Here is a 72,089-nt window from a genome sequence, read left to right on the forward strand (position 1 = left end):
TTGTCTTCAACTATTAAACATGTTCCCTCTATCAGTTAAAGATGTTGCATTGTTAAAGTTATCTACAGTAATAATACACATTAAACTCCATGGAGTTGTAATGAAAGTTAGTGATAAGTACATTAGTTTTGCTAGATTGATCATTTCAAATGATAGTTTTTTATATAGTATTAACAGCTGGTCTGGTTTTCCCTATTTCATTCACCACTGTAAAGTTAATAAAAATTCTGTATTAACTTGATTACAGACATTGAGTAGAGGGGGGTTAATAATGTAGCAAATGTACTTAGCATTGTTTGCAATGTTTGGGATCCTTCATCACACTAAATTCTATGGGGCATATTCAATTAGCTTTTGGATTCGCTGTAACGCGCGTTACCGCGAAAAGTGCGCGTTCTTGCGGGTATTACGGTACCGCATTAACGCGGATTTTCATTCGCAACCCTATGGGCTGCGAACGAAAATCCACATTATTGCGGTACCGTGTATTACGTTTCGCGGCTGTTCCGGCGCGTTACCGCAAATCAAAAAGCTAATTGAATATGCCCCTATGTGTCCTAGCAGATTGGAACAGCATAAGTGAAGTGCAGCAGATCTTTTGGCAAGGTTAGTGGCTGACAAATATGTACATGAAGATAAAGCTCAGGGGGGTAACTATAAATATTTTATTAAATATAACATTTTAGCTTTTTTCAGTTGTTTTTAATATTTAATGTATATGCTTAATATACTTGTTTTATTTTGGGATGCAGAATAAGCTTAAATAAAACCCATCTATTTTAAGCCCCACCTCTACATTTGCTAGTTTATAAACAATTGCCTTAAAATTATATTATAAGAAAACTGACTTTCCTTTATAAATAACTGAAGAAATGCTTTGTAGCGTTTCTTCCGCAACAAGGAATTCTAATCACAAAGTGGATAAGAATCCTTCTAATAATCCCATTATAATAAACCTTCTAATTAATAGAAACAAAATAGACAAGAACTTACTACATGCATGATAAAAGTAACGTCACAAAACAAACTGCCAGTATTAAAATATGCTATAAACTCCTTTGTGAATTGAATGAAAAAATGCAGTATGATTCTGAAGCGATCTGTTCATGGGCTTATAAAAAATCTAAGAAGTGCCAAAGTATTGCACCATTTGCAAGAACACACAGTTTTAAAAGCCGGCTTTGAAATAGTGAGCTTTCATCAATACTTTTATGTTTCAAGTTTATTTCGGTGGGCAATTGGATTTTTCCAACTATGAACTCAAACTTACCAACTCTTAAACACTATGCCTAACATCTAATAAACAATTTGTTTTCATCAGAAAATGTTTCTATACATTTTTTTATTTGAACAAATAAATTATATGGGAACCAATTCTTTGAAAATAAAACAATAAGTCCAATATTGCAAACTATCTTGTGAACTGAACTGGTTGAATTTACACATATTTAGGGGTAAACTATAAAAGTGTCAATATGAGTGGAGCCAAGATAACTTTATTTAAAATAAAATACAATGAAGAATCCACATTGAAAATTATTTAAAAAATGTTATATAAATTTGTAAGAAATGGCATTATATGGCACATGATCACATGGAGAATATACACAGTGTTGTGTCATGTCAGACATACCCACCCATGCACAATTTGTATTTCAGTGTGTTGCACTTGAGTGATCTTTGTATGCCATGAGACTAATATTGTATAGTATTTTTGTCTCTTATAAGCTTGTTCCATCTGTAGGACTACAGGAGCCAATGAAATAGGATGAACAAGACATTTATGATTAACAAGTCATCAGTACAGCCTTTGCTCTTGTCAAACATAATTCTGAATAAAAAATATTTTGTGGTACTAAAAATTAATCATGTACGGGTCTGGAAGTATATACAACATGGTGGGAACAAACAAAAGAGATAGTGTTTAGAACAAAAAGGATCAAGACTTGGGGAGATTCACAAAGTTTTTGAAATAATGTGTTTGGTTTGGAGTGCAGGTAAAAGGGAGCAAAATACTATTTTATGTTTATTTATTTTTTAGCATTTTCAACTTTATGTTTACAAGTGAGTTATTTTCATGCACATCTGCTACAAGATGAGTAGGTGATAACATTGTCTCCGGTGTCACTAATATAGGAGTAGTAGAGTCAAAGCTCTCACCTCATCTCCTGGCTCCCAACATTTCTTTCCCCACCTTCCCCAGCCCTCTGGTCAACATATATACATTGCAAGAGAAAGCACTTTGACTGATATCTTGAGAGGAGATGGGTCTGTCCCTACTCTCCTCACTGTGTCAGTCACTGCACTTACTCCTACACGTGTGGCTGAGGTGGGTGGCAGTGAGGAGCTCCAACATTTGTATCCCACCAGCATCTCTGTAAAAGACAATTTTGAAGAATGCAGAAGAATATCAAATTAGCTAAGATCCAGTAACTCATCTTAAGGGTGCTAATTGGACAACTCCATAGCATCCACTAAAGACGTGCAAGAAAGCACTAAGGAGTCAATAAATCAGAATTGTCTTGCATTATTTTCTAGATGTCCTACTAGAGTAACTATTTGAGAAAAAACAGGCATCCTAGACACCAGACCACCTGTGTTTTGTTAGTTAGTGGAGGGAGTTTATTAAGTCACTTCTGGTTAGGGTTGAGTTCTTTTCTATGAAGCACAATATGTTAGATAACAACTGTGAAAAAATACAATGCAATTTTATATTTAGTGTGTTCTGACAAGATCACAATATTGTTGTCTTTTTACAGTGGTGTCATAGATCTTAAAGCATGGTTGTATCTTTCGTCTTTCTTATGCACTTTTGCTCATTGCCAAACTCTAAACAACTTGATTTTAAACTTGCTACTGTTACTTACATAACGGCAGCGCAAAGCATTTATTTGAGTTACAAAATCCAAGAGTGGAGGCTCTAGCTATATAACGTAAATGTACATACTTAATATAACTAGTGTGAAAAGATATCCCTTTTATTGTATATTGGCATTATATTTTGATCCTCTCACAATGATCTGGGAAGTACTCTTGTATGTTGTCTCCAAGGAAAAAATAACATTCTAACCTGTAGTTGATAGAACATTTTCCCATATGTACATAAAGCATAACATGACTTATACCAATCACTGACATATTTTGCGATCCATTATTCGTAGTTATATTATTTGATGCAAGGCTTTTAATGTTTATGGCATAAATGAGACTACAACCGCTCTATTGACCATGAATTTTACCAATGCAAAGAAATGCTTCACACTTAATTAAACATATCATAAGCTACCTTACATATGCATCCAAAGGCTTACATTTGGCAAATATATAATGGTTTCATAAATTACTGTTGTATTTGTAGGATATAAGTTATACAGAACCGTAAATGTATGTATTGAATTATGAAAATGTAAACTACAAGTGCAATTCAGCAAAGGGTTTCTGGATTACAACATTCAGAGCCTGATTCATTAAGGCTTGCAAAATGAACGTAAAACAGCTATTTACGTGTCTGTATTCAACAAAGAGCAGATGTGAAGATACTTTTGGAGATGAGCGCGGGTGTAGATCTGCTCTGTTCTACTAGACAGTACACAGCAGGATACGCCCAATACATATGTGAAATTTAAACTCACAAAGATTGCACAGAGAAGAAAAAAATATTCAAGTAATGTCACCTGTTAATAATATAATCATAAATGACAAAACATTAAAAATAAAAAACAAATCTGGAACCACCTAACTTATGTTGGAGGGGCTTTGGGGAGCAGGGGTGCTTCCATCATATCTGGTGGTCCTGTCCAATAATCACTCTGTTTTGGGATGGTGTGGCTTCTCTAATCAGTGACATTACCCAATTTAAATTTCTAAATGTCTTTGGTCCTTTCACCTACGTTCTCCACTAGATGTTCTTGACAGGCATTCTGAGAAATGATCAGTGCAGATCCTTATTGTGACCAGGTGCTAGGTGGCTAAGAACTGGAAAAACCCAGATTCCTCTTCTAGACAGCAACTTTTAATAAGATTTGTTTTCTGGTATCCTTGAAAAAAATATCTGCGTATTTGAATACTAATACTAAACTTTTCCCAACTATGGTACGATTGGCTTATTCATAACAGCCCCTCTGATTCCAACTATTCCAATGCTTATTCCCAGGATGTCTCAGCCCTCTTCCTCTCAGTAGATTGATTTGATTATTGACTAATAGTAATTTCAGTCCCACTATATTAGTCCACTGGTCGCCGGGGGTCCCATGCCAGGTCTCAGTTATCTCTCCCAACACCTCCCATCCTTCCCGTTTTTTCACTCCATTTCATTTTAAAACATAAAACCATCACACTTCTGCATATATTACAGAGGTATTGGTGTCTCTATGCCTTACTTTAATCAGTTACATGAATGTTAAAACCCCTATTTAGCAGTGGTACTCGTTATAGCGACCTGGATTTGTCGAAGGTCTCATCCCCGACAGAGCGCAAACTCCGACTGTTTAAAAAGCAGGAGTGTAAAAATTGCAATGAATGAACATGCCGAGACACCTAAATGGCATCAATTTCAAGGGTGACAGTAGTATTTGTTGGCTAAAGGGGTAATGCAAGGAGGCGCCACCTGTCCACTGTGTTTTACTAACCCTTCTACATTGTACAGGCAGCTCCTTCTTGCATTGCCCCTTTAACACCACAAATACTACTGTTGTTCTTAAAAATGACGAAAATGTTCATTTGTCACAATTGTTAAAATACTGCTAAACAGTCGGATTTAGTGCTCTGTTGGGAATGAGAGATTCGGCAAATCCATGTCGGGGTAAGTCCTGTCGGGTTTGTGGTAGCTTCACTACAGTACCCAACCCCTATTTAGAACTTGCTGAGTTAAAGTCTGTCAACTGTGGAGAGTCATCATTTTATGGCTAGTCATATTCCACAGAGGTGTAACTTGAAGTGGAAATTGTGATAGATAACTACACTCTTCTCAACCCTCACTTAGGTAGCAGCTCCCCTAAAGTTTTCAGCTCTGAGATATCTTACTTGGTGTTAAACAATAGAGTCCCAAGTGTCCACCCTGATATTGGGCAATATGTAGACATCTCTTTGCTTGACCGCTTAAAGTTTTGGGCAAAATCATGCTCATAACTGACTGGTACTTCCAACACTAAGCGTCTGTGTGAAACCGGTCGGTATGGACCCCAATGTGCCCAGATGACAGTAGATTTTCAAAGGGACTTGTTACAGAATTCAGCAGTGCCCAGTAAACCCACATGAGTACATTTAAGGACAGTGCAAACATTAAAGGCATAATACCAAGCAGGCTTAACCTTTAGTTCCAATAACCTGGCACCCTGCTCCCAAAACATATCCTCTTTATCTGTTGTTAAAAAGCCTATTCCTAATGCCAATAGCATGCTGTCATTGAAGCACTTATGGTGTTATGCAGACTGCCTCTGTCACTATAACAAAGAAATATATTGCAAGGTTCTCTTTCTTTTTAATACAGTGTCTAATAGTAATAAATAATTAAATGTGACTTTTCAATTTTGCTTTTTTTTCACACAAAGTCACCAACTGCTTTGTTGAGGTTAAATAGATTGGCTATACTTATGCACGTACATTATTATCACTGCTGAAATAGGTTGTGTAATTTTTGGTGAAAAAATGGAAATGTATATTGAAATAGTGTAATGTTCTTTCAAAACTGTACTGTACAAATTAGATTTAAAAAGAAAAAACTAAAATAACACATGGCTATTTTCTGATTTAAATAGCAACACAGCAAATATAATCCACTTCAAATTGTAAACCGAGTAATTTAAGGTCTGTGTGTTGGATGCCTTTTGAAATATATCACACAATCCTGGCAACATGTGGGATAGGCTGTACACTGACAATAGGTACAAGTATTGTGTATTTCATAACTGTGAACAGAAAAATGCAAACAGACACTATTATCTGATATATATATATATATATATATATATATATATATATATATATATATATATATATATACACACACACACACACACACACAGCAGTGCTGTGGTGGCGCTGTGGCTAATGCTCCTTCGAGTCAATGGCTTTGACAAGAGAGGTGCTAAGGGAATCAGAAAAGTCTGAATTGGGATCAAATTGTATCCATTTCACATGGGAAAATCCCAATTCCACGATGCTGGCTGAGATCCTGGAGGATTAAGATTGGATAAAACTGTTGAGCCATTGAACTATTATTATATGATCACACTGCAGTCCACAATCGCAATATCAAAGCTAAGACGTAAAAGTACAGGCAAGAAATAACAATAGTTGAGCCTCTATTACTTTTCTGTTACTGTCAGCTTGCCATACAACATCATCCATTATAGTAGTAATAGCTATCTTATCACCGTCAACATAAATCTAACTTCAATCATCAAGTGATTGGAAAAGCTATCTAATAGAAAAGAAATATCTCAAGGTGCAAGCTCTCTCACCAAGTTTCACTCTTTCTTGGAGAAGGATGTGATATTATAGGAATAGATATAAGGTAGGAAATCTTGAATCAGTCTATTAACAAAATGTCACAGTCATAACAGATAATCAGACATGAGAACACTCTGTTCTAAAAAATGTCTATTAAATGTTTATCAAAAGATGGACGTGTCTCTGTTCCCTGTATTAACTTGACAGATACATTGATCAGCCACAAGATTAAAACCATGACAAGTGAAGTGAATAACATTGATTATCTCGTTACAATGGCACCTTTCAAGGGGTGGGATATATTAGGCAGAAAGTGAGCAGTGAGTTCTTGAAGCTGATGTGTGGAAATCAAGAAAAATGGGTAAATGTAAGGATCTGAGCGACTTTGACAAGGGACAGATTGTGGTGGCTAGACGACTGGATCAGTCCAAGGAAGGAAAACTGGCGAACCGACGAAGAGGCATTGGCGGTCAAGGCTCATTGATGCATGTGAGGAGCAAAGGCTAGTCCGTCTGTTCCAATTCTACAGAGAAGCTACTGTTTCAAAAATTGCTGATAGAGTTAATGCTGGCTGTGATAGAAAGGTGTCAGTACACACAGTTCATAGCAGCTTGCTGAGAATGGGGCTGCGTAGCTACAGCCCGTTTAGAGTGTCCAGGGGATGATTGTCCACTACCTAAAGCACCTATAATGGGCACGTGAGTGCCAGTACAGGGCCATAGAGCAATGGAAGAAAGTGGCCTAGTTTGATGAATCATGCTTTCTTTTACATCATATGGACGGCTGGGTGCATGTTCGTCATTTATCTGGGGAAGAGATGACACTGTGGGAAGAAGGCAAGTTGTCTGAGGCAATGTGATGCTCTGGGCAATGTTCTGCTGGGAATCCTTATGTTCTGGCATTATAGTGGATGTAACTAAGCATTGTTGCAGACCAAGCCCACCCCTTCATGGCCCTGCTATTCCATTGCAACTTACAGGACTTAAAGCATCTGCTGCTAGCGTGTCGGTTCCAAACACCACAGAACGCCTTCAGATTTCTTGTGGAGTCCATTCCGCGAGGAGTCAGAGCTGTTTTTGTAGCACGGGGAGGACCTGCACAATATTAAGCAGGTGGTTTTAATGTTGTGGCTGATCGGTGTAAAGTCTTAATTGAAAAGCTTACAACTAAATGTCTTCCATTGACTATGACATTTTTTTTATGCAAATCACTCCACACAAGGTAATCCTTTTGTGCCCCCAACAACATGGCAATGTTTAATTTGTACTCCAGTAGCAAAAAAAACCCAATTGATTAATGTACGGATGGTATGGCATTATAATAATCAATAATAATTTGCATTATCATAATCCAATGTTTGCTGCCCTTACTAGGTGTTCTAATGTTACTAAGTAGTGTATGAAAAACAAAACTAAAAGCATCTGTTGAGTGTTACTGTCTGTGACGATTATGTAGTATATCTATGACTGATTGTTATTTTCTGTTGAATTCATGTATGACAATGTATATTGTATGTAACCTTGTAATGTAATGTAACGTGTGCTTTGCTAGATGACATGAGTTTGCACCTATGCAAGTCTTTTGAAGCTAGCCAGGCCCGGGATAGATAAGGATCTTGAAGGAGGCTGAAGCCCCAAAGTTATAAACTATCTAGCTACTCAAGCAAAGCAGAGGTGAGAGATTCTCTGAGGTGCCCAAACATATATCTCAGTGATAAATAATTTACTTTGAAAAGCTCTGTGTCATTTCAGGAATCAATCTGACTTAGTTAAAAATGTAATTCCTAAGGTGGGGGTGAAGAGCCTGTAAGAAAGGTTTACAATCTTCTGCCTTAGACAAGAATGTGTTAATTTTCATGAGGGCGTTTATCAACACTGAAATGTCTCAATTGTGTTCCCTAACACACCAATGGGTATATTTACTAAACTGACAGTTTGAGAAAGTGGAGATGTTGCCTGCAGCAACCAATCAGATTCTAGTTGTCATTTTGTAGAATGTACTAAATAAATAATAACTAGAATCTGATTGGTTGTTATAGGCAACATCTCCACTTTTTCAAACCCGCAGATTAGTAAATATACCCCCAGGTCTTAATTAGTAAGTAGTGACTCTGATTTGTTCCCTATTTTATTTTCTGAAACTTATTTGTGCAACACATTGTTTGTCTTAATTATTTAATTAATTTTGTAACTAAGCCTTGGAAACATTTTTCAGATTAAATAAATTTAATCTAGTCTGTTATTTGTGATTCTTTGTGAATTTATGAAGCCCAGGAATCACATGCTACATGTGTATATGACTTAGGTGTGAAACATTAAAAAGTGGTTCTGGTGAACGTAAGGACACCATAATAAATCCTTCGTAGTGGCAGAAAAGGTGTATTCATTGCTAAGTGACTAAGGTGACAGCAGTCACGGACAGCTGTTCAGATTGCTGTATCTGGGACAGGCTGGGCGTTCGTAACACTGTCTATAAAAGTATCTGTCTAAGCAATCATCTATCTTACACTATACTTACAGACATGAATGTGTTCTAAATGAGTTTGTGGATGTTTATATGTAATGTGTATGCTATTATCTAACCTAACAGTTGGCATTGGATGTGTATATGAAAGCTGTCAGCATGTGATAGTCAATAGTTCCAAAACCATAAAAGGTTTTTAATTCCTGATACCATTTCTGCATTTATTAGAAAAATTAAATGTTATGATTCGACTGGCACGCACTTGAAAACTGCACAAAACACAATACAGTGCTGATCAGACCAACAATTTGGTGACATAATCACAAATTGCACAGCCCCATGGCAGAATTTTGATAGGGCCCTTTTCTGGGGATTTTTTCGAACCTAATCTCAGGAGCTTGTGGTTTCAGTGCCTCAATGCTCTTTAAACATTTATCCCATGTTATATGGTGCCAGCTGAATGGCAATAAGCCTGCACTTGCAGGCTTATTTTTTCTTTGTTTTTTTTTGGTTTTTTTTACCTCTCATCATCATCATCATCATCATTTATTTATATAGCACCACTAATTCCGCAGCGCTGTACAGAGAACTCACTCACATCAGTCCCTGCCCCATAGGGGCTTATAGTCTAAATTCCCTAACATACACACACACAGACACACACACACACACACACACACACAAACAGTCAGATAGACTAGGGTCACTTTGATAGCAGCCAATTAACCTATCAGTATGTTTTTGGAGATTTGGAGATTTGTTTCAAAATATTGCCTTATTGTCATAGCAGCTATCCATCAAGCCTATTTAAGGCACATTTGGGTGTGGCTCACAAGTCAGCCTTTGCTAGATGTAAACCCCTATACCTGGGAGGTGAGTGCATCTGAATGTAGCTGCATTATATAGGTCAGTGTAGGACCTGCATATAATGAGGTGCCCTTGATGCTGGGATGCAGGCTTAAGTGTTGACAACTGTCTTTTTGTTTTATATACATATTATGGGCATTTGTATTGCCACACAGCTGGTACTATAAACAATATGGTATATACTAAGCGCTGGCTTATTTCCATGCAGCTGGTACCATATATGATATGAGATATATCGAGAGCGGGCTTATTTTTTCTCTAGTTTTGTTTCAAAATATTGCCTTATTGTCATAGCAGTTGTCCAGCAAGCCTATTTAAGGCACATTTGAGTGTGGCTCACAAGCCAGCCCTTGCTAGATTTAAACCCCTATACCTGAGAAGTGGGTGCATTAGATTTTAACTGCATTTTAATGGTGTTTAAAGCATAGATAATGAAGTGCCATTGACGCTTCGATGCAGGCTTAAATATTTTTATCAAAATATGAAATAGAGATGCTCACTGACCCCCGTGTTTTGGTTTTGGTTTTGGATCTGGACTACCGTCGTTGTCACGGGCACTAGGAGTCTTTACCCAGGGATCACCAGATGGTAGGCTTACCAGAGCAATGTAGATGGTAATAGAGTACTCTGGTAGCTGGGTGATCACGGAACATGAAATGATGGCCGATGAGATGCTCAGGAAAGTCTATGACTAGCAACACTGGTAATAAGGAGGTAATAATACACAAGGAACTGTATGGACAAGGACACGTGAAGGTAGTCAGTGGTCTGCGATAGCAAGTTGTACCACTGCTATAGTGAGGAGGAATGTCCAACAGAAACAAGGAGGTGATGAGAGTCAGCGGTCTGCGGGTAGCAAGTTGCACCGCTGTCTGAGTGAAGGAATGGAATCCAAGTGGAGGTATCCAGGTAGTCAGTGGTCTGCGGTAGCAAGTTGTACCACTGCTATGTGAGAGGATGATGGAACAGGTGATACCGGAAACAGGGATCAGTGGTCTGATATCAGCAAGTTGTACCACTGAATATATATGTGAGGAGGTGCACAGGGGAAGACTGCAACACAGGATATACACAGGCACCTTATACACGATCCACAGTAATATGCACAATATAGATATATATATGGATATAAATGACTGAGCAGGTCTGCAATCTAGAAAGTCTCTTGAAGTAGTCCAGCACAATGATAACCCAGTCAATGATGGCAATAGACTCAGCGGATAGCAGACTCCAGAGAGAACCAAACACAGTCCAGCAAGATATGCAATACACAGCACAGTCAATGAGAAGTATGCATACCGTGGTTCAGCAGTAGCAGTCAGATGGGATTGCAGCGGTACCTGAGCGGCTGGAGGCCGACTGGATAGGGAGTCCCTGGATAGGTGAGGCAGCGGTCTAGCAGGTGCAGCGCACAGGTGAGTAGACCGACAGGGACACGAATCCACAGGAGTCAGCAACACGTGGAACTGGACTCATAGGGGACCCAGGAGAATGGAGATGATCCAGCAGAGGGTAGTAGATGAGATACAAATCCAATGCTGACAGGAGGGTAGAGACCAGTGGAACACGTGAAGGCGTGGAGAGTGGATCTGCAGGAGATGGACGATAGCGCTGACCACAGCAGCAGGGCTCAGCGGCACACGGAGGTAACCAGTAGCAACCACAGGAACCAACAGCGATGGGAAACAGGAGTGCAGCGCAGGGCAGGAGCTGTAGATCATGAAGTGTAGCAGATGGTAATGAAAGCGGCAGTCTCGAGGAAGTCACAGCAAAGATGAGATGAGCCTGTAGTGCACGGAGGCAGCGGATAGTAATCAGCTGGCAGTCACGATGATGAACACAGGCGAGTTGCAAGCAGGAGACTGTAGTGCACGGAGGCAGCGGATAGGAATCAGCAAACAGACTTGATGAGAAGCAGGTGAGTGAAGTAAAAGCTGGAGTGCACGGAGGCAGCGGATAGCAATGAGCAAACAGTCACATTGATATAAAATAACGTTGAAGTGGTTTAGAAGGCTGTAGTGCACGGAGGCAGCGGATAGGAATCAGCAACAGTCATGATGATACAGTTGATGGTAGAAGTGGTATGGGAACCACAGTAGTAGAAGTGGTATAGAAGACTGTAGTGCACGGAGGCAGCGGATAGGAATCAGCAAACAGTCCTGATGATACAGTTGATGGTAGAAGTGGTATGGGAACCACAGTAGTAGAAGTGGTTTGGAAACCACAGGAATCAGCAGCGCTGAATACACGAGGAATACAGGAACACCTTCAGAGACTCATGAGGAATGAGACTCCAAGATCAGGCAACGTGGTGTTGACCACAGGTGCTTAATATAGGGAGGTTGCCTGATCTGCCAATTGAGTTAAAGGGGTATACACTGAAGTATAGAAAAGGGCTGCGCATGCGCAGACCCTCAGGATGGTGGACGACCACGGTTCCTAAATGTCCGGGAAGAGGCACTCACGGTCCGGTGAGTGACAGTACCCCCCCTTTTAAAGGTGGGCACAGAACGCCTGGAACCGGGCTTGTCCGGATTTTTGGAGTAAAACTTCTTCAAAAGGGCAGGAGCATTAAGATCTTCAGCTTTGATCCAAGAGCGCTCCTCAGGACCAAAGCCCTTCCAATGAACGAGGAAGTGGAGGACTCCTCGCGAAATTTTTGCATCTAGTACCTCGGTAATCTCAAAATCCTCCTCCTGATGAACTTGAACTGGCTGCGGAGCTGAGGGAGGAGTTGAAAAACGGTTGATAATAAGAGGTTTGAGCAAAGATACATGGAAGGCATTAGAAATCCGAAGACTCTTAGGAAGAAGGAGTTTCACACATACTGGATTGATAACTTGAATGATCCTATATGGACCAATAAAACGAGGGGCGAATTTCATGGATGGAACCTTCAAACGAATATTTTTTGTGGATAACCAGACACGATCTCCAATTTTTAGTGGTGGAATAGCCCGCCTCTTCTTATCAGCGAAAGATTTATATTTGACAGATGTCTTCTTTAAACAGGTTCTGACCTGAGACCAGATATTTTTAAAGGTCTGACAAACAGTTTCCACCGCAGGAACTTGGGTGGGCGGGAGGGCAGGAAATTCCGGAAAAGACGGATGGTGACCGTAGACCACAAAAAATGGAGTTTTGGATGATGACTCATGGTACATGTTGTTATGGGCGAACTCAGCCCAAGGGAGTAACTCTACCCAGTTGTCTTGATTGGCTGATGAAAATATCCTTATAAAAGTCTCAAGATCTTGATTGACACGTTCGGTTTGTCCATTGGATTGTGGATGGTAAGAAGATGAGAGTGCTAATCGTATGCCCAAGGTTTTACATAGGGCTCGCCAGAATCTGGACACGAATTGTACTCCTCTATCAGACACAATCTCAGATGGACATCCATGGATACGGAAGATCTCTTTAATGAAATGTTCAGCCAGGATAGACGAGGAAGGCAAACCAGACAGAGGGATGAAATGAGCCATCTTCGAAAATCTGTCCACTACCACCCAAATAGTGTTATGGTTCTTACTAGGTGGTAAGTCAGTAACGAAATCCATACTAATATGGGTCCATGGTTTGGACGGAATGGGTAGTGGTCGCAGCAACCCTGCTGGGGTTCTGCGGGAGGATTTGAATTGCGAACATAATTCACAGGAAGCAATGAACTCTTTGACGTCTCTCCTCATTGAAGGCCACCAGTAACTTCGAGAGAGGATCTCAAAAGTCTTGTGTTCACCGGCGTGTCCAGAAAAACGAGAGGCATGGAACCACGAAAGGATTTTCCTCCTTAGAGTAGGAGGCACGAGGGTCTTCCCAAATGGTAGCGTTTTGGTGGATGAAGCAGCCAGTGAGATACATTTGGGGTCAAGAATGGTATGGTTGGAAACCTCTTCTATATCAGAGGACGTAACAAAGGCTCTAGATAAGGCATCAGCTTTTTTGTTCTTAGCAGCTGGTTTGAAGGTAATTATTAATTCAAAACGGGAAAAGAAAAGAGACCATCTTGCTTGACGAGGGTTCAAGCATTGGGCAGACTGGAGATATGACAAGTTCTTATGATCCGTGAAGATCGTCACCGGATGGCGAGCTCCCTCCAACAAGTATCTCCATTCCTCTAATGCGGCTTTGATAGCCAGTAATTCCTTGTCTCCGATGGTATAATTCTTCTCTGCGGGTAGGAGACCCCGAGAATAGAAGGCACAAGGGTGGAATTTTTGCTGTTCCGAGCGTTGGGAGAGAATAGCTCCTAAGCCCACATTAGAGGCATCTACTTCTAGGAAGAAGGGGAGTGTCACATCAGGCTGACGAAGGATTGGAGCCGAAGAGAAGGACTCTTTTAATGTTTGAAAGGCTTGAATAGCCTCAGTTGACCATTGCTTAGGATTAGCCCCTTTTCGAGTCAGGGCCACAATAGGAGATGCAATGGAAGAAAAGTCTTGAATGAAGCGTCTATAGTAATTGGCAAAACCTAAAAAACGCTGGATCGCACGAAGAGTAGTTGGCTGGGGCCAATGTAGTACAGCATTTACTTTGTCAGGATCCATCTTCAGACCAACTCCGGAAACAATATACCCCAAGAATGGAATCTGGGGTAATTCGAATGAACATTTTTCTAATTTACAGAACAATGAATTTTTCCGTAGCCTGGAGAGGACTTCTGCCACATGTTGGTGGTGAGAAGGCAGGTCCTGTGAAAAAATCAATATGTCGTCCAGGTAGATGACGACACATACATATAATAAGTCCCGAAAAATCTCATTGATGAAGCCCTGAAAAACAGCGGGGGCATTACATAGCCCGAAAGGCATTACCAGATATTCGTAATGCCCGTCTCTGGTGTTAAACGCTGTCTTCCATTCGTCACCGGAACGGATTCTGATTAAATTGTAGGCACCACGAAGATCCAACTTAGTAAAAATACGGGCTCCCTTGATGCGGTCAAATAGCTCAGTGATCAACGGAATGGGATACCGATTCTTGATAGTAATGGCATTGAGTCCACGAAAATCTATACAAGGGCGTAATGATCCATCCTTCTTTTTGACAAAGAAGAACCCAGCTCCAGCGGGCGAGGTGGAAGGTCGAATGAACCCACGCTGGAGGTTCTCCCGTATATATTCAGATGTAGCTTGAGTCTCAGGTAACGAGAGTGGATAGACCCGGCCCCTGGGAGGAGTCTTGCCAGGAAGAAGATCAATCGGACAATCCCAAGAACGATGAGGAGGAAGACGTTCAGACTGAGCTTTATCAAAAACATCGGTAAATGAAGCATATTGAGGAGGGAGTCCCGGTGAAATAGCTGAGATGGAAGCTTGCTGTACCTTGAGAGGAATGACTTGGGAAAGGCAATGATGGTGACATTCAGACCCCCAAGACGTGACTTGAGGGGTGCGCCAGTCAATCTGGGGAGAGTGACACTGAAGCCATGGAAGGCCTAGGACAATCGGACTTGTCGTCACAGGAAGAATTAAAAACGATATCTCTTCATGATGCAGAGCACCAATCTGAAGGGTTACTGGAGACGTACTCTGGGTGATGAGACCGTTGATGAGACGTGATCCATCGATAGCCGTCACAGTAATGGGAGTTTTTAAGGTAATCACTGGTAGAGACCATTGATTTACTAACGATTTGGAAATAAAATTTCCTGCTGCTCCGGAATCAATCAATGCCTGTGACTCAAAGGTTTTGGTAGCAAAGGAAATAGTCACATCAAAAGCGCAGACTTTAGATTTCATAGACAATGGAGAGGACTCCAGGGACCCTAACTTCACCTCTCCAGAACTAGTTAGGGCCTGGCATTTCCCGATCTCTTAGGGCAGGAGCTGAGGACATGAGTGGAATCAGCACAATAGATACAGAGTCTATTCTTGACTCTTCGTTTCCTCTCCTCAGAAGATAACTTGGAACGTCCTATCTCCATGGGAATCACAGCGGGTGACACTGGACGAAATTGAGGGTTAGAGCGAAGAGGTGCTTTAGCAGAAGTCGTTCTCTCAGCCTCTCTTTCACGAAATCTCATATCAACACGATGGCATAGAGAGATCAAATCTTCAAGTGACGAAGGAAGCTCTTGAGTAGTCAGTGCATCTTTAATTTTATCGGAAAGCCCCTGCCAGAAGGCGGCAACTAGGGCTTCAGTGTTCCACTGAAGTTCAGAGGCTAAGATCCTAAATTGAATGACGTACTGGCCTACAGTATGAGATCCTTGTCGCAGACGGAGGATGCTGGAAGCAGCGGAGGTCACACGACCTGGTTCATCGAACACACTTCGAAATGTAGAAATGAATTTGGCACTATCTTGTAATATTGGATCGTTCCTCTCCCACAGAGGGGAGGCCCAAGCCAGGGCTTGTCCTGAAAACAAAGAGATAAGATAGGCCACTCTGGAACGATGGGTAGAAAAATTTTGAGGTTGGAGCTCAAAATGGACTGAACATTGGTTAAGGAAACCCCTACAAGTTTTGGGGTCTCCATCGTACTTTGACGGAGTAGGCAGGTGAAGCGTGGAAGCTGTAGACACCTGGGATGGCAATGGGGAAACGGAGGAAAGCACAGGAGCTTCAGTAGTAGCTGTCACAGTCTGTCCAGATGTTCCTTGGGAGGTTAATGACTGATAACACTGAAGTAACAGCTGTTGGCGGGCATCCTGTTGTTCCACACGGCTAACCAGATGTTGCAGCATCTCTTTGGCGGTAGGTTCCGCATCTGGGTCTGTCATGGCCTGATCTTACTGTCACGGGCACTAGGAGTCTTTACCCAGGGATCACCAGATGGTAGGCTTACCAGAGCAATGTAGATGGTAATAGAGTACTCTGGTAGCTGGGTGATCACGGAACATGAAATGATGGCCGATGAGATGCTCAGGAAAGTCTATGACTAGCAACACTGGTAATAAGGAGGTAATAATACACAAGGAACTGTATGGACAAGGACACGTGAAGGTAGTCAGTGGTCTGCGATAGCAAGTTGTACCACTGCTATAGTGAGGAGGAATGTCCAACAGAAACAAGGAGGTGATGAGAGTCAGCGGTCTGCGGGTAGCAAGTTGCACCGCTGTCTGAGTGAAGGAATGGAATCCAAGTGGAGGTATCCAGGTAGTCAGTGGTCTACGGTAGCAAGTTGTACCACTGCTATGTGAGAGGATGATGGAACAGGTGATACCGGAAACAGGGATCAGTGGTCTGATATCAGCAAGTTGTACCACTAAATATATATATTTGGAGAGGTGCACAGGGGAAGACTGCAACACAGGATATACACAGGCACCTTATACACGATCCACAGTAATATGCACAATATAGATATATATATGGATATAAATGACTGAGCAGGTCTGCAATCTAGAAAGTCTCTTGAAGTAGTCCAGCACAATGATAACCCAGTCAATGATGGCAATAGACTCAGCGGATAGCAGACTCCAGAGAGAACCAAACACAGTCCAGCAAGATATGCAATACACAGCACAGTCAATGAGAAGTATGCATACCGTGGTTCAGCAGTAGCAGTCAGATGGGATTGCAGCGGTACCTGAGCGGCTGGAGGCCGACTGGATAGGGAGTCCCTGGATAGGTGAGGCAGCGGTCTAGCAGGTGCAGCGCACAGGTGAGTAGACCGACAGGGACACGAATCCACAGGAGTCAGCAACACGTGGAACTGGACTCATAGGGGACCCAGGAGAATGGAGATGATCCAGCAGAGGGTAGTAGATGAGATACAAATCCAATGCTGACAGGAGGGTAGAGACCAGTGGAACACGTGAAGGCGTGGAGAGTGGATCTGCAGGAGATGGACGATAGCGCTGACCACAGCAGCAGGGCTCAGCGGCACACGGAGGTAACCAGTAGCAACCACAGGAACCAACAGCGATGGGAAACAGGAGTGCAGCGCAGGGCAGGAGCTGTAGATCATGAAGTGTAGCAGATGGTAATGAAAGCGGCAGTCTCGAGGAAGTCACAGCAAAGATGAGATGAGCCTCTAGTGCACGGAGGCAGCGGATAGTAATCAGCTGGCAGTCACGATGATGAACACAGGCGAGTTGCAAGCAGGAGACTGTAGTGCACGGAGGCAGCGGATAGGAATCAGCAAACAGACTTGATGAGAAGCAGGTGAGTGAAGTAAAAGCTGGAGTGCACGGAGGCAGCGGATAGCAATGAGCAAACAGTCACATTGATATAAAATAACGTTGAAGTGGTTTAGAAGGCTGTAGTGCACGGAGGCAGCGGATAGGAATCAGCAACAGTCATGATGATACAGTTGATGGTAGAAGTGGTATGGGAACCACAGTAGTAGAAGTGGTATAGAAGACTGTAGTGCACGGAGGCAGCGGATAGGAATCAGCAAACAGTCCTGATGATACAGTTGATGGTAGAAGTGGTATGGGAACCACAGTAGTAGAAGTGGTTTGGAAACCACAGGAATCAGCAGCGCTGAATACACGAGGAATACAGGAACACCTTCAGAGACTCATGAGGAATGAGACTCCAAGATCAGGCAACGTGGTGTTGACCACAGGTGCTTAATATAGGGAGGTTGCCTGATCTGCCAATTGAGTTAAAGGGGTATACACTGAAGTATAGAAAAGGGCTGCGCATGCGCAGACCCTCAGGATGGTGGACGACCACGGTTCCTAAATGTCCGGGAAGAGGCACTCACGGTCCGGTGAGTGACAGTCGTGTTTTGGTTTTGCCAAACCGCCATTGCGTGTTATGGTTTTGGTTTTGTTTTTTTTTGGTCTAAAATAACCTAATTTAGTGCTCCACCAGTTTCTTGGATAAGTGAGGTAATTTTAAAGCTAATAAATTATGAAAAAACAGTTTAATCCCTGGTAGGCCGTCCTTAATTCTAACACTTGCCTGCAAATTATACAGACAAACCTGGTTGTCTTCCCCCTGCATCTTTGATTATTGGCAATGTAGCCATCGTCTTTGGGTGTATATTACACCATCCACTTGTAGTTAAATAGAAAAAAAGCAGCCTGCATAGACTGAACAATATAACAAATAAATGGACCAAGGTAGTTTGGTGGCTGTCTATGACCTGCCCCCCCGCCCTCCACTTGTAGTTGAATAGAAAAAAAGCAGCCTGCATAGACTGTAGAATTAGAATATAAAAATAAATGGACCAAGGCAGTCTGGTATCTATCTGCATCAGACCCCCTCTCCACTAGGAGTAAAATAGAAAACTATTCAGCCGTTATAGAGTCTAGAATATAAATAGAAATTGAGAAAGGCAATTTGGTATCTGTCTGCATCATAATCATCAACATCATCATTAGTGCCCTCGTCGCCTACACAAATCCCCCCCTCATCCTCTTCTAATTCCAAAGGGGCATCCTCAATTTGTGTATCACCGGCTACACTGCATGCGGGCGGCAGTTGGAGAAGGCTGCACGTTAGATCAGCTCTGTGTCTTTCCTCCCACACAATTATCTGTCCACAATTATAAAACATCTAAAAACTTGTGAAGACAGTGGGAAATAATTGTGGGGGTACAAAGGAGTGTCAGCATCACTACAAAGACAAGGCCATACCCTCTATCCCTGGCTTATCTGCATCAACTGATCTACTGTGTACCGACCCGGCTTGTCAATTAACCCTTCTCCTGCTGAATCCCTGGCTTATCTGTATCAACTGATCTACTGTGTACCGACCCGGCTTGTCAATTAACCCTTCTCCTGCTGAATCCCTGGCTTATCTGCACCAACTGATCTACTGTGTACCGACCCGGCTTGTCAGTTAACCCTTCTCCTGCTGAATCCCTGGCTTATCTGCATCAACTGATCTACTGTGTACCGACCCGGCTTTTCAGTTAACCCTTCTCCTGCTGAATCCCTGGCTTATCTACACCAACTGATCTACTGTGTACCGACCCGGCTTGTCAATTAACCCTTCTCCTGCTGAGTCCCTGGCTTATCTGTATCAACTGATCTACTGTGTACCGACCCGGCTTGTCAATTAACCCTTCTCCTGCTGAATCCCTGGCTTATCTGCACCAACTGATCTATTGTGTACCGACCCGGCTTGTCAGTTAACCCTTCTTCTGCTGAATCCCTGGCTTATCTACATCAACTGATCTACTGTGTACCGACCCGGCTTGTCAATCCCTGGCTTATCTGCATCAACTGATCTACTGTGTACCGACCCGGCTTTTCAGTTAACCCTTCTCCTGCTGAGTCCCTGGCTTATCTGTATCAACTGATCTACTGTGTACCGACCCGGCTTGTCAATTAACCCTTCTCCTGCTGAATCCCTGGCTTATCTGCACCAACTGACCTACTGTGTACCGACCCGGCTTGTCAATTAACCCTTCTCCTGCTGAGTCCCTGGCTTATCTGTATCAACTGATCTACTGTGTACCGACCCGGCTTGTCAATTAACCCTTCTCCTGCTGAATCCCTGGCTTATCTGCACCAACTGATCTACTGTGTACCAACCCGACTTGTCAGTTAACCCTTCTCCTGCTGAATCCCTGGCTTATCTGCATCAACTGATCTATTGTGTACCGACCCGGCTTGTCACTTAACCCTTCTTCTGCTGAATCCCTGGCTTATCTGCACCAACTGATCTACTGATCTACTGTGTACCGACCCGGCTTGTCAATTAACCCTTCTCCTGCTGAATCCCTGGCTTATCTGCATCAACTGATCTACTGTGTACCGACCCGGCTTGTCAATTAACCCTTCTCCTGCTGAATCCTTGGCTTATCTGCATCAACTGATCTACTGTGTACCGACCCGGCTTGTCAGTTAACCCTTCTCCTGCTGAATCCCTGGCTTATCTGCAGCAACTGATCTACTGTGTACCGACCCGGCTTGTCAGTTAACCCTTCTCCTGCTGAATCCCTGGCTTAAGTGCATCAACTGCATATAAAACATTATTTTATATGCCATTATTTTGTTTTTCCTGATTGTACATTTACAAGTTTCTACTTTTTACCTGTTATTATTCTACTATTTATATGCCTTTATCTTGTTTTTCCTGATTTTATATTTACCAGCAACTAGTTTTACCTGTTATTATTCTTGCCTATTTCCATTGTCCTTATTACCTCTCCTTCTATTATTCTTTGCCTTCCACGCCCTAATTGGTTATTGTCCTCCATCTTGCTATTTTCTCCCTGCTTATTCTTACCTGTTATCCGCTGTCCTTATTATCTTACTGTTCTGCTATCATTCTTACCTGTCTTCATTGTCCTTATTATCTCACTGTACTGTTGTTCCATGCCCTCCACGCCCTAATTCGTTATTATCTTCCACCTTTTCATTGTCTTCCTGCCTTTGTTCTTACCTGTTTTTCACTGTCCCCACTATCTCACTGTTCTGTTACTCTCTCTCCCTACTATGCCTCCCCGCTCTCACTCCATACCCATACTCTCCCCCCGCCCTACCTCTCCCGTTCCTCCCCGCCATCCCCCGCGCGCTGCTCATCTTGCTAACCTCATCCCCATTTCCTCCCTCTCCTCTCCCCCTTTCTTCTGTGCCCTCTGGAATGCCAGATCCGTCCGCAACAAGCTGACTGCTATCCACGACCTCTTTCTATCCAACTCCTTTAACCTTCTTGCCGTTACTGAAACCTGGCTCTCCGATTCTGATACTACTTCCCCCGCTGCCCTCTCCTATGGTGGCCTCTCCTTCACCCACTCTGCCAGGCCTGGTGCCCGCCCTGGCGGTGGAGTTGGCCTTCTCCTCTCCTCCACCTGTACTTTTCGTGTCATTCCCCCTGAACCCTCCCTCTCCTTCTCCTCTTTTGAAGCTCACTCCATCCGCCTCTTCTACCCCATCCATCTCCGCGTCACTGTCATCTACCGCCCCCCTGGCCCCACCTCCCTCTTCCTTGACAACTTTGCTAGCTGGCTTCCTCACTACCTCTCCTCCGATCTCCCCTCGATCATTCTCGGTGACTTTAATATCCCCATCGACAACCCCACCTACCCTGCTTCCAGCAAACTGCTCACACTCTCTTCCTCCCTTGGTCTCACCCAATGGACCTCCTCCTCTACCCACTGCCTTGGTCACTCCCTTGATCTTGTCTTCTCCTACCTATGTAATCTCTCCAACTTCTCCATCTCTCCCTTTCCTCTATCCAACCACCATCTCCTCTCCTTCTCTCTCTCCTCTTCTCCTGCTCCCCTCCCCCTGCCCAAACCTCATCTGTCCATACGCAACCTCGATGCTCTTGACCCTGCCTTTCTGTCCTCCTCTCTCGATACCCTCCTTTCTCCCCTTTCCTCCCAGGCCTGCCCCAACCAGGCGGTCTCCCTCTACAATCACACCCTCACCTCCGCTCTGGACGCGGTTGCCCCTGCCCACTCCGTCCACCCCCGCTGCTCCAAACCCCAACCCTGGCACTCCAAATTTACCCGCTTCCTCCAAAAATGCTCCCGTTCCGCCGAACGTCACTGGAGAAAATCCCGCTCCCTGGCTGACTTCCTCCACTTTAAATTCATCCTTTCATCCTACAGATCTGCCCTCTCACTCGCTAAACAATCTTTCTTTAAATCCCTCATCTCTTCCCAGTCCTCTAACCCCCGCCGCCTCTTTGCCTCCTTCAGCACTCTCCTGGCCCCCTCCCCTCCCCCCACCCCCTCCTCCCTGACTGCCTCTGATTTCACCTCCTTCTTCTCCTCTAAAATCGAGGCCATCCGACTTGAAATCTCCTTCTCTACTCTCTCTTCCACCCCTCCCACTCTTCTGTCCTCCCCCCAACCACCTTCCCCTCCACTCCTTCCGTCCCACCACCGGCGAGGAAGTCCACTCTCTCATTTTATCCTCCCCCCCACTACCTGCCCCCTGGATCCCATCCCCTCCCACCTTCTTCGCTCCCTTTCTTCCACCACCTGCTCCCACCTCGCTCACCTCTTTAATCTCTCCCTCTCCACTGGCATCTTCCCCTCCTCCTTCAAACATGCTCTCGTATCCCCCATTCTTAAGAAACCTAATCTCGACCCCACTTCTCTCTCGAACTATCGCCCCATATCTCTTCTCCCTTTTGCCTCCAAAATTCTCGAGAGGCTCGTCTGCAGCCGTCTCACCTCCTACCTTTCTGAATACTCCCTCCTTGATCCTCTCTAGTCTGGTTTCCGCCCCCTCCACTCCACTGAAACTGCCCTGGCTAAAGTCACCAATGACCTCCTCTCTGCAAAAGCCAGGGGCCACTTCTCCCTTCTCATCCTCCTTGACCTCTCTGCAGCCTTTGACACCGTTGACCACCCCCTCCTCCTTCACACCCTCCAGTCTTTCGGCCTCTCCGGCCCAGTCCTGTCCTGGTTCACCTCTTACCTTACCTTACACCTCCTCCCTGGGTGAACTCATCAGCTCCTTCGGCTTCAGCTACCACCTTTACGCTGACGACACTCAACTATACCTCTCCTCTCCTGATCTCTCTCCCTCCCTCCTCTCTAGAGTGTCCGCCTGCCTCTCTGCTATCTCCTCCTGGATGTCCTCTCGATTCCTCAAACTTAACCTTGCCAAAACTGAGCTCATAGTTTTTCCTCCCTCTCATACCCCATCCCCTTCTGACCTCTCCATCACTGTCGACAACACCTCTATCTCCCCTGTCCCCCAACTTCGCTGCCTTGGTGTCATCCTCGACTCCTCTCTCTCCTTTGGCCCCCACATCCTCTCTCTTGCTAAATCCTGCCGCTTCCAGCTGCGCAACATCGCTCGCATCCGGCCCTTCCTCTCCCAAGATGCCACCAAATGCCTTATCCACTCTCTGATCATCTCCCGCCTGGACTACTGCAACCTCCTCCTCACTGGCCTCCCCCACTCTCATCTCAATCCCCTTCGATCCGTCCTTAACGCTGCAGCTAGGCTTATTTTCCTCTCTCGCAGCTCCTCTTTTGTCTCCCCCCTCTACCTAGCCCTTCACTGGCTCCCATTCCCCTTCAGAATCCTCTTTAAGCTCCTCACACTCACCTACAAGGCCCTCGCCAACTCCACTGCGCCCTACATCTCCACCCTCCTCTCTATTCATGCTCCATCCCGCCCTCTCCGTTCTGCCTCTGACCGTCGCCTCTCTTCCCCCCTTATAACCTCCTCCCACGCGCGTATCCAAGACTTCGCCCGCGCTGCCCCCCTCCACTGGAACAAGCTCCCTCCCTCCATCAGAACTTCCCCTAATCTGTCCAGCTTCAAACGGGCCCTAAAAACCCACCTTTTTCTTAAAGCCTTTCTGTCTCCCACTTAACTTCCTACCTTATCTTCTGCCTCCATCCCCCTACTCTCCCTCTCTCCCCTGCGTCTCTCTGTCTGTCCACCCCTCCCCTTAGATTGTACGCTCCTCTGAGCAGGGCCATCTCTCCTCCTGTTTCCACCACTTCTAACTCTGCTCTCCAGCTACTTAGCCCTCCTCCTCGAGGGTCCTCCACCCCACGTCCACTCTCGCTCCCTCCTCCCCCCTGGGGGTCTCCCTGTCTTCCACGCCCTCCTTCTTGGGCCCCGTCGTTTGCGGATCCTCCCTCCCCCTTCCCCGCCCTCTCTAGCTGTGCATTGAGCGTACTGAGTTGCTGTGTTTTCTGTACTGTGCTGTCTCCCATTGTATTGTGATTTTGTTTGTCTCTGTACGACGCTGCGGATGTCTTGTGGCGCCTTATAAATAATTAATAATAATAATAATAATAATAATAATAATACACTCAGGCTGTTCAGGCACACAACAGCAGAACTGCTGAAAGGGCCCTTCTTTATGGGTACACTAACAGAATGCTCACGATTAGACATACCACTGTTGGATGGACTCTCCACAGGGATTGTTGTCATTTCTGTTTCAGAGCATACATTATCCTCTAATGCCTTACTGTTTTCTTGCAGCTCAGCTTTGACGCGTAACAGTAGTTGTGCACCACTTTTAAACTCCAAATTACTTGCTCTTGCTTGGTCACGAGTGACCATACAAGAAGAAGGCTCGGTAACTTTTTGGGATGTGCCACTAATAGAGGAAGGCGAAGGCCCTTATTCTTTCTTTGCCACTGCGTGTTTACAATGGCATGTTGGCAATTTTTTCTTAGCGGCACTTAACTTTTTCTCAGTTACACTTCTTTTTCGCTTCAACATGGTAATTTTTTTTTTGTGTGTGTTTTTTTTACCTGTTTTAAAAAGACTATGTACTTTGACATCACCTTTCCCAGATGGGAACACTAACATCAGGACTGGTGACAGAACCGGGGTGCTGATTCTGCTCATATGTGGACTGCTTTGAATCCATTTTAATGAGGCCAAAGCACTTGTAGTGCCAAAATTGTATTAGATAGATACTGCTGACAAATATGACTTTTGACAGACAGAAAAAATTAGTGTTTCACATTGGGGAATATGGGAGACTCAAAAGCACTTGGAGTGCAAAATATTTTTTTAGCTATTGCTGACAAATATGACTTTTGACAGCCAGAAAAATTACAGTAAAACACTGGGGAATATGGGACACCCCAACTGCACATGGAGTGCAAAATATTTTTTAACCTACTGCTGACAAATATGACTTTTGACAGCCAGACAAATTACTGCAAAAGAATGGGGAATAAGGGACAGCCCAAAAGCACTTGGAGTGCCAGAAATTGAAAAAAACCCCACCTCTATCCTCCTCTTACTGCTGTAACAATTGGTATTAATATTAGATTTGTCTAGAATAGAAACAATAATGTGTCCAATTATTGCTCTGTCCCTGCGCTGATATAGCCTGTGACCTAACCCTGCTCTCTCCCTCTGTCAAATGGCGATGGATTGCTGTGGAGGCGGGTATTTATGCTTTTCAAATCTCGCGAGAACCGAGCTCAGAAATACGAATACGTCACGATGACATTCTGCCTTGATTTTGATTCCGAATGGGCGGGAGAGTACCGAGCCTGTTCGGCTCGGTACTCGGAGAGGCTAAATTCGGATGAATTCAGATCTTAGGGAACCGAGCCCGCCCATCTCTAAAATGAACTAATACCTAATGTTTTTATTTTGCTAGATACACACTGATATGCAGTATTAAGGATAAGCGCTGACAGCTGTCTTTTTGAAAAAAATCTATCTCTTATGTGTGGAATTATTTTTACCCAAATCCTGGCAACAGTTGTCTAGCCATTTGTAGCATTGTAAAGCCACAGTCAGTAGAAATAGGAACCTTAACCATCTAGGAACCTCATCCATGTTATGACATATGAAGCGAGGTCATGGAAAGCTTTTGTGAAAATCAGAAACTTATGCTAAAAAAAAAACAACAAGCAGTCCAGCACCAGCTACCTCCCTTCTCTCGGCAAGATCCTAGCACCTGCAATTTACACCCACAACACCTTTATCATCAATATCCTCACAAGTGATCGGAGTTAGCGTCCAAATTGCTGAGGTGAGATGACTCCTCCCCTATCCAGGACTCCTCAGAACAATCCTTGAGCGTTAGGCCCACTGCTGCTGCTCCTGCTGTTGGGGTTGGATCTTCAACCCAAAAGCAGACAAAGAAGAAGACTACTAGTAGTTTATAACAATTGACTGTTAAACAATCCTTTGCAAGAGGAAGTAAATATAAAAGATGTCACCCAGTCACACAGCAGATCACAGGTGCCATGGCGACTATACTACTTTTTGAAAAGCAGCAAGAGAAATTGAAGAAGGAAATTAAACAAAGCAATTCCGCTAATTATGTTGGACTTGCAGATTATGTACTTTATTCGCTTCGCCAGGATCCAAGAGTTATCAACATCTTGAAATCGGATAATTACATTTTGGCAACTGTGCTTGAATCTAAGTTTAAGAACTATATCTTTTCTTTCTTTCCAACTGAACCACATCTCAAGAGATGCAATGAGCTCCTGGTCAGTAAGCTGACAGCTCATGTGGTACATCACACAATGATGTCTCCTACTTCAGATTATCTAGAAATTGCTGCTAGGAAAAAATGTAGCTTTCGCAAGACACCCAGTGGTGATGCAGATGAGTCTGCACAACATTTTGACATTTTGTCTGGTCTAAAAGAATTGTACAAAAATTGTGGCAGCTCTTCCGTAAAATGAAATACAAATTCCATACAAAAGGCCATTACCGGCAATTACATCAAAGTACTGTTACTCCGGCCCCATTGACGTATCCCGGCCGTCGTCATGACGACCGGGATGTCACTTCCGGTTTTCGCCCAGACCGCTGGGACGCTTCTCTATTACCACTGCGACCTGGTCAGCTGGCCAGCCGGGCGCATGCATGAGAAATTTGCTAAGTCTCTCTGCATTCCCACAGTGAAACTGGAATCTAGCATCACGGTCTGTGGATTAGACGGTAGACCCTTGATCGCAGGCAGGATCCACTCCAGAACCCCGCCATTGCAATTCTTTGTGGGAGCCCTTCTCTCCGAAGTTTTTCATTTTTTCTTATTCCTTGTTCCTCCGTGCCTTTGATCCTAGGGCATCCCTGGCTCCAACATCATAACCCTCATATTGATTGGAGTAAGGGGGAGATCTTACGTTGGGGTACAGCCTGCTCTTCAACCTGCCTGACTCTTCCTCTTCGGTTTGTTCAGCCCTGTTCGGAAAAGCTTCCTTCACCCTAACGGGAGTTCCAGGATGTGTTCTCCAAGAAGGAAGCAGACTCTCTTCCCCCTCATCGGGACTATGATTGCTCTATTGAACTTATTTCTGGTTGTAAGTTCCCCAAGGGGAGATTGTATGCCTTATCCATTCCCAAGGGGAGATTGCATGCCTTATCCATTCCTGAGATCAAAGCTATGGAGGAATATGTAGAAGAAAACCTTCAGAGGGGATTCATCAGGGCTTCTAAATCACCGGTGGGAGCCGGCTTCTTTTTCGTGTCTAAAAAGGACAGAAGTCTTAGGCCATGCATAGATTACCATGGCCTAAATAAAATTACAGTAAAAAACACTTACCCTTTACCTCTCATCTCTGTTCTTTTTGATCAGCTTAAACAAGCTGCCGTTTACTCCAAGATTGATCTGCGAGGAACATATAACCTCGTTTGGATCAAACAGGGGGATGAGTGGAAGACGGCCTTCAACACCCACTCGGGTCATTACGAGTATCTGGTCATGCCCTTCGGCCTATGTAATGCCCCTGCTGTGTTCCAAGATTTTATCAATGACGTGCTGCAAGATTTTCTGGGCAAGTGCATTGTGGTCTACCTCGATGACATTCTAATCTACTCCAATTCTCTGGAACTTCACCGATTACACGTCAGGGAGGTACTTCTCAAATTACATCAGCACTATCTCTTCGCTAAATTGGAGAAATGTGAGTTTGAGGCTACCCAAGTCACATTCCTGGGATATGTCATCTCCCCTGATGGCTTCTCGATGGACCCCAGTAAAGTGCAAGCAATCCTTGATTGGGTACAGCCTACCAATTTGAAAGCAATTCAGAGATTCTTATTGTTTACCAACTACTACAGATGATTCATTCGTTCCTTCTCGGTATTGGTGGCTCCCATTACATCCCTTACTCGTAAAGAGGCCGACGCCACTAAGTGGTCTCCCTCAGCTTTGGATTCCTTCAGGGCACTTTAGAATGCATTCATCTCTGCACCGGTCCTTCGACATTCAAATCCAGAACTGCCATTCATAGTCGAAGTTGACGCCTCTGACATTGGAGCTGGAGCTATTCTGTCTCAAAAGGATCCCTATGACCACAAATTGCACCCTTGTGCATTCCTCTCTCAAAAAATTTCTTATGCCGAAACCCACTACGATGTCGGTAATCGGGAATTATTGGCAGTAAAGTGGGCATTTGAAATATGGCGCCACTGGCTTGAGGGAACAGCTCATGAATCTCCAATCCGCTAAGATAATAAATTCCAGACAAGCTCAGGGGGTCCTGTTTATCTATCATTCCAAGTTCTTCATCACGTTCCGACCAGGATCCAAAAACACCAACGCTGATGCCTTGTATCGCAGCTTTATCTCCACGCATCTTCCTCCAGCTGAACCATCTTCTATCATCCCTGTCTCTGACATTGTTCTAGGTCCGACCCAGGATTTAGGCACAATCCTTCAGGACTCCCAGCATTTGGCACCACCAGCGACTCCCACAGGTAGATTATTTGTACCGGACCATTCGAGGAAGACTGTCCTCACCGAATGTCACGACAACAAGACCTTGGGTCATCCTGGAGAATCTAGGACCATTGAACAGCTATCCCGTTCGGTGTGTGGTGGCCTACTTTATCCACTGATACCAGAGAATTTGTGCTTTTCTGTGAAAGTTGTGCTAGGAATAAGTCCTCTCGCAGTATTCCTACTGGTCCTCTCATGCCGCTGTCCGTTCCAGCTAAACCATGGACACATATATCTATGGACTTTATTGTGGAATTACCTCGCTCATCTGACTTTAACACCATCTGGGTAATCGTTGACCGGTTTAGTAAGATGGCCCACTTCATTCCACTTGCAGGGTTGTCATGTGCCAGAACACTGGCATCCTTGTTCATCCAACACGTCTACCGACTCCATGGACTCCCCGTCAATATTGTCTCGGACCATGGCTCTCAATTTGTCGACACCTTCTGGAAAGCCTTTTGTACTCGACTGGGAATTAAACTCTGTTTTTCTTCAGGATATCACCCACAGTCCAACGGACAAACCGAGAGGGTCAACCAATCCCTCGAGCAATTTCTTAGTTTGTATGAATTCAAATGCCATAACGACTGGTACTCTCTGCTTCCATGGGCGGAGTTCGCTTACAACAACGCATACCACTCTTCTACACAGGTGTTTCCATTCTTCTGTAACCTGGGATTCCATCCACAGTCAAACTGCTTGTCCATTCTAGTGTCCTTCAATATCCCGGATTCTCATCACTCCACTGGCCATCTCTCACGGATATGGAAAAAAGTCCATATAGCCCTCAAACAGGCCTCTTTTAAGTCTAAACTTTAAGCAGACCTGCATCACAGACCATGTTCTTTCAAAGTTGGTGATAAGGTCTGGCTGTCGACATGCAAACTCAGACTCAAGCAGCCCTGCAAAAAGTTAGGTCCCAGATTCATTGGACCCTTTGTTATTACTAAGCAGATGATGCCATGATGACGGTCGGGACGCTTTTCTATTACCACTGCGACCTGGCCAGCTGGCTAGCCGGGTGCATGTGCTTAACCCTTGCATCCCCAGCTGGGGAATATTATTACTCACTTACCTGCTGTTGATTGGTTGTCTGGGGTATATTAGGCAGGGAGGGCCTTATCTCCCTGACGGTTATAGTTCCTGCTCTGTGCATACTTACCTGCTCCCTTCTCTGTTCCTCTTCTCTGCCTTTGGATTGATCTTGCCGTGTATGCCCTTGGACCATGTACTGGACTGGGCTATAATGCCTGTTACCCCGATCTCTGCCTGTTACCTGGATTCGCTGTTTCCCGCCAGCCCTGACCTCTTGCCTGGACCACACCACCGCTACCCGCTGTACCCCTTGACATCGGCCCGTTTGGACTTTGCTATTCTACCACCTGGCCCTCGCCTGCGCTGCGGTAGTGTTATAAACTGGGGGCATCCAAGCACCTGTGAGCACATTCAGCTCTACGGGAAAGGCGGCTGCTCTAGGCGAAGACCTATGTGACATGTTCTGCAAGTTTATGACACTTGCCGTCAGCCCTAACAAGTACACAGATTTATTTGATGGTGGATTCCAGCGGGGATGAATTAGTTTTGTGTGAGGATGATATACACACTGGTGAGGGTGAATATGATGACAGTGTAGATTGCAGTTGCTGAGATCTAGCTGAGAGAAGGGAGCTAGCTGATGCTGGTATGCTTGGTAATATTTTGGGTAGAATGGCATGTTGGCTATTTTATATTTCTCTACATTAAACTTTCATCTTTATTAAAGATAATAATAGTTACAAAGGTACAAGCTTTAAATTTACATTTTTGTTTCCCTGACTTAAAACCACTATGCACTTGAACATAGACTTCAGCACATGAGGTAGAGGGATTAGTATCATCATGACTGAGACTGGAGAGTGACAAGAACAATGCTACCCCTCCTGTTTCTGTATGAGCTATGGCACAGTAGAATGTCACTGGAGACTTTTAAGAACACTGACAGCCCTACTATTACAATTTCTGTTGCAGCACTGAACCCTGCCACCTCTCTTGTTTCTGAGTAAGCTATGGTACAGTAAAATGTAACTGCAGATTTAGAAGACCAAGCCTGCCAGCCCTAATATTTGTATTTCAGCAATGACAATTAGCAATGGAGCAATGGAGCTCTCCTATTTGTGTGTTACCTATATAACACAGTACAATGTGACTGAAGATTTAGATGAACAAGTCTGCCAGCCCTATATTTGTATTTCAGCAATGACAATTAGCAATGGAGCAATGGAGCTCTCCTATTTGTGTGTTACCTATATAACACAGTACAATGTTACTGAAGACTTAGAAGATCTAGCCTGCCAGACCTATTATTTATATTTCAGCAATGACAATTAGCAATGGAGCAATGAAGCCCTCCTCTTTGTGTTTTACCTATATAACACAGTACAATGTGGCTGCAGATTTAGAAGACCAAGCCTGCCAGACCTATTATTTCTATATCAGCAATGACAATTAGCAATGGAGCAATGGAGCTCTCCAGTCACTGGAGACTTTGAACAACACTGCTACCCCTCCTCTTTCTTTTCTACCTATGATGCTGCCCAACTGCACTAGAGACTGCCAAGATCTGTTCTACCCCTTCTGTGTCCCTCTGTGAAATGGCGCTGGATTGCCTTCTTGGCTCGTTACTGGGATCTGCTAAGTTCAGGTGTGTTTGGTTCTCGGGGAACCGAGCCTGAGCATCTCTAGTTCTAACAGAGTTAAAAATGCAATTTCAAGGGAAAACAACACATACACACTTACATTTATACTTAAATTTGTAAATAGTACACATTTAATAAAGTTCCAACTCACATAAGTTTATTAGTAAAACTTAAAGGTTATTTAAGTAAATTTGCATTACAGGAATTTATTGTTCAACTTCTAAGAAATGTATGGTGTTAGGTCTTCATCATTATCATCATCATCATCATTTATTTATATAGCACCATCAAATTCCATGGTGCTTTACATTTGGAAACAAATATTAATAAAACATTACTGGGTAATACCTACAGACAGAGAGGTAAGAGGGCCCTGCTCGCAAACTTACAATCTATGGGACAATGGGAGTTTGTATGTATGTGCAATTTTGTTGACGGCCTGGTATGTTAGTAGAAGAATTTTATATTGGATTTGTTGAAAAACAGACAACCAATGTTGAGACTGACAGAGTGGTTCAGCAGAGGAAGAACGGTTTGCAAGGAAAATCAATCTAGCCGCCGCATGCAAAATAGATTTTAGGGGTTCAAGTCTGATTTTGGGAAGACCAGTAAGGAGGGAATTGCAATAGTCGATGCGGGAGATGATGAATGCATGAATTAAGGTTTTTGCAGTGTCTTTTGTGAGATATGTGCATATTCTAGAAATGTTCTTTAGATGTATGCAACATGATTTATATATAGAGTCGATGTGGGGGACAAAGAATAGTTCTAAATCAAGGATTACACCTAGGCAGCGAGCTTTCAGGATGGGGTTAATGGTCATGTTATCAACAGAAATAGAAATGTCAGACAGAAAGTTTCTGTTTTTGGGTGGGATTATTATTAATTAAGTTTTTGAAAGATTGAGTTTGAGTTGGCAAGAAGACATCCAAAATGAAATGGCAGAAAGACAGTCAGTAATGCGAGACAACACAAATGGTGATATATCAGGAGAGGACAGATAGATTTGTGTATCATCCGCATAGAGATTATACTGAAATCCAAGGGAGCTTATTAGTTTTCCAAGAGAAGTGGTATAGCTAGAGAATAGCAGAGGACCTAGAACTGAGCCTTGTTGTACTCCAACTGATAAAAGAAGCGGAGCAGAGATGAATCCAGAGAAATTAACACTGAAAGAGCGATTAGATAGGTAGGATGAGAACCAGGATATTGTCTTCAAGACCTAGGGATGGTAGTGTTTGTATGAGGAGAGAGTGGTCAACAGTGTCAAACGCAGCAGAGAGATCCAGAAGAATTAGAAGAGAGTAATGGCCTTCAGTTTTTGTTGTGATCAAATCATTGACAACCTTGGTTAGCGCAGTCTCTGTGGAGAGTAAAGAGCGAAAGTCTGACTGAAGAGAATGCAGTAGGTTGTTTGCTGTAAGAAAGTGTGCGAGGCGAGTGTAGGCAATTCTCTCGAGACGCTTGGAGGGGCATGGGAGCTGAGAGATGGGGCGGTAATTTGAGAGAGAGTTTAAATCAGAATTTTGTTGGTCTTATATCATTCCTCATTTTACCAGTAGAAATACGGTGTTAACAGAGTAACGATCACAACTACTTTATTATATCTTTAAGATAATAAGAGTATAGAGCACTAATGTGAACCTCTGATGCCCACTCATTATAATTAGGAAACATATATAATATAAGACCAGTTTACATATAAGTGATTGTAACAATTTTATTTGTGTGAATGTATAAGACAGCTAACAAGACAATAATAGACTGGAATTATTAAGCCAAGGATATCAGTATACACTGATCTATTCATCTGTTTGTTTAATAACATAGCGGGGCTTGGCGGCAGAGCTGCCATTTTATTGACACTTTTTTTATCACTGCATATCCCTTTCACAAATTTGTTTTTAACTATTTTGATACTAGTAATACTCTGGACATTTATGGGTACACTTTCTCTTCACTCATTTTAATCAATCTATTAAAGATAATATTATAATAATTTTAATAAATAAATAATAAATATAGATAACAGAGTGCCCCAAATAGACATGCTCTTCTCCTCTTGCTTTTTGAATCTATATTAACTACACATGTATAGGATGCAAAACCCGGCAGTTAATATTACTGCGAGTATCGCAGATATAATCAGAATCGGGATTGTGATTACCTGATGCAGTGGTTATTAATCTAAAAAAGGATGGTTAGCATAGCATAGCACAAATCTGCGCTATCAAACTGTGCTCTGTGATCCTGCAGCAGTAACCACTCTGATAATATTCAATTCTTGCGCGTGGTTACATGAGCTTGACGTCAGCTCTAGTGCTGAAGGAGAGGGGAAAATATCACTAACCCAAGGCTGCACAATATATATGTAGATTCTGTTCTTTATAAGTGATGATGCGATGCTGAGTGTTTTTGGGTGTGCTTGCTGGGCTGCAACAGACTGTGATAACGTACCGGGGTACTGGTCACCTTGTACATAGCGGAAACTTTGTCTTATTGGGTTCTTTCTCTTTCCTTTTAGTGCATAACTATAGAAGCATTGTTTGATCAAGGTCCTCTAGTGCTGAAGCATGTTCTAAGTGAAGGGTTAAATATGAGTGAACAGTGGGGCGGGGCAGGAATGGAAAGAAGGCATTCCATTATTATGCTAGCCGAGTTCCTTGCACACATAGTTGCTGCACAGTGTCAAAGCTGTCATTCTCTAAATGGTTACACTGCTCTTGGACCAGATGAAGACAACAGATCTGAAGGTTAATCATGTATAGTGTGTACACATAAATCGGCATGCTGATCTGGAGTTTTCAAAGTTCTGATTCAGAACTATTACATGACCGAAGTCTGAAGCATCAGTTTGTAGTACAAATTTTTGGCCATCACAAAGCACCTTTCAAATTTTATCTAATGACTCCTGACAGCTGAAACTCCACCAGATACTATTTGGGGCCTGTTTCATCAACAAATATGTTAAATGGACTAATGTTCAAAAATAAGGTATACACTTCCTATAGCTGTCCTCTAAGAGAAGGAATCATCATTTCTTTATATGTGTGAAGTAGGCATCTTTCAGAGGTTGGATTTTATTAACTTGAAGATTTAAGCAACTATTTTGCAACATATAAACAAGATATTTGGTCTCAAATGTTCTTAGAGCACATTTCTTCAAATTGGCTGCAAGGCCAGCTCGGCACTATGAAAAGACTTAAGGACCTCTCACAGTCTAATTAGTTAAGCCTCCCATTCTTTACTGTAAATGACTAGCCATATCATCTGGGTATGCAGTCTTTGTGCATGTATGAAGGACATGGAAGCACCATGGAGTCTGAACTTCAATTATATTGAACTGAAGTAGTCATCTTGATCCATAGAAGAAATATATTGGGCAAATCCAAGGTGGTTGAGTAGCTTGTTCACATGAAGCATCAGATAGGCAACAAATATGGAGACACTATTTACTTTAGCCTGTGAGAGAAGGACAAGGAATAGGATGGCTCCTGAGAGACTTGGGATTCTAACACTTGACTTCCCATAACCTGAGAACTTAAAACAACATCACTCACAACTGTGTACAAATAAAGTCTCTGGCTCTTTCCATGACTTTAAGATGCTATATTTCCATTCCTTTCTAGTTTTGCACAGAGAATTTGGACAACAACTTAGTCTTCTGTTTGGGTAATAATAATAATTCCTTGCCCCTTAGAGCAAATACACAGAACCGGGCATTCAGATTATGCAACTGTTCCTTTTCTCACTGTGAATTCTCTAAACTTTCTATATCTAGGCAGTTTTACATATTTAATACATATAGCAAATTATTTTTCTCTCTGTAAGGCTGTTCCTCCAGTGACTCTCAAAACAGAATTCAGAAAAAAAAGCTGGTGTGGAGATTCCAACATGGACAAACTCTACCACTATAATTGATAGATGCCATTGTTTGATTTTATCACATCAAACTCAGGAAACACGGAACAATACATGTGAACATATGAAGCCTTCCATGGTTGTCTTTTAAAATATGCTGTGAATATCCATTGTTATTATGTTGCCCTAGGCATCCTATTGATATTATATTAGTGAGTACATTATGGAGAACTTTGTTTGCATTGTAAATGAAGGACATATATTTTCCTTACAAAACAGCCAAGTAGGTGCCTTTACATGATAAAGTGTTACTGAATCAGCAAGGATGGAGATGGGGTGTCTACCAACCCTTAATATACAAGAACTGGGGCATCTCGTCTCCTCTCTCCAACTTAGTCTTAGTGTTACTAGTTGGTCCCACTCAATGACAATAATTGCAAGATGGGAGAGCAAAAAGTGCAGCGCAGGAGCAATGGTGGTATGTTAGACTTAGCAGGAGCTACGATTCCAATAGCCTGGATCAAAATCTGTGAATAGTCAGCCATGTGAGCTTGTCCCCGCATGCAATAAGACACGGGAAAATTCGCTGCCTAATGTATCTTATCTGGTAAAGTTTGTACACAATTAACATCAGCTGTTATCATCATCTTTTAACCAGAAACTTGATGGTATGTTGTGATCATTGTTGCTGAGTTTTTGTTCACTCATCGAGCTGGGAAATGACTGCTATTTAATGCAATCCTGTGAAATATTGCAATAAATTATAATTGCTTTTACCATTACCATTTTCCACAGTGCGTCCAGGTACCCAGTCTGAGAAAATGCTGTTAAAGCCAAAGTTCATTAAAAGTCAAACTTAAAGATCCCTACAAAAATGCACTACAGACAAAGCGGGAGATTCAATTAGATGCGAGGTGTCTCCGGAATGTCCACAAGACACCTCGCGGTGGAGGTTTGACAGAAATCTCCACTCATTTTTCCTCGCATTTCATAAATGTGCGAGGAAAAACGAGCAAAGATTCTTACCATAATTGCCGAAAATGTGCACAGTGCAATGTCCATGCGCCACATTGCCAGTAGTTGAATCTCCCCCAAAGTGTAATTTATTTTTAATGCAGGCACTAAATAGGAGGGTACTAGAAGCTTTTTCCGCCTTCCAAACCACGGAACTGTCATGAACCAATTGGGAATGTCTGTGCGTGTGAGAGGGGGGGTGGTTCCGGACAACACGACCCCCCGCCTTCCGTAATTGTGCAATTAAAATACTGTTTTAAATACTTCAATATTGGCAGCCGTAAAAACTCTCTCTTTACCTAAAGGCAACTCTTGATTTAAGAAGTCATCATGAAGATTATCATGATGTAAAAGGAGACTGATGTCCAGTGGAATCATAAATAGTGATTTATTCCTCTGCATTTACAAGCCTTATCATGCTCTCTTCTTTTATAATTCTATACAAGGTTCTGGATTCCTGCAGATGTGCATATTGTAAGGTAAGTTGTAAGTGGAAATTGAAAAAAACATTCAATTTATTTCTAATGCTACCAGCACTTTAAATTTATAAGTTGGTATCTAAATGGGTATCTGTAGTGGCGCTTTGGATATTGTACTATTATACTAAAAACTTAACAAGATAATACCTTAATGTACCTAATACCCACTTAGCCACATCACTGCACATAAATGGTGTAAGTTACCTCCTGCTGAGAAAACAATGTATTATTCCCAATTAGCACCGAGGTGACCATTGTGACTAGTGAGGTGAGTGTTTTTCTAGGATTCCTAAAGGTACATTTTGTGCTAAATATTATATTAGATATAACTATGAAAGTTGCCTTAATAAGATCCCAAGAGGCTCTTTTTTGTGATTAAAGAAATATAAACAAAAACATTCTTAGCAGTTCTAATGCTTTTATTGTGTGATGGTTTCTTTTCTCAGAAACTCTTCCATATAATCTTTCTGACTTTCCACATCCCATCGTACTTTAATACTCCTACTGATAAATGAAGCAAACATTTCCTGTCCTTCATTCTAATTGCTTTGTGCAAAACAGACACGTAGGTCATTTTCTTTGATAACTGGGAATACAGTACAAAGATTTTTGATAACTCGCCTCTTGTTTCCAAATTTTAATTATTTTTATTAGATACATGCAGTATATATAAAAAAAACTTATCAGAGCATTATTAAATTACGCTCACTGTTATAATTTATCTATTAAACATGCTGCTTAAAATTCAATTTTCTCTTATCTGTAAGATGTTTTGGATTTTGCTTGATTAGTTTTCGTTGTGCTATTTCTAACTACCCAAATGTGTAGTTGTGCATCCTAATATTTTTTTGGCATCATTTTAGACTATTTTAATTATTGTACCATTAAATGTACAGCTCATTCGATATGCTCTTTGCGATATTAGAATAGATGAAAATGTCTACTTTCTATTGTATACTTTTATTTATACTTTTTATTTTCTCTATTAAATAAATATTCAAGAATATAGATGTAAATATATCAAATGCTAAGACGTTAAATTGGAATTTTGAAGAAACGGCAGCCTACACTTTCTTATGTGAAATTCTTTAGTTAGACTTGCTTACTGTATTATGAGTGCTGATGTTTCAGTAGTTCTGCATCCTTATCATTCACTTTCATGTCTGCACTTTAGTTACTTTGTTTTCGGTACTCATTCTCTCACATAAATAGAATGGTTTGATGAATGTATTCATGTCACACAATGGCAGATCAATAGGTTTCAATCCTCTAAAAGCAAAAAATGGCAGATCGATGGGATGTTGGACTTTCTGAAAGCATAAGATGCTACACTCAATTATTGTCAATTTATTCAAAGTTATAAAAAGCCATACTATTTTTCTTTACCTATGGTGAATACACAATGTTACAGCTTGTCATACTATATTTATGACATGGGCTGTTCTGACATTCACTACGTTACATATGTTAGGCACACCCTGCACTTGATTGCAGTTTCATGAGTTTGTGCAAGTGTAGGATTGTGGTTGCAACTACTTGACTGATCTCTAAAGGTGACCTCCTCTGGTTTCTCAAGTTAATTCATAAATGTTTAAAGAAAACACTGTAACATTATAAAATAGTAACACACTGAGACTTCAGGAAATATGTATTCTTTTTGTACATTATAAATCAAAACTGTAGACAGTGAATATGTCAAATAATATTTGAAATGTTTAACCATAAATTATCACTATGAACATGTGACTTATTTGAAGCAGTATAAAAAAACTATACCAATGTCAGAGCTCTGAAACCCTCTGTGTATATCGTGAGTCATACACAAAATGAAGAATAAATTTATGGACACAAGCTGCAAGAATCAAAAATTATTTAATTTTGTCATATAAACATAGTAATACACTGGTAACAGTCACACATGATCCTAAATCATCACATTCAACTAACACCCCTTAATAAAGGGCTATAGTAGCGAAGGACGCCACCATATGAAAGCTTATGAACCTGCAATGAAAATAATAAACATTAAGGATCCAAATCTCTCAAAAAGATTAAAGGAAAAAAAATGTATATACATATATATATGTATATATATATATATATATATATATATATATATATATATATATATATATTTAGCTGCCAATCCAAAGTGCTTCTTATATCATAGCATCTGGTATTATTCGCTACCTGGGTTCATTAGGAGAAAAAGTTGTGATAAAGTTCTGAAGGAATGAGAAGTGTCAGTAAATGCAACTGCAGTATCAGAATTTTGTATCCTTTTGACCATAGTATTTTTATTCTTACGTGGAAGGAGGAACGATCTGCCTAGGAACCTTTGTGATCTTGCTTGTTTTTGCCCAGGCAAAATATTTGGGTCCCATCACTCGTTCAAGGAGCAATTAGTTGGAGCCACAGGATTTTAAAATTAGAGCGGGTGTGGAATGTATACCTCTTCTCTATGCTTTCCCTGGTTCCAGTTTTTGTGAGGCTCTGGACTATGGATATTTTCCGACTTTTGAGATTATATATTGAGTAATTTGTGTTTTATATAGATATATATATATATATATATATATATATATATATATATATATATATATTTCCCTTTAATCTTCTTGAGAGATTTCAATCCTTAATGTTCATTGTTTTTTGTTTTATTGCATGTTTATAAGCTCTAATATGGTGATATCCTTCGCTGCTATAGCCTTTTATTGAGAGGTGTTATTTGAATGTGATAATTTAGGATCATGTGTGACTGTTACCAGTGTATTACTAAATTTATATGACGAAATAAATAATTTTAGATTCTTGCAGCTTGTGTCCATAAATTTATTCTTCTTTTTGTCTATAACTCACGATATATAGTGAGGGTTTCAGAGCGCTGACATTGGTATAGTGTTTCTTGTCTTTTTCTGAGAGGTTGTGGCAGTCCTTTTTTGGCAGCAGCCTGACCTCTATTAAGAATTTGGTATTTCATTGCATTTCTTTGTTGGGGATTTATATTGATTTTTTTATATATGTATTGTTATTTATCCCCTTTTTTTCATATTTTTGATGATTTCTTACCCTCTTCGCCTCATTTGTTCTGTATTTTTTTTTGTTTGAGCAGCGTCTCATTTCTGACGATCTGCTTAGTGTAAGGTAATTCTTTCATCTGGGTGAAAGTACTGCTAACCCTCAGCTCCCTTTATACAATTACTTTTTCTGGCAAGATTAAAAATGAATTGGAATTGTAAAGGCACATTGCCAGATTTAATATATTTTGGTACTCTAGCAAAGAACAAATTCCACCTAGATTATGAAGATAACGTACAGAATGTAATTGACATGAAAATAATAATTTTTTGTACTTAAATTATTTGTTTATAAAACACAAGTGCTGTTTATATATGTATATATTCCTGTGTACAATAACTGTATAATTGTTTTTATGTTGTTGTGTTTAATTGGTGAATTCATTTCAATATTAATTAGGATAATTTCTTTATAATAAAGAATAATGTGATACAGTTCAAAAATATAACAGATATTACAATACAGCTCTGACTTCCATGATCTGTATAAATGGTTGAGGCCTAATATAGTCAAAAGTGACATTTAACTTCTGTAACAATTTACATTAAGGGATACATTATCCCAGATAAAAAATACATTAAGATTATCCTTGTTTTCAAACACATGCCTGCAAGTTTGATTCTATATTGATTGACAGAAGAGATTAAGCATTTATGTCTCAGTGACTGACTTTTTTTTACTAGTAGGGTTGTATGAAGTCCCAATATCTCTGTTCTTTGTTACTCATTGTAACTATCCGAAATTGCTATAAAATGTGCTTTTTAATTCTGCTTGCAATTCAGAAGATCTTACTTCAATTTAACACCTCACCACTCCACTTCCCGTTGGCCATCTACAACCTCTGTAAGAGCAACATGCGGCACATTACAATGAGGGAAAACCAAGAAGAGTGCTTAAAAGTTAAAATGTAGTTTTTAGTGTCAGCATATAAAATGAATAGTGTCTGAAAAAAATACCAAGTACAAACTTGCCATTTTGGTTCTGCACATATCATTAATTCCCAAAATGATTCAGATTCAACTAACTGGAAACTTAATCTTTCTAAAGCTATTATATTTACTAAGTATGCATTTAAGGGCAGTGCTCTAGGATTTGCTGTACCTCTATCTAATACTTACAGCAGTAATGGTGTCAAAAACCATGTCAGTTGTCAGAGTCACATACATATTAAAGAGGACTCAGTATGAGAAATATGTTAAATTATCATTCAAAGATGTTTGATATGCAGTAACATCATGCAGGTGCTGAGGAGGATATCTGTGGTTAGAAGTGTAAATGTTGTGCAAAGCTACCTGGCCATATTATTGAGTCTACTCTGACTAGTCTACAACATACTCGCACCTGTTCCTGTTGCTTTGTGAATCTGATCCAGTCTCCAATTGACCGTGGCTGAAGATTTGGCTTCAACACTATTACTCCGAGTTATCATTGCCACTTCAAGGTATGGGATATATTAGGCAGCAATTGAACAGTCAGCTCTGGTAAATGTTTTGTTGTAAGCAGGAAAAATGTGTAAATGTAAAGATCTGAGCGACTTTGACAAGGACCAATATGTGATGGCTAGACGACTGGGTCAGAGCGTCTCCAAAACGGCAGGTGTTGTGGGGTGTTTCTGGTATGCATTGGTTAGTACCTACCAAAAGTGGTCCAAGGAAGGACAACTGTTAAACCAGAGACAGGGTCATGGGCACCCAAGGTTCATTAATGTACGTGGGGAGCAAAGGTTAGCCCGTTTGGTCCAATTTCACAAGAGAGCCACTGTAGCACAAATTGCTGAAAAAGTTAATGATGGCTATTATAGAAAGGTGTCGAGATCACACAGTGCATCAGAACTTTCTGAGAATGGGGCTGCATAGCCATAGACAGGTCAGAGTGCCCATGGTGACCCCTGCTAGAACTGGACCATGGAGCGATGGAAGTAGGCGGCCTGGTGTGATGAATCACATTTTCTATCTCCTCATATGGATGACTGGGTGTGTGTACACCGTTTACCTGGGGAAGAGATGCCATCAGTGTGCACTATGGGAAGAAAGCAAGGCTTGTGGAGGCAGTGTTATGCTCTGGGCAATGTTCTGCTGCCTTGGGTCCTGGCATTCACGTGGATGTTACTTTGACACATACCACCTACCTATACATTGATGCAGACCAAGTACAACCTTTAATGACAACAGTATTGTTTGATGATAGTGGCCTCTTTCAGCAGGAGAATGCACCCTGCCACTTAGCAAAAATTGTTCAAGAATGATTTGAGGAACATGACAAATGGTTGAGAGTGTTGACTGTGATCTGTGCTGGAAAAACAAGTTGAAGCCATAGAGGCTCCACTTCACAACTTACAGATCTTAAAGGATCTGCAACTAACAACTTGGAGTCAGACACAGCAGAACACCTTCTGAGGTTTTGGGGAGTCCATGCATTGATGTTTCCTGCTGTTTTGGTGACATGAGGGCGACCAGCACAATATTTTGCAGGTGATTTTAAAGTTGTGGCTGGCTGGTGTGTATGTATGTATATATATATATATATATATATATATATATATATATATATACATACAAGTTAACCCGTGCATGATACTCATGCATTCTAGTCAAATCGAGCTACTTAAGGTGTTAAAAAGGTTCTTGTCATGCATTTGGGCCATAGCCCAGGCCTCAACCACCAACCACTCCCCACTGTCACCCCCGGCAGCCACCAACCACTCCCAACTGTCACTTCTCCTTCAAGAAATATATATTTATATTTTTTAAATCTTTATAAACACTTTTAACAATTAACAAATTAAATTAACAAATTAAAAACATCTTAGTATACCAAATTTCAGCCCTTTCTGAATTTTTTTTTCCACACAGACTAAGAATTTAGAAGGTCAGTGTATAACTCCGCCCATCAGGTGGCGCTGCAGCTTGGTTTTATATTTTCCACACACACACAGACAGACTAACACACGCCACTAGACATTTATATTATAGATATATATATATAATTAAGGCTATTGTGACAAACGGAGTGGCTTTCCACAGGCTTCAAAAAGAGGAGTTAGGTATTTAGGTGGCAATCTGTAGAGAAAGGCTGAAAACAGAGTAACACATTTGTACCGTCCTGTACCTAAGTTAAAGAGATGTAGGTGTTGGACATATGTGTGACAAAATAATAGTAAAAAGTCTGATTTGGCTTACATAATTTAAAGTGGCTTAAGATCATCTGTATCTGCAATTAAATAGAGCACTTACAAAAAAACTCCCTTTTAAAGGCAAGTTGGGAGTGTCATCTGTCCATCAAGTTAGGGCTGTGGGAGGAATATAAACTATTTAAACCTGGATTTTTCTTTTATGCAATGTGACAGACACTAGACAGTGGCTGGTGTTTAGAGAGCTGGTCCCTGTTACTTCAGCATTAGGGTCACAAGAGAGTGTGCAACTTTATGTTATAAATTGCTTTGCCATCCTGACAATGAAAAGCAAAGTAAAAGCAAGAAGGTGTTCATGTTTGCATCACTTGAAGTGTGTTCATATCACAAGTGCCTATGCTTAGGGAAGCAAGTTTCCGCTACCCAACCCCTGTAGGCATTAACATATAGAAAGTTTTGAGAGCCCTTGTGAACTTGGCCACTTCACAGCAAAAGCAGCAAGCTCAGGTGCTACGAGTCATAGAGACACAGGAGGAAAACACCAGGCTCTTAATGGAAGAGTTAGTCTAGGTTTGAGTAAGATCAAAATGTGCCACCTGGATCCGGCTCTGCAGAAAATGTCACCATTTGATGACATAGAGCGTATCTAGTGTCCAATGAGAGAGCTGAACAATGGGCAAATTGGCCTCCTGAAGTTTGGGCTCAGAGCATGGCAACATATCTAACTGGTGAAGCTCAGTGAGCTGGATCTTGATGAGATAGAGTCGGAAACATTGGCTTGCATTTGGGTTTCTGGGCCAGGACGAGCCCAGCGCTATCACGAGTGGCGATATGACACACCAGTCAAAGCACAATTGGCTGAGCTTGCCAATTTTTTTTAAAAAAAAACCACGTCAGAATAGAGGCAGTGTAGGGACCAACATGGGACCAATGTCCATCTATGGCTTCCACAGGTCGGTGTGGCACACAGTTTCGTTAGGCAAAAGCACTATGTCCTTTCAGTATTTTGCAGAATCGTAATGGACCGGTCTACTTCCATTCAGGTTGTAAAGAAGTACTGCATAACTTCCTTTGTTTGTTTTTGTTTGCTATTTAGATCTTAGACTGACTTCCTGAATGTCTGAAAACCTTTGATATTTTTGAAGATCCCTATTGTGTGTTGTGAGGAATACGGGTGTAGGTCTGCTCTGCTCTACTAGACAAGACACTGCAGGATACGTCCAATACGCTTGAGGAATATAAACTCACAAAATAACTCACAAAGAATTTTAAAAAATTATACAAGTGATGTTCCATGTTAATAAGATAGTCATTAAAAAAAAAAAAATGTTGAAATGTTTTCTTTATTTTTTCCATTATTTCTCCTCATGAAGTACATTTATTATGATGTAATTAATGTCTACTCCACTTAAAATACATTTTTTACAGTTGCTCCTGATTGCAAGCACATGTTCTAACAATCATACATAGCTGTCATCACTAATAGTCAGTAGTTAGACAAGACCTGTAGCTGGAGTAAGAGATATGGGTAAAATATAAGGACACTTGAGATGCCCAGAGCTTGAATCAGAAGCTACTCTAGTAAACAGGTGTCTTTTCAGTAGAGATGCTCACTGACCCCCGTGTTTGGGTTTTGGTTTTGGATCTGGATTACTCTTGTGTTTTGGTTTTGGTTTTGCCAAACCGTCATTGCGTGTTTTGTTTTAGGTTTTGGTTTTGTTTTGCTATTTTGTTTAAAAATCAATGTTTTTGGGCCTAAAATAACCAAATTTAGTGCTCCACCTGTTTCTTGGATAAGTAATGTAATTGTAAAGCTAATAAATTATCCAAAAAACAGTTTAATTCCTGGTAGGCCTTCATTAATTCGACACACAAACCAGATTGTCTTCCATCTATGAATATTGGCAATGCAGCCATTGTCTTTGGATATATATTACACCCTACACTTATACTTAAATATGTAAAGAAATGGACAAAGGCAGTTTGGTTTCTGTCTCTCTCTAGGCCCCCCTCCACATGTATAAAATGCCAAAAAATTCAGCCATTATAGACTGTACAATATTAAGAGAAATGGACAAAGACAGTTTTGGGTCACTCTGTGTATGATACCCTACCCTTAAGGAGAAATTGCCCAAACAGCAGTCTTTCAAGGCGGTACGTGATATGGAAATGCCCCAAGTCCCTTTCCTCTTTGGGGGTAGATTGCACCCTACACTTACATAGAAAGTTTTAAAAAGATATTATCGTCATCATCTGGAGCTTTATCCTCACCCTCATCAGTGTGTACGTCATCATCACAGACTATCAATTCATCACCGCTTGAATGCGCCATTAGAGAACAGTCAGTGCTTGGATGTCTTTGTTGGTGAAGGCCTTCCTCGTGGAAGATGTAGTTCATTTTTATAAACATCATTTTCTCCACATTTTTGGGAAGTAACCTTCTATGGTGATCACTGACTAAGTTCCTTGCTGTACTGAACACTCGTTCAGAGTACACACTGGAGGGTGGGCAGCTTAAGTATTGCAAAGCAAGTTTGTACATGGGTTTCCAAATTGCCTGCTTTTCTTCCCAGTAAGGAAAGGGACTGTCTGACATTTCCATATCAATTACCTCTTGAAAATAATCGTCCACCATCCTTTGCATGTTGATACTCATATTGGATGGAGTTATGGGCAAGGTCACACATTTTTTAGAAAAATCCAGATGTTAAACTGTTCTGGTCTTCCCTGCTTCTTTTTTGAAAATTCAATTTTTTACGAGCAGCAGCTGCTTGAGAAACTGAAGGAGGACACGTTGGCAAGCCATGGCCCAGTTCAGGGGACATCTTTCTGAGCAATAGCTCCTTGCAAAAGTTTACATCTTGTTCATTTTGAAGCAAAGACTCAATGTAGGTCTTAAACCTTGGCACTGTGGCCAAAACGTACTGATCCGAGTTCAAGATCTTAATTACTCGAGGATCATTGTGAAGCGAATTAAGTACTTGATCGACAAGGCCAACATACTTTGCTGAATTGCTTGCTTTCATCTCCTCCTTCAGTTTCTCAAGCTGCTTTTCCAATAGTCTAATTAAAGGAATGACTTGGCTCAAAACTAGCACAATCTGCACTCACTTCACACGTCACAACTTCAAATGGTTTCAGCACCTTGCACAGGACTGAAAGGATTCCCCACTGTGCAAGAGTGAAATACATCCCCCCTCCTTTCCCAATGTCATGGCTTGTGCAATATGCTTGGATGGCTCTGCGCTGTTCCTCCATCCTCTGAAGCATGTACAGGGTGGAATTCCACCTAGTTACCACCTCTTGCTTAAGTTGGTGGCATGGCAAGTTAAACTGCTCTTGGAGCTGCTGTAATCTCCTACATGCTGTGGCAGAATGCCTGAAATGGCCTGAAATTTTACGGGCCACCGAAAGCATCTCCTGCACCTCAAGGTTATTTCGTAGGAAGCTCTGCTCTACCAATTTGTTGGTGTGAGCAAAACAGGGAATATGTTGGAAATCACCCAGCTGTAATGCTCGCACTATATTGTTGGCGTTATCAGAAATGACATACCCTGGGGAGAGTCCGAGTGGTATAAGCCATGCATCAATCACATCTCTTGGTTTGCGTAACAAATTGTCAGCCGTATGCCTGTTAGTGAAGCCGGTGATACAAAGAGTGGCCTGCCTGTGAGAAATGTTACGTAGTGGTGTACATGCTGCTGCTGTTCCTGCTGGTGAAGGTGAATGACCAACCTAGTGGGCTGTCACAGTCATATAGTCTTTGTTTTGGCCACTTCCACTTGTCCACATATCTGTGGTTAAGTGGACAGTGGGCAGAATGGCATTTTTCTGCGCAATCTCTACATTTTTACACACTTTTTGGTAGAGTTGTGGAATAGCTTTACGGGAAAAATGGTGTCGCGATGGAATTCTGTAACGCGGACATAAAACCTCAATTAACTGTGAAAAACCAGCTGCATTTATTGTGGATATTGGACGCAGATCTAACACTAACACGGCAGCCATGGCGTCTGTGATTCGCTTGGCGACTGGGTGACTGCTGTCATATTTGCTTCCCCTAGCAAATGATTGTTTCACAGTTAATTGTTGAAATGTAGGACTGCTCTTTTTCTTGCCCTTCCTCTGGGCTGACGATTCACCCCCAGCAGTAGCAACAGCAGCAGTAGCAGTGGGAATAACGCTTTCTTCAGAGGAATCAATAATAGTGCAGAAGTCATCCAGCCTTAATAAGTGGGATGCAGGGCTAACTCCAAGCGCTACTGAGGATATTAATGAGGATGCTGTGGTGGGTGTATTTTGTAGTCATTGGGATGTAGGTGAGCGGAGGGTCCTAGCTGATGATGGAGTGCTTGTAATTTTTTTGGAAGAACTTTCAGCTTTCCCCAACACTTTGCCATGAGCTCTCGTCAAATGGCGTAACATAGACGAGGTTCCAAGATGGTTAAGGTCCCTCCCTCGACTGACTGTGGCTTGACATACACTACAAATGGCTATACAGTTGTTGTCTGGATTGGGGTAGAAATAATTTTACACATAAGAAGTATATTTTTTGTTTTATGGCCTGGCATGACAATGGCCTTTTTCTTGTCACGTGCCAGAACTGCTGCCACTGGTGCAGGACTTACACAAACAACCTCATCCTCATCAACATCCTCATTAGCTCCCTCGTTGCCTACACAAATCTCCCCCTCATCCTCTTCTATTTCCATAGTAGCATCCTCAATTTGTGTATCACCGGCTACACTCGGGCTGTTCAGGCACACATCAGCAGAACTGCTGAAAGGGTCCCTCTTTATGGGTACACTAACAGAATGCGCACGATTAGACATCCCACTGTTGGATGGACTCTCCACAGGGATTGCTGTCATTTGTGATTCAGAGCAAACATTATCCTCTAATGCCTTACTGTTATCCTGCAGCTCGGCTTTGACGCGTAATAGTAGTTGTACACCACTTGTAGGCTCGGTAACATTTTTTGATCTGCCACTAATAGAGAAAGGTGAAGGTCTCATTCTCTCTTTGCCACTGCGTGTATAGATATGCATGTTGGCAATTTTTTGCTTTACTGGAGAAATGGTGTCGCGATGGAATTCTGTAACGCGGACACAAAACCTCAATTAACTGTGAAAATCCAGCTGCGTTTATTGTGGAGATTGGACGCAGATCTAACACTAACAATGCAGCCATGGCGTCTGTGATTCGCTTGGTAACTGGGTGACTGCTGTCAGATTTGCTTCCCCTCGCAAATGATTGTTTCACAGTTAATTGCTGAAATGTAGGACTGCTCAATTTCTTGACCTGCCTCTGGGATGACGATTCACCCCCAGCAGCAGCAACAGCAGCAGCAGTGGGACTAACGCTTTCTTCAGAGGAATCAATAGTAGTGCAGGAGTCATCCAGGCTTAAGTGGGATGCCGGTCTAACTCCGAGCGCTACTGAGGATATTGATGAGGATGGTGTGGTGGGTGTATTTTGTAGCCGTCGGGATGTCGGAAGAACTTTCAGCCTTTCCCAACACTTTGCCATGAACTCTGGTAGATAGACGAGGTTCCAAGATGGTTAAGGTCCCTCCCTCGACTGACTGTGGCTTGACATACACTACAAATAGCTATACAATTGTTGTCTGGATTTGGGTAGAAATAATTCCACACATAAGAAGTGGATTTTTTTGTTTTATGCCCAGGCATGACAATGGCCTTTTTCTTGTCACGTGCCAGAACTGCTGCCACTGGTGCAGGACTTACACAAACAACTTCATCCTCATCAACATCCTCATTAGCGCCCTCGTCGCCTACACAAATCTCCCCCTCATCCTCTTCTAATTCCAAAGTGGCATCCTTAATTTGGGTATCACCGGCTACACTCGGGCTATTAAGGCACACATCAGCAGAATGCTCACGATTAGACATCCCACTGTTGGATGGACTCTCCACAGGGATTGTTGTCATTTGTGAATCAGAGCAAACATTCTCCTCTAATGCCTTACTGTTATCTTGCAGCTCGGCTTTGACGCGTAACAGTAGTTGTGCACCAATTGTAGGCTGGGTAACTTTTTGGGATCTGCCACTAATAGCCAAAGGTGAAGGTCTCATTCTCTCTTTGCCACTGCGTGTGTAGAATGGCATGTTTGCAATTTTTTTTTTTATCAGCACTTAACTTTTGTTCAGTAACACTTCTTTTTCGCTCCAATACAGTAATTTTTTTTTGGTTTTTGTTTTTTGCACTGATTTGCAAACACTCTGTTATTTGACATCGCCTTGGCCAGATGACGTACTGGGAACACTAACATCAGGACTGGTGACAGAACCTGGTTGCTCATTCTGATCATATGTGGACTACTTTGAATCCATTCTGAGTGCAAAGCACTTGTAGTGGTAAAAATTAGTTGGTAGATACTGCTGACAGATATGACTTTTGACCACCAGAAATATTTATGCACAATTATGGGGGACACCCCAAAAGCACTGAGGTGTGCTAAAAATTAGTAGATACTGCTGACAGATATGACTTTTGACAGCCAGAAATATTTATGCACAATTATGGGGGACACCCCAAAAGCACTGTGAAGTGGCAAATATAAAAAAAAAATAAACCTCTATCCTCCTTTCTTCTCTAGCGATTTTTGTTAGAGCAATTGCAAGAAGAATATTGGATTCTCTGTCCCTGCTCTAATCAGCCTGTGACTACACCCTGCGCTCTCCCTCTGTCAAATGGCGATGGATTGCTGTGGAGGCATGTATTTATAATGTTGAAGTATCGCGAGAACTGAGCCCCGAGAGCCGACGATGTCACGATGACGTTCGGCCTCGATTTGGATTCGGAGCGGGCGGGAGAGTACCGAGCTACTCAGCTCGGTACTCGGATAGGCAAAGTTCAGGTGGGTTCGGTTTTCGGGGAACCAAACCCGCCCATCTCTAATTATTATTATTATTATTATTATTATTATTATCATTATTATTATTATCGTAGATTTTTAAGGCACCACAGTGCTCCACAGCGCCATACAGTAGGGAAGACAAGGACATACATAAAACAAGACATCTGTAAAACAAGAACAGAGAAGGCAGACAAAATGAATGGAGACATAAAAACAAAGGGTATGGAGAACTCTGCTCAATAGAGAGCTTACATTCTAAAGGGAAGAGGGTACAGCTGAAACAAGAGGAGCGAGTGTGGCTCAGAGTGGAGATTGGGATAGTGGATTAGTGTGAATTGTGTTATCGAGGATAAGGTCACCACTAAAAAGGAGATGGGTTTTCAAAGAACATCTAAAGATTTGAAGGCTGTGGGAAAGTCTGTTTGAGCGTGGTAGGAAATTCCATAAGTAGGAAGCAGCACAGGAGAAGTCTTGAAGGCTTGAGTGAGAGGTGGTTATCAGAGACGAGACAAGGCACAGATCATAGGTAATACCACTGACAACCTGTTTGAAAAACTAAGGGGTGTCATTGCAACATGGCTTATCCTGCTTGGACTCTCCTGAGGATATGGGATTAACGTCATCAATATTGTTGGAGCATTACAGCGGGGGGAATTCCATCACATTTACTGTTTTGCTCACACAATCAACTTGGTGGTTTAGCACTTTTTCAAAAATCACAATGCAGAAGATGCTGTCTGTGTCCCAAAATATTTAGGGTCATTTTTAGGAGCCTTCAACAGCATACAGGTGAATGTAGCAGCTGCAAGAAGAGTAAACTTTAGGTGGAATGTATTTTAGTCCAGCGAAGTAGTCACCTGAGAAGAGAATGCAGAGATCATTAGCTTGAGTCAAGCGATTCCCCTAATTAGACTTTTTGAGAAGCAGTTAGAGAAATTGAAGGACAAAATGAAACAAGCCAAATCAGCTAACTATATTGGAATTGAAGATTAATTACTTTACTCGCTTCGCCAGGATCCTAAAGTTATCAATATCTTGAAACTGGATCCCTACATTTTGCCAACTGTGCTTGATCCTAGGTTTAAGAGCTATATCTTCTCTTTCTTTCCAGCTAATCCAGTTTTCAAGAGATGCAATGAGTTTCTGGTCAGCAGGCTGACAACTCAAGTGGTACATGACACAACAACGTTTCCTCCTTCAGTTTCTCTGGCAACTGCTTCTAGGAAAAACACTAAGCTTTCCCAATACACCCAGTGGTGATTCAGATGAGTCAGCACAGCATTTTGACATTTGGTCAGGTCTAAAAGAATTGTCCAAAAATCGTGACAGCTCAGCCATAAAATGAACAACAAATTATATGAGGAAGTCCATTTCCGGCAATAACTTCTGTGATGGTGGATTCCAGCGGGGATGCATTAGTATTGTTTGAGGATGATGTAAAACTGATGGGGTTGATTATGATGATAGTGTGAATGGCAGGTGCTGAAATCTAGCTGAGAGAAGGGAGCTAGCTGATGCTGGTATGCTTGGTAATATTTTGAGTAGACTGGTATCTTGGTAATTTTATCTTTTTCTACAGTAAACTTTCACCTTTATTAAAGAAGCTATTGTTTCTTGATAAAGGTATTATTATTATCGGTTATTTGTAAGGCGCCACAAGGTTTCCGCAGCGCCGTACATGGTACAAACAGTAGACTATACAGGGTAAAACATTACAGAACAATAAACACAAAGTACCTGACTTAAAACTAGGGATGTGCACCGGCCACTTTTGGTGTCTCGTGTTTTGTGTTTTGGATTCGGATTTGCTTGAGGTTTTGGGTTTGGATTTGTTTCGCAAAACACATGATGAAAGGTTTTGGTTCGGATTTAAGGTTTTGGATTCGGATTTATTTTGAAAAAAACATAAAAAGTGTTAAAATCAAGTTTTTTGGTTTATTTTCACTCCTACGCTATTATTAACCTTAATAACAGTCAAAAACAATCATTTCCACTAATTCCCAGTCTATTCTGCAGAATCAGTGAACTTTGTAATATTGCAGTACCAATGGACTTATACTGCAGGATTGTTTTTGGATATTTTTTTTTCATTTTTTTTTTTTCTAATTATTTTTTTTTTATAACTTTTGTTAAAATTTTTCGTGCTGTGCTGTGCTGTGCTGTGTCCTTCTAAGGGCATTGTTATTTCCCCAGCACAGCACAGCACAGCACAAGATATAGCAGGACAGAGGACCACCTAACACAACCTCCCTCTACCCTGATCAATGCCCGAGTGAAGATGGCGGCGGCTAGCAGGGAATTTATAGGATCCGAGTATCGCGAGATCCGACAGCGGGATTATGACTCAGAGCGCCGATTTCAGTTTTGCAATTGGCGGGAATACCCGGATCTGTCTCGGATCCGACTCGGATCGGCAACGTTCGGGTGGGCTCGGATTTCAGATATCCGAGCCCGCTCATCTCTACTTAAAACCACTATGCACTTGAACATAAGCTTTAGCTCATGAGGTAGACAGATTAATATCACCATGACTGAGACTGGAGAGTTACAAGAACAATGCCACCCCTCCTGTTTCTGAGTGAGCTATGGTACAGTAAGATGTAACTGCAGATTTAGACCAAGCCTGCCAGCCCTATTATTTCTATTCAGCAATGACATTTAGTAATGGAGCAATGGAGCTCTCCTCTTTGTCTGTAACCTATATAATACCATACAATATGACGGCTAATTTAGAAAACCAAGCGTGCCAGCCCTATTATTTGTATTTCAGCAATGACAATTAGCAATGGAGCAAGGGAGCTGTCCTCTTTGTGTTTAACCTATATAACACTGTACAATTTGACTCCTAATTCAGAAGACAAAGCCTGTCAGCCCTAGTATTTGTATTTCAGCAATGACAATTAGCAATGGAGGAATGGAGCTCTCCTCTTTGTGTGTAACCTATATAACACCATACAATTTGACTGCAAATTCAGAAGTCCAAGCCTGCCAGCTCTAGTATTTGTATTTCAGAAATGACAATTAGCAATGGAGCTATCCTCTTTGTGTGCAATGTATATAACACCGTACAATTTGAATGCAGATATACACCAAGTCTGCCAGTCCTAGTATTTGTATTTCAGCAATGACAATTAGCAATGGAGCTCTCCTCTTTGTTTGCAATCTATATAACATCGTACAATTTGACTGCAGATTTACACCAAGCCTGCCAGCCCTAGTATTTGTATTTCAGCAATGATAGCAATGGAGCAATGGAGCTCTCCTCATTGTGTGTTACCTATATAGCACTGTACAATTTGACTGCAGATTTACACTAAGCCTACCAGCCCCAGTATTTGTATTTCAGCAATGACAATTAGCAATGAAGGTCTCCTCTTTGTGTGTAACGTATATAACATCGAACAATTTGACTGCAGATTTACACCAAGCCTGTCAGCCTTAGTAATTGTATTTCATCATGACAATTAGCAATGGAGTAATGGAGCTCTCTTCTTTGTGTGTAACCTATATAACATTGTACAAGTTGACTGCAGGTTTACACCAAGCCTGCCAGCCCTAGTATCCTAGTATTTGTATTTCAGCAATGATAATTAGCAATGGAACATTGGAGCTCTCCTCTTTGTGTGTTACCTATATAGCACAGTACAATGTGACTGCAGATTTACACCAAGCCTGCCAGCCCTAGTATCCTAGTATTTGTATTTCAGCAATGACAATTAGCAATGGAGCAATGGAGCTCTCCTCTTTGTGTGCTACCTATATAACACTGTACATTATGAAACTGCAGATTTAGAAAACCAAGCCTGCCAGACCTAGTAATTCTATTTCAGCAATGAAGCTCTCCTGAATGTCACTGTAGACTTTGAAGAACACTGCTACCCCCTCCTCTTTCTATTCTACATATGACGCTGCCCAACTGCTCTACAGACTGTGCTACCCCTTCTGTGTCCCTCTGTGAAATGGCGCTAGATTGCCATGGAGGGCGGGTACTTATAGAATGTACTTATGGGCAGCACGGTGGCATAGTGGTGAGCACTTCTGCCTTACAGCACTGCGGTCATGGGTTCAATTCCCGACCATGGCCTTATCTGTGTGGCGTTTGTATGCTCTCCCCGTGTTTGTGTGGGTTTCCTCCGGGTGCTCCGGTTTTCTCCCACACCCCAAAAACATACTGTTAGGTTAATTGGCTGCTAACAAATTTACCCTAGTCTGTCTGTGTGTGTGTGTTAGAGAATTTAGACTGTAAGCCCCAATGGGGCAGGGACGGATGTGAATGAGTTCTCTGTACAGCACTGCGGAATTAGTGGCGCTATATAAATAAATGGTGATGATGATGATAGAATCCAAAACTCGCGAGATCCGACGACATAATGATGTTTTGCCTCGTTTTCAATTCCGAAAAAGCGCGAAAGTACCGAATCGGTTCGGCTTGGTACTCGGATCTGCTAAGTTCGGGTCTGTTCGGATCTCGGGGAAACCGAGCCTGAGCATCTCTAATTCTAACATGGTTTGTCCAGGTGCAAATTTGCATCTTGTTTTTCCTTTGCTCCTAACTCAAAATCAGGTCCTTAGAGACTATTTTAGGTTTAACGATTGTCTACAGATATTTCCTTTGATGCCGCCCAACCTAGTTTTCACTAGGGGTGTGCACCGGCCACTCTTAGTGTTTTGGGCTTTGGGTTCTGATTAGCTTGAGGTTTTGAGTTCTTATTTGTTTTGCCAAAACACCCGACGAAAGGTTTTGGTTCTGATTTACGGTTTTGGGTTCTGATTTGTTTTTAAAAAAGCATAAAAAGTGCTTAAATCCAGTTTTGTTTTTTGTTTTTTTTCACTCCTACGCTATTATTAACCTCAATAACATTCAATAACAATCATTTCCACTAATTTCCAGTCTATTCTGAACACCTCACACCTCACAATATTGTTTTTAGGCCAAAAGGTTGCACCGAGGTAGCTGGATGTCTAAGCTAAGCGACACAAGTGGGCGGCACAAACACGTGGCCCATTGTAGGTGGCTGTGTAGGCTTGAATGGCCTTTTTCTGCTCCTCCATCCTCTGCAGCATATAGAGGGTGGAGTTCAAGCACGTCACTACCTCTTGTTTTTGTTGATAGCAGGGCATGTTCTTGCTTTTTTGATGTAGCAGGAACAGTGAACATTGTTTATTATTTGATACTAAGATTTCTGGACTGCGTAGTGAAGTGGCCCCGGTACCCAATTCGGTACCGGGGCCACAATATCTCCTTCAACTGTCTAAATTCCACTGCACAGATGGCGGACACCAGATGCAAGTCTAACACCAACATAGCTGTTAAGGCCGCAGTTATCCGCTTTGCCATAGGATGACTACTGTCATACTTCGTGCTCATGGCAAACGACTGTTGGACGGTCACATAATGCCAAAAAAAGAGTTGCAAGATGGAATTCTCCTTGGGCCTTCCCACCCACCCTGATGTTGTTGAAATAGGATATGCGCACTTTTACAAACCAATAATTTCAGCGAAAGGGCCTACCAAACTGTGGCTGAAATGATTGGTTTGTTTGGGCCCCCACACAAAAAAAGCTATTCATCTCTCCCTGTACAAACTAAACTGGCTCTACTGAGGCAAGATGTCGTCCTCATCCTCATCCTCTGATTCCTCGCCCCCTTCAGTGTGTACTTCCTCATCCTCACACATTATCAATTCGTCCCCGCTGGACTCCACAACTACAGGTGCCTCTGTAGTATCTGGAGGCCAGTGCTGTACTTGATTGAGGAATTGATAATTCATTTTTATGAACATCGTTTTTTCAACGTTTTGCGGAAGCAACCTCCTTCGCCGCTCACTGACCAGGTTTCCCGCACCACTAAAAACTCTTTCGGAGTACACACTGGAGGGGGGACAACTCAGATAAAATAGAGCCAGTTTGTACAGGGGCTTCCAAACTGCCGTGTTTTCCTGTCAGTAAGAATATGGACTGTCTGACATGTCTACTTGGATGGTGTCAGCAAAGTAATCCTCCACCATTTTCTTAATTGTGACAGCATCCAATGCAGCGACAGTAGACATGTCTGCAATGGTTGGCAGGTCCTTCAGTCCGGACCAGATGTTCTCAGCATCCCCGCCAGCAGGTCTTTTAGGAAAACTGAGCTTTTTCCTCGCAGCCACAGGTGTTGAAGAAAATGAAGGAGGAGCTGTTGGCATGTCACGGCCCTCTTCAGAGGACAATCTCCTGACCAGCAGGTCTTTGCACCGCTGTAGACTTGTGTCCGCCGGAAACAGAGACACAACATACGCTTTAAACCGAGGATTTAGCACAGTGGCCAGAATGTATTCCTCTGACTTTAAAAGAGTGACCACCCTCGGATCCTGGCAAAGCATACGAAGGGCTTTATCCACAAGAGCTACATGCTTTGTTGAATCGCAATGCTTTAACAGCTCCTCCCTCACTTTCTCCAGCTGCTTCTGCAACAAACTGATCAGGGGAATCGAATCACCTGACTCAAGCTGGCAGTGTCGGAACTGACTTCTCGTGTGGCAAGTTCAAACGGCTGCAGAACCTTGCACAACACGGAAATCAGTCTCCACTGCGCTTGACTCAGGCGCATCCCCACTCCTTTGCCTATGTCGTAGGTGGCTGTGTAGGCTTGAATGGCCTTTTGCTGCTCCTCCATCCTCTGCAGCGTATAGAGGGTGGAGTTCCAGCACGTCACAACCTCTTGTTTGAGGTGATGGCAGGGCAGGTTCAGACTTTTTTGATGTTGCTCGAGTCTGCGGTAGGCACTGGCAGAATGCCGAAAGTGTCCAGCAATTTTGCGGGCCACCACAAGCATCTCCTGCACACCCCTGTCACTCTTCAGGTAATGCTGCACCACCAAATTAACGGTGTGGGCAAAACATGGGACGTGCTGGAAATTGCCCATATGTAATGCCCGCACAATGTTACTGGCGTTGTCTGACACCACAAATCCCCAGGAGAGTCTAAGTGGGGTAAACCACTGCGAGATTATTTCCCTCAGTTTCTCTAAGAGGTTGTCAGCGTTCTGCCTCTTATTAAAACCGGTGATACACAACGTTGCCTGCCTTGGCACGAGCAGCCATTGTGGAGATGCTGCTACTGATGCAGCTGCTGCTGTTGCTGCGGAAGGCGATGCATCTACCCAGTGGGCTGTCACAGTCATATAGTCTTTCGTTTGCCCAGAACCACTTGTCCACATGTCCGTGGTTAAGTGGACAGTGGGTACAACCGCATTTTTCAGAGCACTGAGGACACTTGTTCGTTTTTCTCTGTACATCCCGGGTATCGTCTGACTAGTGAAGTGGAATCTCGACGGGATTTGGTACCGGGGACACAATACCTCCATCAACCGTCTAAATCCCACTCCACTGATGGCGGACACCGGACGCACGTCTAACACCAACATAGCTGTTACAGCCGCAGTTATCCGCTTTGCAATAGGGTGACTACTGTCGTACTTTGTGCTCATGGCAAACGATTGTTGGACGGTCAACTGTTTGGTGAAAGACGTAGCGTTCTTACGACTTCCCCTCTGGGAAGTCACCGACTACCAGCAGCAGCAGCAGCAGCAGTGGCAGTAGTAGGCGTACCGCTGCAGGATTCCTCGGATGAATCCCGGATTGAAGAGGACTCAGTCTGGCTGGTGACATGGCCTGCAGGACTAAATCTGATGGAGATCGTGGAGGAAGTTGACGAGGAGGGTGTTGGTGGTGTGTATCTAACAGGACCAAGGGATTTAGGTGTCCCTTGACTGATGACGGTCCTAGCCCCAGTTCCTGAACTAATCACTGAACTATGAAGGTTATTCAGGTGACGTATAAGGGAGGATGTCCCTAGGTGGCCAAGATCCTTACCCCTGCTTATTTGAGCTATACATAAGCTACATATGGCCATACATTTGTTGTCCGGATTGGGATAAAAATAACTCCAGACCGAAGAGGTGCATTTCTTGGTCTTCTGTCCAGGCATGACAATGGGCTTTTTCATCCCATGGACCACAACTGATTCCCCCCCTGGTGCCTCATTTAAGATAACCACATCAGCATCCTCCTCGTCAAGTTCCTCCTCAGCGCCAGCTACATCAATATCCTCCTCCCGGTGTACAACATTGACACCTTGATTATCCAAATCTGGATCTACACTGTGGGTGATCCTTCCAGCATATGCAGAGGGTGTGCTGCAAATGGTGGAAGGAGCCACCTCTTCCCGTACAGTGGGGGGAAAGTCAGGCTTCACAACCACCAACACCCTTGGACTAGCCTTGGGGAGTTGTGATGTCATCTGTTTAGAAGGCAAAGTTGTTTTCTGTGTTGTTGCTGACAGCATAACTCTCTTAAATTTTTTGGATGGGGGAGGAGGGCTTAGATTCTTGGGTGAAGCTGAACCACTAGTCCTGAACACGGGCCAGGGCCTAAGCCATTCCTTGCCACTCCGTGTCGTAAATGGCATATTGACAAGTTTTTGTTTCTCCTCAGATGTTTTTAATTTCCTTTTTTTGGTAATTTTTGTGAACTTTGGGTTTTTGGATTTTACATGCCCTCTACTAGAAGATTGGGCATCGGCCTTGGCAGACGACGTTGATGGCATTTCATCATCTATGTTATGACTAGTGGCAGCAGGTTCAGCATTAGAAGGAAGTGGGTTTTGATCTTTCCCTACTTTATACTCCAAATTTTGGTACTCCATTATATGCAGCACACGTTGTATTACAGTACTATTTTTTTAATACTGCTGGAACAGTGAACAATTTTTTTATAGATTGCAGTATTAATGTTTCTGGACTGCAAGAACAGTGAACAATTTTTTATCGATTGCTTTACTAGGTTTATTGACTGCAAGAACAGTGAACAATTTTTTATAGATTGCAGTATTAATGTTTATGGACTGCAAGAACAGTGAACAATTTTTTATAGATTGCAGTACTAATGTTTCTGTACTGCAAGAATATATAGCACTAGAATTTTTTTATACTTTTTAAATTATTTTTTTAAAATTATTTTTGAATAATTTTTTTATTCTATTTTTTTTTTTTTAAGATTTTTTAATACTTTTAAAATAACTATGCACTTAGCAGAACAAAGCACAGGACAAAAGCACCACTGTACTCAGCAGCACAGAGCACAGGACAAAAGCACCACTGGACTCAGCAAGGACAGAGCACCACTACCCTACACACCCTCTCTCTTCCCTGATGTCAGGCGAAATGAAGATGGCGTCCGCAAGGTGAGAATTTATGACATCCGAGTATCGCGAGATCCGACGCGAGACTTGGATGTCATAGCCTCATTTCGGATTCCTTTGGTGGCCGGAAGTACCCGAACAGTGCTCGGATCCCGTCTGATCCGCACTGTTCGGGTGGGCTCGGATTAGCGGAATCTGAGCCCGCTCATCCTTAGTTTTCACATGATCTTGGAAATGGTGAAAATCAGGCATCTGTTTCAATGGGGGTGTTTTTTGTCATCCATAAAGCAATTGGCCAAAGTAAAGAATGTAATTCATGTAATCCAATGTAATCCTTAAACATGCATTGGCCAATGTAAAGAATACAAATGTGACACCTCCTTACTTTCATGATTATTTAAGAATAAGAGCAAATGATGCTGAAACAGGGTTTATATTAGGAGAAAAAAAAAAGTTGTAATTCACTAAAAGGATATTTACCCAATTTGCTTTGTCATCCTGTAGGCATGAATGTAAATGTTTTTATGATCTACCTTCAGATTTGGAGACAGTGAATTTAATTACACACTGGAGGGATATGTGAGTAGTCCTGCTTCCTCCCCTTTCTCCTTTTCCTTCCACCTTCTTCACCTCTTGAGAAATGTCTGGTATAATACAGAACTTTTATCTGCAGTCAGGGAGGGAATTGCTGGAGCTTAAGGTGTGAGTGAGAATTTGTAACAATCAAGAGGAGATGGGCTTATCTGGAAAATAGCCAAAACAATAACGATGCTTCAAATGGGCTGTTGATTATAACAGCTAATGTCATATAATGTAGCAAATGTATATACATGTTATATACATTTCTCTGTGACTCTATTAGATAAGTCATATGGGAAAACTTTGTAATTAGAGGTTAGCGTGCTTTTAACATGGGTACAATTTTTATCACCCCCGTCCCCTATGTACTCTGTCCTTCCCTTACCCCCTTTTTTGCTTTTGTATCACTTAATTTTTTGAAAATCAATAAAAAGACTATTGAAGTTAAAATGTGTATATTTTTTTCTAAAGTAAATTGGCTGTATCTTTGAATAATTTATCACATGACCATTATTAGTATAACTAACAATTTAACAAATACTTATATTGTTTGACAATATTATATTTAATCAGACTTTTTAGAATGTGAACAAGAATATTTTAACACAATAGTAGGAAACAGAAATGTTATTTCTTTGGTGTACATGTCTGACACAGACTGATGTAGATGGGGCAGTATGGAATGCTTTATTAAATGAATAGCTCAATGGAACAGTCATTTAAGAAATGTTCCATTTTGTTAATTACTTTTTCGTCATACACAACACTCTTGTAACAGATGTGAATGGCATTGCTTAAAACATTCTTCAATACAGTCATGAAATATTTTTGCAGGATTAATGATATAAAAATATATTTTATGCCACAAGTCAAGTCTGAGAGGTTGATGCTTTAAAACATAGGGAGCAAGAGAAAATTAACATTTAACAATTATCAGTTAAGAATGTCACTATAGTATCCAATTATGGCTCTGAAGAAATTCCGCACCAGCAGTTTTCACAGGCAATTGTTTCCTTTTCATGGCTATTTGTAATACTTTTTTATTTAGATACACTAATTTGCAAATGATCTCTACAAATGAGAGTGCAGGAGATGAGCAAATAATTTCTCAGTACAAATAAACAAGACACATTTTGATATATAACTGAAAATATATATTTGCAATGGGATACAAAATATATATATATTTTTTTTTTTTTTAAAAAAACAAAACTTTGTAATTCTAGTAAATATAACAACTTAGGGGCTCATGTAGTGTTGAACGCTTGTGCAAGCCCACCAAGTACTAGTTACAGTTGTGACCGTATGTAGACTGAGTCATCTTGCGCTTACAACCTCTTACAAATGAAGAGGTGGAACGGGGGAAGGAGGGGGTGTGTAAGGATGTTTTGGAGCAAATGCGACTTATGTAGCCTGAGACTCAGATGCACATGCACCTATCAGAAGATAGGAAACTTGTAGATGCTCGACCACTGGTGTAAGTTATGAACTCATAATGATGATGATTAGCTTAGATGTGTCCAGCTCAACATAACACTATACTAGTTTTGGGGGTTTGCCAGAGTATCACTTTCCTAATTCATGTCAGTTATTAATAGAGATGAGGGAATTTCCTATAGCTCCGATTGTTGGACAATTTGCGATATGTTCAACAACATTTTAACTGACACTTTTGATCAACTTTGGTAAGATGTTTCTCCCAATTTTGACACTTTTGCAGTGTTACTACTATGAACAGATCCACCTGCTTCAGAACAGTAATGTTATTAGAAGATTATTTCATAGAGGCGCACCAATACAGAGTCCGCATGCAGGTTTAGTCATTTGAAATGACAAATTTATTTTCTGTGTGTATCAAAACAAAGCTAGACAAAAGACACATCGAAAATCCAGTGTAATCAGGTTTTCCACAAGGTTGAGTCTTAGCAGATGTAATGTAGACAACTTGTTCTGTGCATAGTGTGTGCCAATTGGTGCAAAAATGCACATTTTGCACTTCTGTTGTTCATTTTCCCATTACAATCTACGTTAGCCTTCCTAAGATCTATTTTGCCTAACTGACAGCCCTGCTCCCAGAAAGGCTAAGGGCTAGGTTTACTAAACTGCAGGTTTGAAAAAGTGGAGATGTTGTCTATAGCAACCAATTAGATTCTAGATATCATTTATTTATTACATTATACAAAATGACAACTAGAATCTGTTTATTTGCTATAGGCAACATTACCACTTTTTCAAACCCACAGTTTAGTAAATATACCCTTAAGTCTTGCAAACAGTTTTATGCATCACTGTTCTTTATTAATCTTCTGCATGTTTTTCTTGCTTTACCTTTCAGTTCACGGAACTTCTCAACTTATCATTACCAGTTCTCACTATCTCAGTTTTCTCACATTATCACATTAAACTTGATCAAACTTGTAATTAAATGTTATATACACACACGAGTATATGGTCTGAACAGGTATTCATAACTGCATTTTCAAAATAAAATGTATTTAAAACACAAACACAAAATACAAATTAAATTAAATACAAATATCTGTTGCTTTCCATATTTAAAATCAAATGAGTCTGCTTTCCTCCAGTAGCCCAAACTACCAATTAAGTAATACGAAAAGATGACCATGACTTCATATAAAATAGCCACAACACTAATGATTTAAAAATCAGCTGGAATGGTCAACAGACAAGCAGCCAATCAGAATGGTTAGATAATGCTGCTGATTGTCATCATCACCATCATTATCATCATGTATCATTGCACCAGCCCTCTAGCATCCACAAAATAAACATGGTTCTGTTTAATCAGCTTTTCTCTGACAACCTGCATAGCAAAGCTTTTATTTAAACTCCTCCAGGCTCAAGTATTATCTCTTATAGGTATTGGAGGTGATTGTGAGTAGCTCCACAATGGTGTACAAATTATGATTAAAAACCGCTTATTTAAACATGCTAAAGTTATGTATATGTAAATCATAATATAAAACATAAATATGTCCATCTATGCGTGTGTTACACTAGACAATAAACACATATTAAAATACTTCCATATCAACCATTTGGGCACCAGTAAACTATGGACAAGGACTTTTTTCACATTTTCGTTTCAATGTTTTCTTTAAATCTTATTTTGGCTTCTTCAAAGAACATAAAGATATTTCTGCACGCAAAAATTTTGAAGAATCTGTTACCCTCGCAGATATTGTAGATTATGATTTTATAAAAGCCAAATGTTCTGGATTACGTAGAATAAAGTGTTAATATACAACATTTACAACAATTTTATATAGTTGTTCTGTGTGTTCTCTTTTAACCAAGACATGGTAATTTGACTTCACACTATCCCAGTGGTGTACTTGCTCAATGAATATATAACACAATAGTTGCAGGTGTAAACGCTAGTGTTATATATTTTAAAACAAAAATGACTATAGGCTGCATGTAAATCTGGTTGTTAGTGCTAAAATATTTATTCAGCATCTGTTGACCTAGAGAAGACATCTGATTCTGCACAGGTGGAGAAAAGTGAACTGTCACCATAGCTGCCAACCAGTTTTGATCAATTCAGTCCAGTTGCTTTGCATCTGTTTGCCTTTTGGCTTGTTGTCAAGTACTAAAAAACAAACAAAACAACAACAAAAACATCAATAACATATAAAATGATACAATAAAGCTAGACATATGAATTAACTATTGGTATAACCTATTGGGGGATGCTTGTAATAGGTGTCAGCGGAATGTGAGAACGAGGTGAATCCACACACGCTTGTAACTGAAACTAGGAACTTTGGTTTATTTAACAAGATACAGAGACTTATATCTAATGCAGGATATACATATATACATACAGTATAAAGCTTGCAGCTGGTGTTTGCAGCAAGAGTCTTGTGAAACACAGTTTACAGCTTATTTATATATAATCAGTCTCATAAGCCATTATGTACTACACAGCCATGTACTAATAATAATAATTATTATTTTTATTATTATTAATATGTACATGATAGCCAGATACTGCACACAGCAAATAGACACTGGGGCATTATATGCTGCACATTAGTGCAGCTTCATTGTTACACAATCACATACGCAGCTTGACACAATCAGCAGGATGTATAGAGAGCCGGCATCAAAGAAACGGATGGGATCCGGTGGTGTTGCACTTCCAGGCCCTAGACCACCAGGGACAGAGACAACGAATATCGCTGATCTTCCAACAGCAACAACCAATGAATTAAAGTTAATTTTAGTTTAGGACATAATGAAGATCAAAATTAAGAAATAAGGCGCCTGAATATTAATGAACATAAATGCCGATACGTGTCACATTTGGTGTAAAATCGCTCTGTACATGCCCAGAACTGGACCATATGCTAGTGAACGCAGCAACATCCAATTTATCTTCAAGCACAAATAGCTCTATTGGCAGCCTACGATTAAAGGGGTGGAACGAGAAGGTGAAAGTGCATATGCACGTATTCAATGTACAGTATGCTCATGCCAAACTCGAGCGTACGCACATTCATCCAATTCAAGCTCCGGGCATCTCTTAGGTATGTGCATTTTAGCCGTATCACTTTCACTAGCTACAGATCGGGTGTAAGTGCTGATTACTAGCGATGATAACTGTGTATGCCTGCTAGAACAGAAATAGAACAGTAAATATTTTTGAAGTGTTGAAGCCCATTGATCCTGTCTGGTTGAAAGTATAAGTACAATTGAACACAAGCTTACATTTATGTGTTATGGCAAAATACATTTTCATATAGATAACAGTGAACATTAAATTACATTCTTACAGTCATTGGACCTGAGTCATTGAGAGCAAGGGGAAAAAAAGGACTAAATTTGATCCTGGATAAACCATGTTACAATGCTAGGGGTGCAATTTAGTTTATTATTTTGCATGTAAGGAAAATACTCACTGCCTTTTCATGTACCACACAAATACTTGATCACTTTATTTTTACACTAAAATTTAAAGTTGATCTAGGACATGCCCTACCACAACTATAAATCTGTCCCCACATTTTAAATTTACTTCCCTCTCTAAAGCAACATGGTTTTGCCAAGGTCTAAAGTTACTTTTTTTTTCCTTTGCTTTCCTTAATGACTCTGGAGTCCTCAATAGGCCCATTGTGTCTGCTTCTGAAGAGGGCAAAGCAAACTTCCACAAAGTTCACCACTAGAGCTGGATGATTCTTTAAATAGTTATTAACATGTCAGATTGTTTCTTAATCTCTGTTGGTGGAGTTTTAATAAAACTTTTATGCATATTATCTCTCAAAACAAATGCAAGCTTTGTAAAAATCCCATCCTATCTGTTCAACAGTAGTTTACTGCATGTGATTAAAACATATAGAATATATTAATAAAATATATGAACGATTCTCATTATGGGCCCGATTCATCTTCGGAAGCAAGTCACATTGCGTGCTGTATCTTGCGTGAAATTGCTCATGCTTAGAATCTGAACTTTCGACAGTGAATGCAATTGCATCCAATTCATGTCCAAATGCAAAAGACACTTCCGACTACTTAAGACTTTAAGGGCAGATCAGTGGCGCACGCAGGGGGGGAGTTTCTGGTTCTCCAGAAACATCTCCCCTCCGCGAACCAACGGTACTGTACAGCAGCCGCGGCGCTGTCAAAGCGTCCGCGGCAGTGTTATATTGTAGTATAATACAGCACTGCCACAGATGCTTCTTGACAGCGTCGCGGCTGGTGTAGAATTCAGACTCGCCGAAACGGAGCAGCTCTCTCTCGCTCTATTTTTTTTTTGGGGGGGGGGGGGGGGGGGCGGAAACCCCACCTTCTAAATCCTACGTTCGCCCCTGCAGATTGGGGTTAGGAAGGGGCGGAAGCACATAGGCAATGCACAATAAGAGCGTGCTGAGGTCCAACGCACGCACATTCATCCAATTGAAGCTCTAGGCATCTCTTGGGTACGTGTTTTTTAGCCGCTTCACTTGCCAGATACAGGTCAGGTGTAAGGGCGACTGATAGCGATGACTATATGTATGCATGTCAGAACATGTTTTTGAAAGTAAGACACTGTAAAAATGCATTTTATAAACAGTATGCATTAAGAACATCCTGATTTATGTATTTCATATAAAAAAATAATATATATATTTTATAACTTTTTTATGCACGTGTTCTGATGGCACTTGATTGCACATATGCATGGGTTTTCTGTTCTGTCTGCATATGGCAAGTTATGTATAGCCTGAGCGTACTTATACCCAGATTCAAATGTAAGCGAAACTTGAGATCCGCTTGTAATTGAATGTGGGATGTGTACACAAGTTACTCCTGATTGTTTTAACTGCAGGTTGCGTTCACATTGTGTTCGAAGATGAATGAGGCCCTATATGATTAAAAATTGTTTGTTCTCTGTGCTTTGTTCAGACACTGTATATGCAGAATTTATTTTAAAGTGGATTAAACACATTATGATAGTCCAAAAGAATTATGTAAGCCAATGGAGCTTTACACGCTCAATTTCTGACACGTCAATTTCAAATAACTTAAGCAGCAATAAACGTGTTAAACATTCAGGGCCTAATTAATCAAGGCATGTATATGTCGATTTTGTGTGCATCATACGCAAAATCAATTAATCTTTGCATGCAAAGCACACTTACTACAGTCCACAATTTCTGGGAGGGGACGAGGTGGGGAAAGAGTGTTCGTTTGTAGTCAATGTACAGTAAGGATGTCCCAAACTTGAGTGCACGCAGCCATGTCCGATTCAAGCTTAGTTCAACTTAAAGATACTTGATTTTCTACAGATCTCTTGCTCACGCTACAGGGCTAGTCTAAGTTCTGAATAATAGTTATGATAGTCTGGTATGCATGCTATAACATGAGTTTGCAATCAGGAACAATTCTAAAAATGTATTTTATGTTCAGTAGACATTAAGATAATCCTAATAAATGTATTTCATGGAAAAATAAAAAGTATAAAAAGTACATATTTCTTTTAAAAAACTGTATTGTCATTAATGATTATATTATTAATAGGTCACATTAATTTTTTATAGGTGTTGTTTTGCAAATGTATATTCCATATAGGCATTGGGAGCAGACCAACACCCGAATTCATCAGTGCGCATATTTTCAAATCCGTTCCTTGTTGAATTCAGAAATATGCAGAGACGATTTACATGTGTTTTAAAACAAATGCACGTTGCACTTACTATGCGTGCCTTAATGAATGAGGCCAAAAATGAAGTTCTGTGGACCCATGTAGTACCTGCGTGTTTAGTAAGTGCTTTGCACGTGGTAAAGGAGCATCCTGAGCGCTATAATTCCACATCCCTAGATTTTACAGATTCCAACATGAAGAAGCCAGCCTAGCTAGAAGTCTTCAGAAGGGACACACCTGAATAGGATGATTTGTCCTAAAGCAGGGTTTCCAAATCCAGTCCTCAGGGAGCCATACCATTGCATGTTTTACAATGTATTTCACAAGTGAAATAAGTAGTACTACCTGTGGATCTTTTAAAATGTGTCACTAAGTAATGAATATACCTGTGCTAAAGCAAGGAGATATGGAAAACATGCACTGTTAGGGCACCCTGAGGACTGGATTTGGGAAGCACTGATCTAAATGGAGAAAGAACAGACATGTATTAATACAATGCTGTGTGTAATACAATGCTGCATTTATTCTTAAAGAAAATGCAAAAAATAAACAAATATAGTATTGTATTAAAAATATGTCAACAACTACATGCAAATGAAAAAGCATGTATGTATGGAGCGCATATTATCATATTAGACTATATGTAAAATTACAGATTACGAATTTCAAAAGTCTGCATTCAAAATTTGTAAATACTGTTTACTCACTAACATGTCTATTATTAAAATATTAGTTTAAAAATACAGTGTGTTGTTTCTTTTTATCATATTATGATATATTTCTTATTTCATACAGTGCATTGTGTAAGTAAGTTGAATATCTTAGGTAGACTATTTCAAACAGATCCTGACATCACTAAAAAAAAAAAAAAAAAAACTCCTCCCTACCTCAATAAATGCCATTCTTAAAAGAAAATCAATGGAAATAAAGCAGTGCAAATGGATCAAGTTTCTTTTTACAAAGAATATAAACATATACATGAATTGCTGCTGTTCAATTGCTAAAATAATGTTTTTCTTTTAAGAATATCATAATACATTGAGGAGACTATTTCAATAGAAGCAAACAATTTCAATGATGGACTAGAACATAATCACATATAAGCAGACAAAGAGTCCCTTATCGTCTAATCCACTACTGAACAACTCCAAGGAATCAGTTAAAAGGAAAAAAAAAAAATACCTCTAAAACAACTCAAAAAAAAAAAGAAATGCAAAATCATCTAAAAGTGCACCAATTGATAACTCCTTGTACTGAGCATTTGCATGATAAAGTTGTCCTGCTCTGTAAAGTACCATCAATGATCTAAGAATATGTATTCTGACAGAATGACTACTAATTGTTAGATAAAATATGAATTAAATAAAAATGAAAATTAAAATACAAAACAAAGCTATTAAGTTCAAACTTTCAAAATTGCTAACTGCATTGCTCCAGAGGAAGGACAATCACTAATTTAACCTATAACTAAAGCTTAAACATTTTTTATTCACAACTGATGATCTCTTGCTCTTGATCTGTTGTATTACAAGTTCCATATAAAAAGTGTTGTATTCATTTTTATATAGTTATTCATTTTTATTTCAATTCACAACTGATGAAATCTTGTCCTTGATCCATCGTATGCAAAGTTAATAGGAAAAAGCTTTATTCATGTGTATATATAATACATTTTACACCATTGAGCAGTCTTAATTTTCCCTATGTCCTCTTTGCAGTGAAAGAACCCAAAACTGTACTCCATGTGGCCTAAATAGTCATATATACAATGGTTATACCATGTTTGAAACTAGGGATGTTCACTGTGTTTTGGCTTTGGTTTTGGTTAACTTTGCATTTTGATTTTGGCAAAACCGCCCTCGTGGTTTTGGATCTTTTTTTTTTTTTTAAATCCCTATTTTTTTTGCTAAAATCACACTATTTTGCTCTTTTTTTGTGCCTACATTATTAGTAACCTCAATAACACTAATTTTCAGTCATTTCTAATCAATTTTGAATACCTCACAGTTCACAATATTATTTTCATCCACTTTCGGACAAAGACTGCATCGAGCTGGTTGGATGTTAAGCAATGATATAAACACGCAGCAGTTCATAGCACATCTTGGAAACATTTCCACACAGCAGTGGCAGAAAATAAAAGTGGTGCAAGATGGAATTGTTCATTGGCTCTCCCACCCACCTTTATGTAAGATATTGAAAAAGACATGTACAGTTTAACAAAGCAAGTGCTCCAGCGACAAGGAGTGCAACTTTTATGGCTGAAGTGCTTGGTTTGTTAGGGCTCCCACAAAACAAGCTAACAATGGGCTTAAGGCACCTAAGCAACAAGAACTGTTTATGAACTCTACTGTGGCAGGTCATGCACCAGTGGAAGCAGTTCTTGCCAGTGATAAGAAGAAGGCCATTGTCATGCCTGGGCATAAGACCAAAAAATCCACCTCTTATATGTGGAATTATTTTTACCCAAACCCTGACAAAAGTTGTCTAGCCATTTGTAGCATTGTAAAGGAACAGTAAGTAGAGGTAGGGACTTTAACCATGTTACACCATTTAAAGCGAGTTCATGGAAAGCTCTTGGGAAAATCAGAAACTTATGCTAAAAAATAAGCACTCCAGCATCAGCTACTTCCCTTCTTTCAGCCAGATCCCAGCACCTGCAAACTACACCCCCAATAACTTCATCATCAATACCCTCACAAGTGATCAGAGTTAGTTCTGCATCCAAGTTGCTAAGGCAAAATGACTCCTCCGTATCCAGGACTCAAAATAATCATTGAGCGGTAGGCCCACTGCTGCTGTTCCTGTTGGGGGTGAATCCTCAACCCAGAAAAAGACCAAGAAGACTACTAGTAGTTTACAACAATTGACTGTTAAACAATCCTTTGCAAGAGGAAGAAAGTATGAAAGCTGTCACCCAGTCGCACAGCGGATCACAGGCACCATGGCGACTATGCTACTTTTTGAAAAGCAGCTGCAGAAATTGAAGGAAATTAAACAAAGCAATTCCACTCACTATGTTGGACTTTTAGATTAAGTACTTTATTCACTTTTCCAGGATCCAAGAGTTATCAACATCTTGAAATTGGATCACTACATTTTGCCAACTGTGCTTAATCCTAGGTTTAAGAGCTATGTCTACTCTCTTTTCAACTGACCCAGATTCAAGACATTCAATGAGCTTCAAGTTGACAGCTCAAGTGGTACATGACACAATGACGTCTACTGCTTCAGTTTCTCTGGCAACTGCTTCTACGAAAAAACTTAGCTTTCCCAAGACATCCAGTGGTGATGCAGATGAGTCAGCACAGCATTTTGACATTTTTTTTCTGGTCTAAAAGAATTGCCCAAAAATCGAGTCAGCTGTGCCGTAAAAAGAACTACAAATTTCATGAGGAAGGCCATTACATCAAAGTACAGAGACTTCTGTGATGGTGGATTCCAGCAGGGATGAATTAGTATTGTTTTAGAATGACGTACACACTGATTTTGATGATAGTGTAGATTGCAGGTGCTGAGATCTAGTGGAGAGAAGGGAGCTAGCTGATGTTGGTATACTTGGTAATATTTTGGGTAGAATGACATGTTGGCAATTTTATGTTCTTTCTACAGTAAAATTTCACCTTTATTAGAAAGGTGTTTTTTTCTTTAAAAGGGTACAAGCTTTTAATTTACTTTTTTTGTTTCCCTGACTTAAAACCATTTTGCACTTAAACATAGGCTTTAGCACGAGTGTCACGAGCCACGGCGGTACTCACTTCCTTCTAACCCCCAGACGTTGCCAAGGCAACGGCCGGACGCTTTGCAAGGCAGCGCTGCGTCCTGGCAACAAGGGGACAGCCGGGTGCGTGCGCGGAGGTCTTTAATAGCCTGATGGTTATTAAGCTAGTTATGTTAATTAGCCAGCCCCTGGGTGTGCTTGCAGAGCTAGGCTCTGATTGGTCCATCTGTATATTTAAGGCAGTGAAGTCTGCAGCCTCACTGCCGGTTATAGTTTCTGTTGCCAGTGTGCTGACCTGCTCCCTGCCTAGTCCTGTCCTTTGGATATCGTGTTGGATTGCTCGTGTATGACCCCTTGCCTGGATTTGGACCTTGCTCGTGTTTCTCATGACCCTGACCTTCTTGCCTGAACTGGACCTAGCTACCGTGCCTGTAACCCTTAACACTGGCTTGTGTATTGGATTCCCTGTCTGCTACCGGCCCTCGACCTCTGCCTGGACTTTACTCCGCTTTCCTGGGTTCTCCCTAGTCGGTACGCACTTCACGACCCTCTGCTAGTCTGCGGCCAAGTCTGTCCCCACCACTAGGGGCTCCAGTGAACACTTGACTGGCAGAGGAGACTCCGGGTTGTGCTGTACCAGCTAGAGGGGTTCCTAACAATGAGATAGAGGAATTAGTATAATTATGAGCGAGACTAGAGAGTGACAAGAATAATGTGACTGAATACTGGAGAGTGACAAGGACACTGCCACCCCTCCTGTTTCTGTATGAGCTATGGCACATTAAAATGTCACAATAGACTTTTAAAAACACTGCCAGCCCTATTATTTTTATTATTATTATTTTTATTTCAACATTGACAATTAGCAATGGAGCAATGGAGCTCTCCTGTTTCTGTGCGAGCTATAACTCGGTAGAATGTCACTGGAGACTTTGAATAACACTGCTACCCCTCCTCTTTCTTTTCTAGCTATGTTGCTGCCCAACTGCACTAGAAACTGCCAAGAACCGTGCTACCCCTTCTTTGTCTCTTTGTTATAGAATCCAAAACACGCAAGATCCACCGACGTAACAATGACATTTTGCCTTGTATTCAATTCCAAGGGCGCGCAAAAGTACCGAGTTCGGGTGGGCTTGGTTCTCGGAGAACCTAGCCTGAGCATCATATACATATATATATATATATATATATATATATATATATATATATATATATATATATATACACATACACACAAAATAAAAAAAAAAGGATGCACTCAGTCCAAAATTATTCAACACTGTGCAAAGTCCATATTGAAAGAAAAAAAAATCCGTAGTTGTTCCATAAAGTAGAACAGACCAGCAACAGTCATGAAAAAATCTTTAGTATGTTAATGAAAAAAGTAAAAATACATTACAAAATCATGTCCTGCCCAATCCTTTCAGTACATCATACTTTCATTAGGGGAATAGATGAATCACTATTGCAGTCCTTTAAATACAATTCAGAGCACCATTGCTGGTACAATTAGTCCCCCA

This window comes from Mixophyes fleayi, chromosome 9, assembly GCF_038048845.1.
Source record: "Mixophyes fleayi isolate aMixFle1 chromosome 9, aMixFle1.hap1, whole genome shotgun sequence".
NCBI classification, from domain to species: Eukaryota; Metazoa; Chordata; class Amphibia; order Anura; family Limnodynastidae; genus Mixophyes; species Mixophyes fleayi.